The 72,089-nt window shown below is 37.7% G+C and overlaps 1 protein-coding gene across 1 annotated transcript; it reads right to left on the bottom strand.

Annotated features, from left to right (window-relative positions):
* Positions 1-38,853: 38,853 nt before the first annotated feature.
* Positions 38,854-63,879, bottom strand: EPYC (epiphycan). Its single transcript, XM_062633294.1, has 6 exons — positions 63,712-63,879; positions 46,865-47,018; positions 44,067-44,225; positions 42,370-42,572; positions 40,760-40,855; positions 38,854-39,222 (listed from the first exon to the last, which is right to left on the bottom strand). Exons 1-6 carry the CDS (start codon positions 63,877-63,879, stop codon positions 39,052-39,054), a joined length of 951 nt encoding a protein of 316 aa, XP_062489278.1. The 3' UTR covers positions 38,854-39,051.
* Between the last annotated feature and the right edge of the window lie 8,210 nt (positions 63,880-72,089).

Genomic DNA, 72,089 nt, shown 5'->3' with positions numbered 1-72,089 from the left:
AACGGAGCTGTATATCATCTATGAAATAATTCTTTCAGAAATAATTTAGAACACAGAGAAGTACAATTGGTGACAGCAAACATTAGTTAAATTAGCATATACTAAGTTGTTCTTGGTTAATACTCTGTAGCTAGATTCTTAATAAACAAATAATTCATATGAGGTCATTTTCTATATTACTAGGATTAGTCCTTGAAATGTCACTAACTAGCAAGTAGTATTTAAAGCAATCTTGTCTAAAGCTGTATTTTTTTTTTTTTTTTCTGCAGATGTTTTTAGAACATTTCAGTGAAGCTGAGAGGATTATTGTGGTCATAGGTTTTAGCTTGAGAAAAAGGAGAGAAAAATAAAAGCAACATTTAAGCAGAAAGGGGATGTATTTATACTAATACATGTTTCTTGAATAAAAACTGATCTCACTGGTCTTGTTGCCTGAAAAAAAAAAGCCAATATTTTGTCAGCCAAACTTCTTACTCTACTCCTGCCTCCCTCTGGTATGCAGTATATTCACCTTTTAGTAAACACCGTGCTCATCCCATCTGTATGCCCCAGCAAAGCCAGTTCTTTCAAAGAGAAATGATTCCTCCATTTCCTTTCAGCAAGGTGAAGAAAAGGGGTATGAAAACAGCACCTACATCCACTCATTTGTCAATGCTTAGATGACTACAAAAATGAACATGTCTAGAAAACAGTCCCAATGTATTATCTTCTTCTGGAAAAAATCAAGTCAGTGTCCTCAAAACAATTTTTTTAAAGGGCTTTTTCTGCTACAGTTTCATGGATACAAATTTCTCTCTCTCAGACTTTGAAAATAGAGATGTTAAAAGCTATGATTTTTGAATGACCTGGAGGTACCAGAAATCCTGCAATATTTTTTTTCATTATGAAAGGAAATGACAATTTACTTCCAATTTGCAGTGGAATGAAGTGACTAGATTCTTTACAACTAACAAGCATGGAGGAAAAACTGCAAATGCAACTTGTTCAATATCTGAGAAAATCAGGCTACAACTGACTATGCCAAGCTGATATTATAATGTGCATATGCACAGGGAAAAAAAGAGCTTCATCTACCTTATTGATAAATTCAAAGTAAAATGTAAGCTTATTCATATGGGGTATCTCTCACAGTTTTCACTAGAAACAGACAGAGGAGATGGGCACTTTAGAAGCCAAAAGATGCTCCTGATACCAAGCAGAGAATAGAGAAAGGTGCTTGACATTAATGGATGAAGGCAAAACATTGTGAAAAAGAAGTACAAAAATAGATTGTGTTAACGTCAGCATAGATTTAGATAAAGATAGTACAATGAATAAACTTAAGAACTGAGATTGAGGCATTTGAACCGCATATAGAATGAACGAAAAAATAAAAAAAAAATCACAGGAGAGTGGGATGGAATTCTAATGGTAAGGATAAAAAGAAAGAGTAGATTCTGAGATAAATGGAGAAGACAAAGTAAAAATATATGTAGAGAACCTAGACATAAAGAAAATAAGGCAGAGGTGGTAAGGGATATTTTTGTTGTTGATATAATAAAAAGATGGCTGACACTAAGATGAGGAATGATTATTTTAGAAGACAGGTTTAAAAAAAAAAAACAAACTTGTAAATGTTTCTTATTGTCTCATTTTTTGAGAGGAAAAAAACAAAACCAAAATAATTTTCTAAAATAAGAGTCATTGATTCTTCTTTTAAAAGGCCATAAATAACAACCTCATGCATTGTTAGAACTATATCTTGCACCGTGACTAGGACAGTACATTTTCCAGAGTACATTTTGTAAAAAAACTCTGAAACAATCAACCAAAAAAGAATACCACAGACTGTTTAGAAAATGCTGTGGAACTGACTCAAATATGTTTGTGTCAAATTATAAAACCTGTCTTTTGTGGATTAAAACATTTGAGACATGGGGCCAAAGGCCATTGAGCGTCTTGTCCCTTCTGTGACAAAATATTTTGTGCACAAAAAAACTCACTGAATTTTAGTGAATTCAAGCAGGGAAGCTAACTGCTGCTAGAAAGGAAGGGATGGATCTGGGAGATTTCTTCATAAACCTCAGAGAAAAGAGTGACAGGAACTACTTTAAAACATCTTTTTCTTAATAAAGAGAACAAAGAGAACAAGCAATAGTCTAGATTAAAAAAGCATTCTTCTTGCTTCTTGCTTCTGGGCCTATGAATGCTGACCAAATCCAAAACTTGCATGAGCGAAGTCCAGGTACTGCATTAAAGGTGGGTCTTCCCTGATACTTACACTTCTGTCTTTGGTGAGAAACTCCTTTGTTAAATGTCCCCTTTAGACACATTGTGCCCAAATGGTTAAACCTGAAACCCACAGGTAGACAAACACTAACAGCATTAGTACAAGTTTATGTGCAGCTTATCTCAAGCCTGAAGGTCTGATCTCGGATGGCAAGAAAGCAAGCACGGTGTGACAGACCTGAAACCAGCATTTCCAGATTCTCCAAAACATAGCTCTCACTTTTGCGCATTTTGTGCACAAATAACCTTTCCACCCATGTGAGTCTTTCTATCTAGACCGTGAGAAACAGTTTCTTTGGTGTGTGTATGGACAGCTGTCTGCATCATCTGCTAGTAGATGAGGCATGCAGTGTACCATTTGTGTGTCAGATGTTGCCTGTTCCTTCACTGGTGAAGGCTGTGAACATGCTGATCATCCGGGAATGGGTGTGTGGGGCGTGTGATTATATGGAAAACCTTTTTGTTTTGTAGTAAATCCAATGGTAAGGTTAAAGAGAAATAGATTCCTAATATATCTTAGTTTCATCTCTTTATATCCCTTCTCCAAAAGGATCTGTGGTGCCTTCGTATCTTCCTGAACCCTCTAATGTTTTCCTGCTTCATCCACTCACTACCCAGTGATACACAATCCACAGTCCATTGTTTCTCAAATTATATTTTCCCTGATCCTCTGTATCCTATTAGGCTTTTGTTATGTGGGTTTGCTTGTTTTCTGCTTTGTTAGGAGATGTCAGGATTCAAGGGGAAGGGATGGATGCAGGGCAGAAAGTTGCTGTATAAGCTGTTGCCATGTCCCAGGGCAGTGAATCTTGGTAAGAGCAGGGGAGACGGGGGGCAAAGTTGCTGATCAGGGGTTGCAAGGAAGGAACCCACCACTGTGAAAATCTCACTCCTGACACTGAGGCAAGAACTAGCCCGTTTCCACCTACCTGTCAGGGGCCCTTTCTTGCATACTTAGGCTTTTGGCAGAAATGTTTTATTCAGAGTGCCTATGACTTTTCTGCTTTCTAATGGACTGTTAAGATCCTAAGACCTACAGTCCCTGGCCCATAGGGTCTCTCCAAGTAACCACATCTGTACTAACTCAAAGCACACAGACCCTATTCCTTGTATCCTTATCCTCTGTGAACCCCTTCCTTCCCCCCTCTCCCCAGCTCAATGCTAGACACTAAGTACACCTGGATCCACTTGTCACAGCTCTCTGCTGTCTTGCAAAAGACTTTCATATTTAGAAAGAAAATAGCTATAAGCAAAAGTTAAAACTTAATGGGAGCACATCTGCTGCTGAATAGAAATGGGTCATCAAAACTGTTCATACAAAAGCATAACTGCTCCCCAAAAAAGCCAACACAGCCCATAACTTGTAAGGAGATGTACAAGGGAAAGGCTGAGGGTGGTTGTACAATCCTGGCTCAGAACTTTGAAAATCATGAGCTAGAAAAGAGCTGAAAGGTCAACATGGGGTAAAGATGAGAGAACAGACTTGGTGCAATGTGTGTGTCTTCTTCAGGCAGCTTAAATACAGGAGCAGGCACAACATCTGCTGTTATGAAGAAAACAGGGAAGGTCAAAAATATTCATTGTTCAGTCCAGAGCTGTGTGTTTCACTAGGCCAGTATAGGTGCATGTGTTCTGTAGAAAGAATTCTGTTTTCCAGGTAAGGCTGACCTTCTTCCCTGCCCACTTATCTAATACTGGCTGACCTGGAAGAAAAAGTCCTCCCCAAAGCAAGAAGTCTTGCTGCCCAATGGAGTGCACTTTATTCCTGCCAGCAAAACTGCTCTAGCCTGGGCTTCTATCTCTCTGGGGTCGCAGGTATTTCCAGAGCCTGATAAACCCTAATTAGAAAGAAGTATCTTGTTTCTTTTGTCTAGGGGGCTTAGCAGTGAGATGTTTGAGGGAAAGCACTGAAAAGAGCTTACTGTTATTTCAGAGGAGAAAAAGCTGACCTAGCTTGCAAAATACTAATTTTCAAATTTCAAAAGTCAACTTATTAGCTTGTATGTTCCTTCTGTTCCATTCAGTTGCTTCCATTTCTGCAATGCTCAATAGGATATCAAATCAATTTTTCTTCTCATGTTTTCTAAATAAAGGGGATTTGTATTAACTCATTAGACTGTTCTCCCAGGATTATATATTGATTGAGAGTTGGATCAGAACTGATTTGATTTTATAGTGTAGCTGAATGCTGAGAACACACTCACTGACTTATCTTTTGAGGGTGCTGGTGAAGTTTTTGTTTCATTTCTAAATCACGGTGATGGAATATCCCTGTTAACACTATTCAGATGTTTCATGAACTCTTCACACCTGAAACACTCATGATGGATTACCAGCTGGCATTTCCATTTTTCAGTTTGTTTGGCTCATGGGGTTGCCAGGGTAGAGCAGTTGATGTCATCTACCTGGACCTGTGCAAAGAATTTGACACTGCCCCGCATGACATCCTTGTCTCTAAATTGGAGAGACATCAATTTGAAAGGTGGACCACTCGGTAGATAAAGAACTGGCTGGATGGCCACATGCCAAGATTTGTGGTCAATGGCTCAATGTCCAGCTGGAGACCAGTAACGAGTGGTGTCCCTCAGGGATCAGTGTTGGGACCGGTCTTGTTCAACATCTTTGTTGCTGACATGGACAGTGGGATTGAGTGCACCCTCAGCAAGTTTGCCGATGACACCAAGCTGTGTGGTTCGGTTGATACCCTGGAGGGAAGGAATGCCATCCAGAGGGACCTCAACACGCTTGTGAGGTGGGCTGATGCCAACCTCATGAAGTTTAACCATGCCAAGTGCAAGGTCCTACACCTGGATCAGAGCAATCCCAGGCACAGCTACAGGTTGGGGAGAAAAGAGATTCAGAGCAGCCCTGCGGAGAAGGACTTGGGGGTGTTGGCCGATGTGAAAATGAACATGAGCCGGCTTAAGTGTGCATTCATATTCCAGAAAGCCAACCTTATCCTGGGCTGCATCAAAAGGAGTGTGACCAGCAGGTCAAAGGACGTGATCCTGCCCCTCTGCTCTGCTCTCATGAGATCTCACTTGGAGTATTGTGTTCAGTTCTGGTGTCCTTAACATAAAAAGGACATGGAACTGTTGGAACAAGTCCAGAGGAGCGCTACGAGGATGATCAGGGGAATGGAGCACCTCCCTTATGAAGACAGGCTGAGGAAATTGGGGCTGTTCAGCCTGGAGAAGAGAAGGCTGCGTGGAGACCTCATAGCAGCCTTCCAGTAACTGAAAGGGGCCTACAAGGACACTGGACGGGGAGTCTTCATTAAGGACTGCAGTGATATGACAAGGGGTAATGGGTTCAGACTTTAATAGGGGAAGTTCAGGTGAGACATAAATGAGAAGTTCTTTACTGTAAGGGTGGTGAGGCACTGGAATCGGTTGCCCAAGGAAGCTGTGAATGCTTCATCCCTGGAGGTGTTCAAGCCAAGGCTGGACAGAGCCTTGGGTGAGATGGTTTAGTGGGAGGTGTCCCTGCCCATGGCAGGGGGGTTGGAAATTGATGATCTTAAGGTCCTTTACAACCCTAAGTATTCTATGATTCTATGATTCTGTGGTGCTGATACTTTATTAATTGTTGTTAATATTATTAATATTAATAATAATAAAGCAAGTTTCTGCTACAGGAATGAAATCTTGTAATCAAAAAATCTCTAAAAGAATAACTAATGAATTCAGCTGATGACTGAGAGTATGTGAGCTATAGATGTGTCAAAGGATTAAGAGGAAGGCAACGGTGCTTGACTTTCCCTATTCATTCAGTGACAGATGTTAGATTCAAGGATGAAGAGGGGTTTTAGAAATAAGCATTTATTTATTCATTCTGCAGTCTCCTGCAGTGAAAAGCTACAGTAGTGACAGTGTTCACCCACACTGAACAGCTTAGAAAAGGCAATTTATGATTTAAAAAAAAAGCTGATTGTTCTGTTAACATGGAAACCTTTCATAGCACAGTAAAGGAAAAAATCATCTACCGCCGGGGTCTTACTGGCTGCACAATATGACACATTCGATAGCACATTACCACGAGTTTTATTTATTTCAACTTGAAGGTTGTGATGCCAATTTTTGTCAGAACTGCAAGCCTAGAACTCATACTGACTGTTTTCAGAGAGCTGATTCTGGCCCAATGTATGAGAATCGTCTATAAATAAAACTTGCATTTCTTGGCAAAGAGGTACATTTTATCCTGAATGTATACATTACATCTAGATGAATGACCCTTCCACCTCTCCAGTCTTTTCCTGGAATTAAAGCTGCCATGGGAGGTGTTGCCAATAAAATTACATCAGTGCAAATCAGTGCAAAGTTTATTATAGCTCCTTCACACTCCCAGGTCTCTGCAGAGCCAAGGAAGGACTGTCACATGGCTTTAGCATTCAATATCTCCTTCCCTTTGTATATTGTGGATTATCAAATTTCATCTTCCACTGTGCCATCATAAACTTTTATGATGGGGGGAAGGGGGTGCAGGCAGAAGGGTGCATTTTAAAGGAACATTTTTAAACAGATGAACAAATGATTGCAGAGAGAAGGGTCTTAAAATCTTACCTCTCAGCATTTGGAGGAACCTTTCATTTGCTGGCCAGCCTTGCCTTCACCCTCATCTGAAGACCGCCCCAGGACAGTGGCATCAGGGAGGCTGTGGTGTTGTGGGCTGGCAGGCCTGGGATCAGAGGAGCTCCAGGGCTTGGCACATGAGCTGTGTGAGAGACCACGTGGCCTCCAATTCAGCTCTGAGCCATGAAGAGACAGGGATATCTGCTGCTTCCAGCAGTCAGGGGAAATCTACAATTATTGATCTGTTTAGACCATTTCACTACCTATAATCTATGACACAGGTGATAAAGATAGCCAACTGCAGTCTCCTCTGCTCTGCCTTCCCATCTCTTCTCTGTCTTCTTTCACTACTCATGAATGCGTAGTGATGCTCCACTGGGGATCTGCCTAATTGGGCAGGATTGTCCTAAAAAAAATAATCTGCTGGGGTGATGTGAATGTGTTCCCAAAGCAATAGCTTCCTGTTTGTATTAAAAAAATTAAAATCCTTTCTTTCCTGGGATCATCAAAATCAAGCACTTGATTCTTCACTGTAGGAAAATGCCCATATTAAAGTGCACCATTATGAGTATTATTTCTTACAGAAAATCCAAGCAACATTCCTTTATATACCTGATTATTTTTTTCCATTATTCTAGGAGGGCACATACAATGGCTATCTATTGTTAACTAGCTAGATTTATCTTTCAACAAAAAAAATCTGTCATTTGCTCTGTAGTTTTATGCACCCCTTATTCCACCTTTTGCTCTTTATATATTCATTAAAGGTCTGCAAAACACACTATCAAAATGTCAAGCACCTTGCAGCTCTGATTCATGTCTGCTCAGCATTCAGGAATTACTTTAGCAAACCTTCTGCGAACTTTTAAGTACAAACTTCTTGCTCTCCTTGCCTGTCTACAAACATCTTTTCATACTGTCCTGTGATGCATTTGAAAGCTGAATCTTTTCTTTCTATAGAAAACCAACACTGTTCTTTCCATTTCCTGATTGGCAGAAGGTGCTGTAGGTGTCCTGAAGGATCAATTAGAAACTATTTTATTTGTGTGACTAAAGAAAGATAATCTGAGTTTTTCTCCACTGAAAAAAAGAAACAAACAAACCACAACCAAAAACAAAAAAACAACCAACACAAACCGTAATTTATCTCAGTCCTCCTTTCTGTGTTAACTAGAGCTATGAACTAGGAGACTTTTATCTTCCATGGCTGACCTCAATACTCAAGCAACAGAGCATCACCAAGTGTTCATAAATATGTTACATACAAGCATTAGTATACATGTGCAAAATCTCATGTCTCTCATCACTTAGCATGGCTTTTTCTTTTAAACATCAATGAATCCCATCAGCTACATCCATCTTTTGTGAGGAAAAAGTCCTTTGCTGTCCAGCCTTGGTCCATCCAGATCTCCTTGCTACAACACCACTGAATAGCAGAAACTCAAAATGTGTGTTTGTCTCAGGTAGGTAACTATGTCACCGTACCCCAAACTCCATTTTTGGACACCCCATGACTCTCAGACCTCTCATATAGAAAGTATTAACATAGCGATGGGTTTCATATATCCCTATATATTCTCAAGTATTTGGGCTTCATATATCCCCATATATTCTCAAGTATTTAACTCTCTCAGGCCATGACCGTGACTGCAATACACTTGCAGGCATGAGTCCTCAGAGGTAATGTTTCATCTGCGGAGATCTAATAGGTTATTGGATCCAAATGTCATTCCATCCTTTTACTACTGCTTAGCCACCACATATCACAGGCTGACATGTTATCTCAAATCACCAAGAAGTTTATTTGATGTTGATATACCAGTCTATGAATTATGGTAGTTAAGAAAGGACCTCTGCCCTTTTGCTTCCAGGAAACACAGAGCAGAAAGCTAAGGGGGCAAGGAAGGGTGATAGTTTAAACTGACACAGCATGAATCTATGAAGGTGGTGTCTCAGTCTTCAGTTTCAAACTTTATCCAGTGGGCTTATTAGTAGGGTTACATCCCATAAATTTATACTGCCTCAAATCCTGCTTCTTCCTTCTTCATATTTCTCTGCTTTACAATATATATTTCTGTTCCTTTCATAATTTAAAAAATCTTCTGCAATGTGTCTAAAATCCGCCTTAGCATTTTTCCATTTGAGTTTGAGTGCTGCCTGTGACCTGAGCACATGCTCAGACATGTCTATTATTTCACAATGAAAGCTAACCTTTGCTGGTTTAGCATTTGTAAACATATGCATGTCTATTTCAGGCTGAATTTACTGCAAGGATAATGTGTAAAATTTGTCCCCAGTGAAACTAAATGGAGGCTTGGTCACTGATTTCAGTGAGCCAGAGTTTCACCATTAACTTCATTAATTTCACTCAGAAATAAAAAGAGAACATTTATTAATGTGGTCTTTCCAGCCCCTTACCTGAAGTCTGTTTCTTAAATCAGTTTAATCCAGCTACCTAACATGGAAATACTTTCTTTAAGGATTCAATGGCCAATACTTTTTATTGATGATCAGTCTTCTTAATGACTCAGCATTGATATTGCTTTCTGACCAATAATACTACTACTGCCCTTGAAAGAACTGACTAAAGGATATAAGGTCAAACGCATCACAAGTTAGCTTTTCTAATGATTTTTTAACAGCACAACTGATCAACAACGTCTTAAGGAGTGAACAAGACATCTGTAAGCATGTCTATTCACGGGAAATTAGGAAATCACAGAGGCTCATGAGACACATATGGAACTTGTGATAGAGCATAAACATCCCTGAGTTAAGCAGCCACCCAGAAAATATAAATGAAGTGTTTAATTATTCTCTGCTGTAAGCAAGTAGTTTATTAGAAATAGCTGTTCAAGAACTCTAGCCTAGTCAAAAAGGGAGGAGCTGGTCTGCCAGAAGAGACTTCTGTGGTACACATTGAGGAAAACTTTAGAAACAGATACTGTCAGCCATTGAAAATAAAAAAAAACAAAACACCAAAAACGTGGAAAGCAAAGCTTCTTCAGATGTAACACAGGGTTTCCATGATGAAATCTGTAGCAGAAAGTGCAGCAGAGGACATTAAAGTCTCTGAGAAAAGTAAGTGGCTTCCATACAGAGAAGCAGCAAAAAGATGTATAAATAACTGCTTGTCGTGTATACTGATACTACAAACTCCAGAGTTACAATTAAATATCAAAGATTATGACAGGTGGGATGTCTGTTCTGTCAGAAGTGGCTTATACTGATCTTAGCTGTGTCTGATGATCAGTCCTCTTGTGTCAAAAAAAGCTCCTCTGTTTTAGAGTTATTATCTTTCAACACTATAGCATTCTTTTCCCCCTCCACCTCCATGATTTCCAGAATCATAGAATCATAGAATAGTTAGGGTTAGAAAAGACCTTAAGATCATCTAGTTCCAAACCCCCTGCCATGGGCAGGGACACCTCACCCTAGACCATATTGCCCAAGGCTCTGTCCAACCTGGCATTGTACACCTCCAGGGATGGAGCATTCGCAACTTCTCTGGTCAACCCATTCCAGAGCCTCACCACCCTCACAGTAAAGAACTTCTTATTTGTGTCTCACCTGAACTTCCCCTGTTAAAGTTTGAACCCATTACCCCTTGTCCTGTCACTGCAGTCCTTAATGAAGACTCCCTGTCCAGTATCCTTGTAGGCCCCCTTCAGATACTGGAAGGCTGCTATGAAGTCTCCAAGCAGCTTCTTTTTTCCAAGCTGAGCAGCCCCAAATTTCTCAGCTTAACTTCATACGGGAGGTCCTCCAGTCCCCTGATCATCCTCATGGCCCTCCTTTGGACTTGTTCCAACAGTTCCATGTCCTTGCTATGTTGAGTACACCAGAACTGCACACAATACTTCAATAAGTTTAAATACTGATATGCTGAAGGACTCACATGCTAATTGAAAGGAAATAAGGACCACGAGAAAGCAAGTGTGCAAGGAGCTCCTCTCATAAAAGAACAGTAAAGGAAACACACACAGCTTTCCCAGATGGAAGAGAAATAGAATGCCTCGAGTCTGTAAAATCAGGAGAAAAGACATTGTGTCTGTGAAGCTAATATTCAAGGTGCTTTGAGAAGCTGTGAAAAGTGACCTCTAATAAATAATTTACTGGAAAATAGAACATAGAACTGCTCCTGTACTGGAAAATATTCTTCAGAAATGTAAATAATTTTCCATTTCACAACAGTACTGAGTATGCCTGTTGTTGTTTCTCAAATGCAGTGGGAATACAGAGACTGAGGTCTTTCTTCTTGTTAGTTTGCAAGAAGAAATTTAAATCTAAGGGCCATGAGACCTAATCAAAATAAAAACTTCTCTGCAGTCAAGACTTCTAATTTACAAAGATCTCCTCACATTTAAAGTGTTTGATGTCAAATCCAAGCCTTGGTAACTCTCCAATTTGAGTTGTGTTTCAGACACATGCACTAAGCAGAATACACATGCACTTTTCCGAGAGGAAGTGAACTGCAAATAGAACTTTATGAATAAAAGCCTCAAATGTCCTTCCTACAAAATTTTCCTTTTGCATTTCAGGTTTTAAACTGAAACTGATTTTTTTCCTTCTCCAAAGTGTTGTATTTTCTTCAAAGCTAGCTTCAGATATTAGAAAGAATCTTCCTGCAGACATTTAAAAAAATCACCCTGATTAACTCGGTCCTTTTGATTCCTTTTTTGATTGCCTACAGGTACATGACCCATTCCAATTAACTATTACAGATGATAAAAATAATCTTATTAGTCAGGCGCCACAGCTGCCATGGTACCCTCATTTACACTACAAGAAAGTCATGCAGAAATTAGGAACTTTAGAGAAGCTATAAGTATACACAAATTATTGGAAATATGAGATAAAGTCCCACTTGTAAAAAAGTCTCTTTTATAGATAAATCAAATAATGGCTGAGCACCATGACCTCCTGGAGAGGAGCTCAGAATATGGAAAGGGGATGTTCTACCTTACATCACAGTTGTCAGCAAAAAAGTCTGAAACAAAAAAAAAAACACTCTGCTGCTAAAGTCAGCCAAATAAGATAGTTTTTGAATAACCATGTGTTGCCTAAGTGTATTTAAAGGTTCCTGTGTTATTTCTGCCATTAGTAGAAAAAAATTAAAAGGCCAGGCACATGTATGTATGTGATTTCTACAAACTGTGTGTGATTCTACAAATTTCTACAAAACATATTTTTTTTAATTCAGAAGTAAATTTATCAGACATTAAACTATAGTTCTTTATGTATTTCCAAGCAATTTGGGAAATAGCTTGCAAAAAGAAGGATTCTATTTCCTCCATCAGAGAGGGGTGAAACTGAAAGATTTGTCAGGCAGCATGATGCGTTTTCAGAGAAGATTACTCTATTTCAGGATCATTAAAAAAAGAAATGGACTATGGAAAACTTCGGAAATGGCATAACTTTTTTTGTTGTTAGAATGAGTCAGTTCTAAAGAGCTTCCATTTACAAATTGAAAATGTGGGAGAAAAGTTGAAAAAAAAGGTTTAAAAGGTGTCAAGTACTATGGAAAATAAGAGAAATTCTTTCAGTTTGATTACATAACATTTGAAAAAAACACTGCCACCGAATAGAAGTATCAACTATTCTTAAAGCTTTTTGTGCAGCATTAAAAAATGAGTTAGAAAGCCAGGGTAATGCTTCTGACTCAGGGATAGTCTCTGTGTGTGATAAAGAGCTCCCTCAGTGACACTGAAGAATTGCTGCCTGTACACTGGAAGTAGATACCTGTTTAAAATGCATGGGGTCATAGAATCATAGAAAGGTTTGGGTTGGAAAGGACCTTAAGATCATCTAGTTCCAACCCTTCTGCCATGGGGAGGGACTCCTCACGTTAGACCATGTTGCCCAAGGCTCTGTCCAACCTGGCCTTGATCACTGCCAGGGATGGAGTGTTTACCACTTCTCTGGGCAACCTGTTCCAGTGTCTCACTACCTTCACAGTAAAGAACTTCCTTTTCAAAGTTCTTAGCTATTCACTTTGCCTTCCCTGTATATCTAAGTTGAAAATGCCTCCTCTTGTTTGGTTTATAGGAAGTATAAGTCTATGTATTAAGCAAACTATTGGTTCTGTTTTAACTTAATTTCCTTTTTCTAATCACAAAACATATCAACAAAAAAACCACAAGGATAAGATCCATTGTTCTCTAAGGAAAACTGCTTGATATTTGTGGCATTTAAACCCCATTCTTAAATGTAGTCGGGGCATGTGAGAAGAAATGTCTCTCAGTCAAAGAAATAAGGTGTCACAGAAACGTTGATTGTAAAGGACACACAGGGATGCTCATAATCTCACACAGTGTGTCTTAAATTGCTGACCATCAGATTTTGCACTGGTAAGAAATGATGAGTCCTAAATAGGAGTCTGTGTCAGATGTGTTTTGTGACTAAGAGGAGGTTTAAAGCAGTGAATTCTGACTTGTGTGCAGGGACAGTGAAGGAGGCAGTTCTGTGGCTGCGGGCTAAAAGTGATTGCACTGGTGGTGTAATTTTGAAAATGGTACATGGGAACCTTCAAACTTCTTGGACAAGAATGAGTGCTGTGACTGCTGAACCACCTTAGGTAAATACCTCTCTTGCCTGACAGGCTTAAAAGTTCAATTGATTGTTGTGACCTCTAAAAGAGGAATATGTAGATGCTTTACGTATTTAATTACATTGAAGCAGTGCTGATACTTGTCTTCATATGTCTCCTTCTGATGACCATCCTAATGCCCTTGCCTTGGCACTCCTGAAAATGCACTTGTATTTAGTAAGCTCTTCATATCATAGCTGAATGCATTAGATTCTAAGGAAAAAGAATGGCATTAAAATAGCCCATTGTTCTGCAAGGTTTTATAGCATATATAATATCACATTAAGCATTGTCAATAGTATTTTTTGTGGTTTGATAATAAAAGTAGTTTCCTGACTTTTTCTGTGTTAACAGTCATTCATCAGTCTCAGCACCATGAAAACATCAAGTCTGTATGTAGAATATATCTCTTCTATTTATTTTTTTAGCAGCTTTTTAGAATTTTTCTCTTTAATAAAACTATATGAACCTTGTTGCAGAAAAAGAGCTATTTAGATGGACATTTTTACAGCTCTTTCATTGTTTATTAAGCCTTCCTTGCAGGCACGTGTTTTACTTGGTATTTTGCTAAAATTCAAAAGCATTTTGCCAAAGAAAAATGGATATTTTTTATCATTATAAATGTATAGTCCAAGTTGCAGTCCTTGCTATTGTTTTGGTTGGTATTTCAAGCTGCACTGGGTAGTACAGTGGTAGTTGATATTTTATGCTTTAATGTAGGCAGGAACAGTAAGAAAAAACTATGGCACAATATCACATAAATTATCTGTAAAGATATTTCAGATCTCCCTGGAGATGCAGTGGAACTAATGAGCTACTAATATTCACTGTTTTTCTAAGGTATGTGTTTAAAGCCGTATCAGTCTCATAGATCAATACTTTAGAGTAACATGAAAAAAGAGGAAAGTATTTTAATTATGAGACCAAAAAGTCAATTGCTTCTCTGTCAGGCTTGATCTATATCAGGAAGATCAATTGAGATGCTCCAAAATGTTGACAGAATATCTTTAAACAGAAGTCAAAGCCAAAATAAAACACTAAAGTAACTAGAGTTTGAAATGGGAAGATGACAAAGTCACTACTGATTGTCATTCTAAAGTAGAGGAAACACTTTTCAGCTTCATTTATGTTTGGGCTTTCATCCGTAGATGTACTTTTTAGTGTCTGCTCAGCTGGGCTCATTCAGCTATGTTATTCAGTAAATGAAAATAGCTATATCTCCATAACAGCAAATTAAAAAAAAAAACAAAACCCTACAGACTAAATTAATTGTAGAATTTAGTTTGTATTTGTGATATAGGAGGAAATGAGATTCCGTTTGTAGACTACGGCACCTCATCAGGAATCTTTAACTAGACTTTCAGACCTATATCAAGCAAAGTGTGTAGGGTGCCATTGTACTGGAGACATCTACGTTATGCTGAGAGTTTAGATAACAGTGTGAGCATAAAATTTAGTTGTCTTAAACTTTCACTTAAATTCTAGGCATGCTTTTTCACTTAGATTATTAATCTTGAAGATGAAAACATTGTTTGAGAGGCAAAAAGCATCAGGTTCATTGAAGGAAGGCTAAATAAAAGGTTGTGTGAGATTCTTGTGTTGATCTGTGTGAGTCTGAAATTAATAATTTTTGACTGTCGTGAGACTTTTGTACTTCAGTTTCTCCTGTGACCAAAAAAAAGAAAAGAAGAAAACTAACAGGAGAACACTGTGGGAGACAGTGCTTTACTTAAATGCTTAAGTATAAATAGACAATGTCCACAGCCTCGTCAACCAGGCAGGACTAATCTCCATGCTGCTAAACCCTCTTACCTTCTAAGTAGACCATTCTTGCAACTGTCTAATGAGAATAGTATTCAGCCCATGCTAACCCTTGAATAGCATCCAGGAAGTCCTTGGAGCAGTACTAGCTGACTTGGGGCAAATCACCACAGCACCTATTCTAGCAATTTAGCTTTACAAACTCATTACTTTGTGGCCTGGGAATATCATTTTGTACTTTAGTTTATTATTATAGATACAGCTTATATGTTTCTCTAGCAACATATTTATAGCAACATACAAAATCATGAGTATTCTTATGCTGTGGTTGAAGATATGTATTTAAATACACAAAACAAGCGCACCAATAAATCTTTCTGATACTTTTTAAATAAAAAGAGCAAGACTGGGACTCAGTCTAGATGTACGAGATTAAATATTCTGCAAGAATGCTGTAGTTGAGGTTTAAAGCTGCAGAGAGACCATAACTGCCAGGAGAGTAGGAAGAAAGGGAGGAATCAGAGTTTTGAGGGAAAAATCTTGGAAAATATCCAATGTTCATTTACTTCAGCAAAGTCATAATAAGACTGATATAATCCGGTTTTCTCCATAGTCTCAAACTGATGAGGAGTTACTAAGATGTGGGTCACTTTGAACTGAATTTTCTTTTTAAAATATCCAGTAATTTCAGGAATTTAATGTATAACAATTTTCACATTGATTATTTTCTGCTCTTACACATGTCCTCATTGGATTGTTTTGGATTGCTTTTTAAATGTCTTTTAACAGTTTATTTCCCATGTTGTACTTATTTGGAAGGACAACAGACTTATTGATGTCTATTGTTGTTCTCCCGAACTGAAGTAATCGAAACTTGGTGCACTTTCAGTTTGTGTGCGTTGGGTAGATAGCCGTCAACATTATCTACCTGGATTTTCTGTTCCTCTCCTGCATCTTTTAAGTGTAACTATTTTTCCTATTTGCACATTTACAGAAATTTGAGCAAGGTCTGAATGCTCAGAGGAGAAAATGTCTTTCACAGAATCAGGGTAACAGAATGGTTGAGGTTGAAAGGAGCCCCTGGAGAATATCATGTCCATTCCCCCTTGCTCAGCTGGTAACCTAAAGCCAGTTGCTCAGGAGCATGTCTAGATGGCTTTTAAGCCATCTCTCCAATGTGAGAGCTTCCATTATCTTCCTGGACAGCCTATGACAGTGTTACTGCTACAGTAAAAAAGGGTTTCTTGATGCCCAAACCTGTGTTTCAAGTTTGTGCCTACTATATCTGATCCTTTCACTGGGCACCACTGAAAAGAGTCTGGCTGCATCCTCTTCGCACCTGTCCTTGAGGTTTTATATACATTGATGAGATTCCTCCTGAACTTTCTCTCCAGGCTGAATACTCCCAGCTGTCTCAGCCTTTCCTCATACTTGAGGTGCTCTAGTCCCTTGTCCTTACAAACCTTTGTTGAAGTCTATCCAGTACATCCATGTCTGTCTTGCACTGATGAACCCAGAACAGGACACAGTACTAATGGGCTGGCCTCGCAGTACTTAATAAAGGCAAAGGATCCTTTCCCTTGACCTGCTGGCAATACTTTGTCCAATGCAGCCTGGGATACAATTTGTGTCTTTGCCACAAGGAGATATCACTGGCTCACATGAACCCTGTGTCCGCCAGGAGCTCCAGCTCCTTTACTGCCAAGCTACTTTCTTGTTGTGTGACTCCCACCACATAGCACATGGGATGGTTCTTCCCTAAGTGCAAGAATTTGCACTTCCTTTTGTTTCTGAGGTTTCTGGAAACCCATTATTTCAGCCTATCAAGGTCCCTCTAGACGGTAGTACAGCCCTCTGGCATGTCAGCCACTCCTTCCAGTTTGGTGCTGGTTGCAAACTTGCTGAGTGTACAGTCATCATCCAGATCATTAATGAAGAGTTAAACAGATATGGATATCGTATTGACACTTGGGGTACACCATTAGACACTGGCCTCCAACTAGATTTTTCACCAATGTTCACCACCCTCTGGGGCTAGCCATTCAACAAGTTTTCAGTCTACCTGCCTGCCTGCCTGGTCGTTTGCCCATGACTTCCCCTTGGTGATGCCATGCTGAGTACTTCTGATGATTTTCCATTCTTAACATGCCTGGAAGTAGTTTCCAGAATTACCTTCCCAGGGATCAAGGTGAGGCTGACCAGCCTGTAGTTCAGTAATTATCAGCCAGCTGCCTCAATAATTGTGGGTGTATCCCATCAGGGCCCATGGACTGTGTATGTCCAGTTTGCTTAAGTATTCCCTGATCTTCTTCCACCAGCGGTACAGCTTTCTTCCTCTAACCTTTCTCCCTGGTCGTTGGAACCTTGGATTCTTGAAGGCTAGTCTCACTAGTAAAGTCTGAAGAAAGTGTTTCCATTTTTCCATGTCCTGAGTTCAGTGTAACCCCCATCTCACTAAGCAATGAACCCACATTTCCTCTAGTCTTCCTTTTGTCTCCTGTGTTTTGTAGGCTTCTTAATTCCAAACACTAAAGGCTTCATTTATAGGGTCCTGTGCACTATCATAAATCTCATCTAGGAAATGGTTACAATGCAAGAATATATCTGGAGACAGTGCTATTCACAGCTGTCTCTGAATACAAAAGCCCAACACATGACAAACTATCCTATAACATAGCCCTGGAGTCCTGTTTCTTGCTTTGTGACTGCAAGTGCCAGATACTGCTACATCAGGGTCATGATAACCTGCACAAATTGATATTGAGGTGGTGCAACTGCTTATATGTCTTGCTGTCTGAGTGCCTGGGCAGCCTGACAGATCTGTGGAAACTGTGGGAGTTTTGTCAAACCTCAACATAAACAGATCCCCGTTTGACCATCCTGGTATCTCTCTACTGTGAGACTCAACACCATCATGGGTAGGGGGAGGCTTAGTGGAGGAACAGACTAGCAGGCTTGGAGCAGGTCCTGGACATGTCTGCCACAGGGGTGCTTCTTCCTTGTCTGCCATAGCTCAGGGAAGGCTGTTGGCTGGGGCTGTAGTTCGGAGAGATTACCCACAACCTATTGCTCGTCCTGGATATCTACAGTATTATAATCAGAGTGGCTGATGAACAGTGCAGGCTTGAAAAGAATAGCAGGAGAATCAGTGCATTTGGTGTGACATTGGTTACTAATAACTTGAAAGCAGAAATATCCGTAAAATCCAAGTCCTCAGGTGAAATAAATAGTTCTGATGGCATTGACTTGATTGGTCATGACAGTTTGTATTAGCTAAGAATATCCCTGATATACATGTTGGTAATGTGCATTGCACCACTTGCGAAAATCATTTGCTAGAGCCAGATGTCATTTTTCACGTAATGTACAACACAGTTTTCTTTTTAAAGTAATGAAAAAGTAAATTAAATTGCATGGAGCAGAATGGAACAGAGACTTTAAATTAGCAGGAAAATAATTCTTAATAGCTCTGTAAACACAAAGAGTAGTTCCAGTTCACAAAATATCTATCAATCATGCTAATGTTGCCCATTAATCTGGCAAATATTTAAAAGGCAAAAAAAAATGGCCTTTGCCCAAATTAGTTCTTTAGTTTTGTCTTTATGAAAAAAAAGAAAAAGCTTATGTTCCAACAGTTACAAGTCATGGTATTTATTAGGTGAAAATCGTTTGATTTATTTTTAAGGCCCTCAGTATCATTAAGATAGGAACTATGCAGTCAACTTTCAGTGACTATTACTTGTATTTCTTTTAAAACAAATTATTCATTTAATGATGTGATCTTAAAATTTATAATCAGAGAGTTTTAATTTTCTGACAGTTTATACTGAAGAACAAGTTATATGTAGAAAATGGCGGTCAGATTGTTTCCTTGTAAATTATTCTTTTTTTCCTTTTTATTCTTCAGTCCCAAGCATACTTCCAAAAGAAAGCAGAAAATGTGGTCAGGGATTTTCTTTAGTGATTTTCACTGGGCCTTGCCACTTGGCTCTGGATTTCAGGAAAAAAATATTACCTGGTTCAGCTACCATCTCTGGAAGAAAATATTGATTTTTCATGAAATCATAAGTTTTTAGTGCTGGAACCTAACAAAATAATGATTTATCTTGCTTTTATTGTGCACTAAGATATTCACTAGAGTGTAAGGACATATTTTAACATTGATTTAATATTCTACCTCCAAATCCTCCTGTTCTTAGTTCCTTAAAATTATAGAATTTATATACTTTTCTTGTAAAGCATGAGTGAAAAAATATTGTAAAAAGAGTTGTAAGGTTTGCAAAACCTGTTAAACTATGGGTCTCTTAAGACTGAACTTCAGATTCATTCTATTTGTGAGTTTAAAGAGTTTCATGAACTGATTTTAAGGAGTAAAGTTATTGGTATTAAAATTAGCTACTGAGTTGAAGGTCATGCTAATTGAATTGCCTGAGAATGATGAAATTTCTTTTCCTTGAGAGAAAAGTATATAATGTGACAACTAAAATGCCTAAAAATTGCCCTTGTCTCTAAATTATGCATAGTTTCTCCTTATTTCCATGATGCAGTCCTCAGCCTCTCTGCTGTAACACCCCAAAAATTACATCTTTACGTTCCATGATCTTATCCTGCTCTGATGCAATGTCATCAAAGTGGAAAAAGGATGAATAAAACTGATTTTGCAAAAAAGTACACTGTAACACAAACAGATAAGGAATCCATACTAATATGAAGTTTGACCATTTAACTCTTCAAAACTGAACTATACAAAAAGTTTTGAAACAAAATGGGCTATTAGTATTATTATTAATAGTAGTTGTTGATATCTGACACACAAGGAGAAGATTTCATTTCTGTTTCAGAAAAAGTAAAGCCAATTTTGGCCATTAGGATCTCAGCATTTTCTGGAATCTCTGAGATAGTACGTTAGAATTCTTTCCAGAAAATCCTTGCTTTCTGGAAATAAGGATTTTATTATAATTATACCTTACCAGATTTTTGAAGAAAGGACAAGTTAAGTCTTAGGGCTTTTCCACCATTACAGGAAATATGCAGCAAGGAAACTTCTAGGATTTCTGCTTTTTGTTTGGTTTTGATTTTTTTTAAACAAACAAACATGCATTCTTGTTAAGACTAAATCCACATTTTGAGAATACCTGATATTTTGTAACAGTTTCAACATTTGCCTTTATTGCAGAAGAGTTTGTGAGACATACTCTTGGGAGTACAGAGAGGTGTGAGTATGAGCATACCTGGCACATCTACACAGGAGTCTCAGTTTTACCATACTAATAGCAGCATGTTCAAAGTGTAGTACAGATGGTCCCCGCACCCTACACTGGCCAGACCTCTAACCATCTGCCCTCAAAGTGATATTCTCAAAGCTGTGTCCAACAGGATATTCACAGGGGTGAAAGTCGGTAGCGTACTCCTGAGTCTCTTGCGAAAAAAAAAAAAGGATTTTGGAGCAGCCTAATGTCAACAACAAAGAGCAATAAGATCAATATGGAACTGGGATCTATGCTTGGGAGTGTACCAGGTTTTCATCCACCTTTAGAAAGCTCAGGGACATTATAGATATTGCCTTACTTTCAGGTGGTTCAGCACATCTTTGAGTTTTAGCTTGGAGTCAAATGCTCTTTTCAGAACTTCTTTTTTTTCGAGGTAGGAATACAGACAAAGATCTTGCCGTATGTAGATTTGTGTTTACTTCACAAATAATCTTGCTCTGCAGAAAATTATATATATCTATGTAGTAAATACACTTAGATTTGCAACAAATATTTTGATTTTTATTTTAAATGCACATTTGAATCACAGTCTGCTGACTTAACATATGAAGAACAAAATGTCTGTGGCATAGCACTCCACTAACCTTTCTCTGAAATATCATGTGCTCATTTTCACGTTCTCCACAAAAAAACTGTCAAAATAGAAATTTTAGCAGTGTTCCAGGGAGTCATCTTTCATCCTGGAACAAACACATATGAACACCTGCTCTTCCATGTTGGAAAAGTCTCAGAGACAAGAAAAGAGGCTCTCATGTGAATCCAAGGATTACTCAGCAATGCCTGCTGCTGTCTTGAGCAAACATATTAGTCTTTTGCTTAAAACAGATGCAGGTCATGTTCCCTGGGCCAACAAGCGCAGACAAGACTCTTGAATTGCCATCTGTGCTTGAACTGTCACTAAAGAGCAGACAAGGGTGTTCCAGCCTTTCAAAGGAAATGCTGACTGGTAGGAACATGTGCCGAGTTAGAAGGCCCTCCAGTCACAGGGCTTTCTTCAGTTTTGCCTTCTGTTTGATTGCTTTCTTAACTCATTATTTGGCCAAGATAACCATCTTAATCAGTATAGAAGTTTATTTAAAAGATTAAATGCTAACAAAAAATAAATCCCCTTGAAGATTTTTTTTTTAAATGTATTCCAGCAATTATGTAATTTCTGAACATGTCTGTTCTGATTAGCCATCTTCTTGTTAGAGAAATGCTGTTTTCTAAAGCATGATTTAACAAAGCAAGTGTTTAGGGATGTAAAAATGTGCAAGAAGTACTTTCAAGCTACTTTATTTTAATATATTATCTGAGACAATTCACACCAGAGTGTGTTTTCAGGAAAAATGTACTGCCAAAATCATTTAGTTTGCCAGTGGGATTTTTACTCCTCTTTTCTACACTGGATGTACTTCTGTAGACTAAAAGTAGACTTTACCCTACCAAAATCCATCTCTTTTCTGAATCTCTCCTACATATGCACTAATTCATGCAGTTCCCTCTACTTTATTGCCCATCACCGAAGAAAGGATGTAATTTCACAAACCATGTATTATGATTCAGCTACTGTAGCAACTAAAAAACCATTAAATTAATTTCTCTCTATAGGCAAGACATCTCTTTGCTAATTAGGTGAGGCGGCAGAGAAAGTTGGTGAAAACAAGATCAAGACAAATTTACCCAGATTTTAAATAACGTGGATGAGATGTATAGCTTGTTTGAAGTGATATAGTTCTACTGATTTAAATGACATCCCTACTAATACACCCTGAGAATGAAGTTTTATGCATTTTGAGGTATTGTAATTTCTTTGACAATTTAGCTACCTGCTATCATAGGTTGGGTGGTGAAGGCATGAAGAGAAGATAAAATAGAAATAGTCAGACAGTTAGAGGGTCTCCCAGTGGTGTCACTGAAAGTAGGAGAATAATTTTCTTGTACCTTCCATTCTGCTGAAAATTTACAGCACACTGAACAATTTGCTGGGCTTTAAAAAGTCTGCATGAGCTTGATTGCCTATGAAAGAAGGAAAATTATGAAAAGAAAGACTTCTGAGGAGAACAGATGTTTATTTTTTCACTCTGCCAGTGCATGAAGTCCTCATGAAACTCCTGTAACCTTGGAAGTTTTCTGTCCAAAGTACCCCATTATTCTGAAACTTAGTGTTATGCTTTAACATGCCTTTGTCTTCTCAGATTCCAAGTAGGGTTTTTTTCTACTTTCAGAGCTGAGCCATCCCTAGCCTGTATTTTGGTGAGCCTAGAAAGCATAAGATTCATCTCTAGAATGGTAGCACTTTTTTTTTGGTGTGCAGCAGTAGCACATTACATCAACTATAGTCACCTCTATAAACAAATCTCTGTTTTGTTTTTTTTTTTAAGTCTATGGACATAAAATCATCACTGTACTACATATTCAGGATGGTTGTATGATCTGAAACTCTATCCTATAGAGGCAATGGCATTAAAAATTCAGTGCACAGGTTTTTTCTATTTTTTTTTTTTTTTTAAGTCTCTAAAACATTTCTAAAGTAGCTTTTATGCACTGTTTCTTTTATATCCAGAAAACATGGCAATGGAATATAATGGTCATTTTGAGCAGTGTATAATATAACTTGATCCTGTTATCATATATAGATAATTCAGTTTCCCGAAACTCACATTAACAAAAATCAAAAATTATTTGGAAAGAAACACAAAATATGCTCTGTTTTACTTTTAGCAGAATCTGCCCTCTGTCACACTGTTATTTTTTAAACAATAATTTGTCAGTGTGACCCTCGATTATGTTTCAGTTCTGACAAACTGTGTTTTGAAGCAGTAAATCACTCTGTTAGACTCTCTGACTAGCTCTGCAAACTAGTTCTGAGCAGATGGAAAGCTACTTCTGCTACTCCTACCAGCAGTAAGATTCAGAGGGTTGATGCTTTTCAGTTCCGAGGATTTTTTCTGGGCTTGAAACTCTTCTCCTCCCACTCCCATCCCTCAATCCTATTAAAGCTGAAACCAGCTTTTTCTCCTGTTTTTCAGTTCTTGATCCTTAGTAGCAGTTAAAAATACTACCCCTACCCCAAATAAGTGCTGTGATGACCCCAGGACACACAGATGCTTGTATATTTTTTTGTTTGCAGAGTGCCTTCAGAAAGTTCTAAACAGTTTATGAATGAGTTAAACACACTGACAACATTTAGTGATATCAAGTAAAAGATAGCTATTTTACCTGTAGAAAAATTAAATTTCAAAGTAGTTTGGCAACTCACTGATCAACATTCAGCATGCCAGGACAGAAGGGAGCTGAAAACTCAGGTTTACATCTATCTCTGTGGGCACATTACTCATTTTTTCCTTCACTATTTTGTCTCTTAAGTATCAAACTATTAAGGCTATTAAACTATTTAGGGCTTCTCCTAAGAGGGCTGTCTCTTTGATGCCCAAATAATGCAGTGCCTTAGTGCTCAGGTTTCATTTGTTAGGGAAACTGAATGGATATCTTGAAGTTGTAATCTGGTCTTTTCAGGCTACTGTCACTTGATGCAAAATGCTCTGCTGAACAAATAAAGGGTTCATTGCAGACTGTAAGCTTGGATCTGACAAAAACCTTCAATCGCAAATAAAACCTGTTTCTGTAAATGTCCTGCAACTTTCTTAGTGAAAAACCTGTTACCTGTGAAACTTACAATGCTGAAATGCCTCTATTTCCTGATTTTGCAGCTTTCTGGATGTGCTGGAATTATGCTGCTGCTGGGAAAGACCTGCAGCAGAGCTGTAAGGAAGAAGGCATGAGAGGCAGTGCTGATGGAGGAGAAGAAACTATCTCCTTCCCAGTGCTGACTCTGCCTCCCTGCCAGCAGCCTCTGCCAGGCACTGTGTTCCTATGTGAACTTATGATTCCCTGTTGCCTGGGAATCAGGAACAACTTTCTGGAAATCAATGACAAAATGTAGGGAGCTGGAAAGGAGGACGCTTGCTCATATACAGAAGAAAGAAAAAAACCCTCTGTTGTGTCATCATGCTGGATGCATAATCACTTCAGGATTTCCATCCACATTTTCCACATTCAAAAGCTTTTTAAAAGATAAGAAGATCCTTTAAACCAGAGTTTTGAAGAAATGGTACAGTGCTGGGATTTCAAATTTGTCATAGCTAGGTACCATAACCTGGCCAGTCCTCTGACTGAAAACATTGTAACTCATGGGTCTGTATGGCTTGCTCTTATCTAGATGACAAAAAATTTTCATGGGCATCTTACTGTACATAAATGCCATATCTTGCTAATATGTCCATAATGCATGCACGAGTCAGCCAAAATGAACTGTGTAACGCCTCGGAAATCACATTTTGCTCTTGGGGCTAGAGCTGGCTATGCTCTAGATGAGATATGAAACTGAGTGCATTGTGACCCAGAGGATGCACCTTGCACTTGCAGAGCTGAAGCTCATTTTTCTTTTCTTTTCTCTCTGGATCCTGTTCAGTAAAGGACAACTGACATTATAGATAGCTAAAGTTAAGTGGGATGATTTCCACCTCAGGTTTAGGTTAGAAAACTTTGGCATAGTTATTTATTCTATCTGGTATACTGCTGTGTTCTTCAGAATAAGTTTTTACTCAGGTATAATTTAATGGGGGAACAATTACTTCACATGTGTTCAGTTTTTTAGTAGTTCACCGATTTGAAATTTTTAGCATTGCCTGTTATTAGTGGTAATTCTCACTATAATGCCCTTCCTTCAGTTGTTTGTAACCGATTGGGACTGAAATATCCCATTATCCAGATTTAACTTCTGGAAAACTTTTAGTCAAGTTAATTTTATATATTTCTAAACAAGACTATAAAAATGTGTCATGTCCCTGTTAAAAATCCTCAAGGTCCTTCTTTTTCAGCCTCCTGTACTTTAGAGCAGGAGCTCAATACTGAAGAAGGGCTTTTGTTTTGGGACATACCACTTATGTTATGAAAGAAAAATAAAAAATCTTTTTTTTTTATTTGTTAATCTTTAAGTAAGTGCAGTCTTCTTATGACTGTAGAAGACTTGTGAAGATTTTGCAGTTTGAGGATTCCACTCACTCTGAGCAAACATGTTCTATCCACGTGGGTTCTCATAGCAGCCCATGTTCCATTGCAGAATTGGAAGGGGTTCAAAAAGGTTTGGGCAGCTCTGGTCTATAGCAGGCTGAGTTGGGGATGGAGCCTAAACTCAGAGTAGAAAGCTTGCTACTATTCTATGCAACCTTGTGCTTCTACCAAGGAGAATATATTTAATTTGAACTTAGAGGAAAGATGGATCAAAAATGAAAGGAAGGCTATATAGAATGGAACAAAGACTCTGAAGTTACATACATATATGTATGGGAATATTAGAGAAGACTGAGGAAGGGGTCTAAATAAGAAATGGGAGACTGGGAAAGAGCTGGCTTTAGAGAAAGTGCTTACCATGGAATAAAAGCTCCTGGATAGTGAAGGCTAGGATCAGAAAGTAATTTAATTGAAGTCTTTGTAAACAACTACATCATTTTCAAATCCTGTATACTCTTCTAAACACCTGTCAGAGCAAGGTGCCCAAATCTCTATTCTAGTGTAGCAACAGCAGGAGGCAGAACAGAATGACAATCAGTCTAGTGTTTTGCAGTGCCAGATTAGATTTCATGGATTTTGAAGGATGTTACATTTTTGTAATGATATCAATACCTAATAGAACGTAAATCATGTGGATGCCTCATTTGCAAAGAAAAAAAAAAGTTTGGATTTCTTTTAAGCATATTCTTAACCTTGCATTTTCTGAGATTTTTGTGGCTTAATTTGGAAACAATTACAAGACACTGTGTAATGCTTATATTTCAGATGTATATTCTAAGCCACACCTTTCAAAACTATAATTCCTGCAGGAATTGTATTGCTTTTCAAAACGTTCCTTCATGATCACTAGAAAAGTAAATGCAAACAATCATTCTTATGCAGTAATTAGTGGTGTGGAGCTGGGTTTTCAGTAGAATCACAGGTTTATTACATCAGTGACTAACAATTAACTCGTGTTGCAAAGGAGAAAAATACAACTAAGGTAAAGTGCTTAGGAGAATCACACAATGGCTGGGGTTGGGAGGCCCCTTTGGAGATTGCTGAGTCAAACCACCCTGCTCAGAACAAGGTCTTCCAGAGAAGATTGTCTAGGATGATGCCCAGTCAAGTACTGAAGATCCAGAAATGGAGATGCTGGAACTTCAGATGTCAACAGAAATACTTATTCATACATAGTTTGAAACAAATTCATGTTTTAGGATCTGTGTATTTTGAGAAGCATTAAGAAACATTATTTGGGAGGCTATGAAATGTTATTGTTATACATAAAAAATTCACTTTCTCTTTTCGTTGATGTGCCACATTGTCGTGGTTTAAACCCAGTCAGGTAACTTGTTCACTCACTCCCCCCCTTCTTTCTCTCCCCCTAGTCCTGGAGGGACGGAGAGGAGAATCGGAAAGAATGCAACTCCCATGGGTTGAGATAACGAACAGTTTAGTAACTAAGGTATAACACTACTGCTACCACCAATAATAACAATGATAAAGGAAATAACAAGGGAAGAGAATACATCACCTCACTACCAACCAACCGATAACTCGCCCCCCCCCAGCCCGACCAAGCACTGACCCATACTTCCTCCAACCCTGCAGTCTCCCAGCCCTTCCGGCTCACTCCCAGTTACATCCTGGGCATGACGTGCTGTGGTATGGAATACCTCTTTGGTCAGTTTGGGTCAGGTGTCCTGTCTCTGCTTCCTCCTGGCTTCCCCTCCTCCCTGGCAGAGCATGAGGCTCACAAAGTCCTTGGCCAAACCAAAACATCGCTATCAGTTCTGTTCCCAGGCCGAAAGTCAAAACACTGCACTGCACCAGCTACCAAGAAGGAGAAACATGACTGCTACTGCTGAACCCAGGACACACATGTTTGAAAGTATTTACATGTTAGCTTGAAAATATTAGATACTGGTTGTCTGAAGAATTTATCTTAAATATAAAATGTAATCTGTTTAAAAAGAAAAGGAAAAGGCGGAGAAGCTGGAATTTCTCTCAGCTGTTGTTCTTCACTGTGAGTTCCCTATACCTGGCTAATACCCTCTTGGGAATATCATTATAGATAATCCCTTCAGCAGATTTTGCCCAGGTTCTTTTCTGTTGTAAAAACAGCTTCCACTTCCTAACTTTTTCTTTCTCCTTGTGCTTTTAAATTAAAATGGTATTCATGAGCAGCACTCATCTAACAACTGTAGTTTCTTTTGTCAGAAAATGAAACTAAGTGCAATAAGCTTTTTTTGACACTAGAAGCATTTTAGACAGAAATGCATTATCTAAACCATATTCTACCATACTATTGAGCAGTACCACAGAATTGCTTTCCTCAATTATACCACAAAAGCAGATGAAATAGATGAAGCAATCAGATATTCATATTGGATTTAAATTTTTATTAGCAGATTACAAGCCCTTCTGAAAGATTTATTTTTTATATAAATAATGGCAGAATTAATTCTGAAGAAAGGCATTTCAACTTTATAACTGAACTTATATTCGGGACCTTTCAAAATAGTCTCCTGCCTGGCAACACCTGAGCAATATAGTGTTAATGGTCCATCGCTGAACTCAGGAAGATGACACAAAACTTGCAGACTGAATGGCAAAAATACACTGTAATAAATTCAAAATAGTTCAACTGTGTAGCAAAAATTTAAGTATTTTGTACTGTTGCGGTTTAAGCGCTGAACCCAGGACATGTACTAACAGTGGTTTCTCATCTTTTCTAAAACAATAACAATATAGAGAAAAGATATAAGTATTCCAGCCTCATGGGGCGCTATTATTTCAATGACCAAGAGAATACTAAGAAAAGAAGCCAAAATTTATTTTTTTCTAAATTTTGAATAATAACTCACATTGCTTGAAATACAAATGCTATTCCTCTACAATAAAATTATGAACTGTTTGCTAAACTGTTATTTTATACTGCTGGTCTGTATAAGTACAAAACCAATTAAAAACCAAAAAAAAAAAAAACCATGCTACTCCCTCCACCCCACGATGTAGAGTCTGAACTTCCTCTTAATTTTCAAAATTAAGTCAATGAAGATATAATAAGTAATAAAATCGGAATTGTTCTACATCACTACTCATTTTAGGAGAAACGTGTAGCTAATATGCTTACTTCAAGCTTCAAATCAGCTATGGTACCTTCTTAAACACCAATATCTGTAGATTTCTGTTGAAATCTGTCAAAATGAACAGTTTTCTTCTGTCCTCTTTTATAAACCAAATATTTCACTAAAAGCATGTGATTAAGAGCATTGTTCAAATGCTTCTTAAACACAAATGGATTTGGGGAATATGCTTAGACCAAAGTAGAAAAGGCTTATGTCACCTTATCTTTGTCCACAAATACAAAGGTCAGAAACAGAGGCCTTTCCTGCTAACTCAATTTTTCCTTCTTCCCCTTTTAAGTCCTTAGCCCACGTAAACATCATTCTCTATTAAATAGCCTCTTAAGCCTAATTTTTGACTTCTGTTTTTCTCTTATGATGGCTAGTAAGCATATGTGGTTCTTTCATCTTAAGATGGAAATACTAGTATTTGTGATAGTCCTATGGTTATAGTTTCAGTCACCTGAAAAAGTGAAGCTACAGCATATCACCAAGCCTCTCTCTTCTTGAACTTTGGTAATTGAAAAATGATATGAGCATTCATGGCATGTCAAGGTGCATGGTCTGTGACTTGGCCACCATGCCCCAGATGTGTTTTTTTATTTCTTCTTCTACTATTTTTGCATTTATTTTACTTGACTGTATATATGCAAATACACACTTTAGTCATGGATAAGCAGGCTAAAGTGTCTGTTTATATAAAATAAAATAATTATCTAACAAGTACTGTTTTGTCACCTAGTAAGGCTTTCTATTTTCAATAAAAAGTAATGTACTTAAAGCCTTTCTGAACGAGACATGTGTGCCTGAGGGAAGCACAGGGTCTCTGAAAGATAAATCTCTGGGGCAGTTGGTAGTTACAACTTTGACATGTGTAATGCTAGCCATTTTGCTTTTCTGGTTCATATTGTACCAGCACCATCCCAGTGTATATGAATCGGTAAGCAGTAGGCAGCAGGTTTAGAATTAGATATACATATTTATTTAGGGAGCTGAATGTCAAGAGTTTACCTGCTCTTAACAGCTGATGATTTTACAAGTCAGATGCTTTACTTGTGCTGTCACTCTGTTTCAGGTTACACAGTACATACCATCTTGACATTTCTAGTCTTGGTGGCAGGCTGTGTGTTCCTCTCCTGCTGTTCCTCTTCTGTTGATGTGCTTTCATCCTCCTGGGCTGTGGAAGGGAGGAGTCTATGAGAGAGAAGTCTCCACCCACAGTGATGTGGTTAGCACTTCCTTCAGGCATCTCCTTTGGCTCTTTCTCTTTGATTCTCCATGTGTACTCATACTGGTCGATGATGTACTGGCTGGTGTTGTGGGGTGCACACATCCCTGACTGGAAGTACCCTGCCATGTTTATGGGCCGCAGGCGCTCTCTTCCCTCTCACAACATTGCTGCTGGAACGTTCAAAGTACTGACCCAGCAGTGCTTCCTCACCCTCCAGTACAGCATTTTCTCTTGTCCACTGCCACTCTGCTCACCCGCTTAGTCTTGGAGAAGGAGCTCAGTGCCTTGTTGTTGTTGATTCCTTCTCCAGTTGTGATCCTGCCAGCATGCCTCCCTAGGCTGCTCACTCTGTGGTCTGTGAACAGGAGCCTTGCACTGGCCACCCTGTCTTCTGCAGCCATTTGAGAAAGACGCACTGGGATCCTGCTCTGTGAGATGTCTGTTAAAAAAACATTCTTCCCTACACTGTCATTGTCTTCTGCCCCTGCCAGCTTCCTTGCAACACCAGAGCAACTGCAGTAGTTTGACCAGCTTCTGCTGCTGCACTTGCCTGTTGCCAATTCCTTCATCTTGATGCACTTTCTCACATGGCCAAGGTTTGCCTATGGCAAACTGTATGGCACAACTGCATGGTCTTTGCCAGGGGTGGTATCCTTTTCTGCTGGGGTCTGAGTCTGCAGCGAGGTCAGCATCCTTGTTCTCCTTGGGGGTGTTTTAATGAAAGGAAGCCTTGTAACTTGTCTGATCCGTGCTGATACTCTGATATCTGATGGAAGGCCTTCACCTGGGGTAGCCTGGAAGCAAAGTGATGAAATGCCTTGCCACCCTGCCTGTCAGAACCAGCAGGACATGTCTGTGACATAAGGCATCAGGGCACCATCCTTTGAGACCTCAGCCTCAGTCAGCAGGGGGACAGGGTGCACATGAGCCTCATTAACAATTAAGCCCATCGCTCTTACCAGGTCTAGGTTTAATGTTAGTCCTATTATTTTGCTTGCTTCAAAGAATCTTGTAAAAGTGAGTGAATGTTTTTCTGGCCATGTGGTGGAATAAAAAAACCAAACAAGCAAACAACAATGAAACTAAAACAGAGCAAACAGAAAAAAAAAACTTAAAATCCTGCATCGAGTCCTTTACGTTGCCTGTTGAAATTAAGTTTTGCATTTTTATTATGAAAGGTAGAAAGATGGATAGCAAACCTATCTCAAGACTAATTTTCTAACCATTCTATATTTACATCACATCAGATGCTATTTGTAGCATCCCTTTTGTTGGCATCTTGGGGTACAGAATAAATAATTTGTCTGCCAGGGTGAGAGAAAAAGCTATATAAAAGGTTGAAGCCAAGTGTTATGCAGCACACTTATCTATTGAAAAATAGGTGGTATATCCTCATTCTCACCACACAGAGGTAAGGGTAGGGGTCTTTTTGTGGTCATATTTGTCTCTGTGGAAGTTCACAAGGCTTGTGTGGCTAAAGCTCTAGACAGTTTCCCATTCCTGCAGCTTTCATTAAAGATTAAAGGGAAAAAAAAAAAAGAACAATAAAAAAAAAAAAAGTACATAAAATTAAGCTTACCAAACATAAAAAAACAGGTTGCCTCAACTCTTGACTTTTGGCTTTGGTACGATATCAAGTGTTACTATTTTTCAACACATGATGGCAGTAATAGTCCATGAAATGTCTAACGATGCACACTAATGAAACAAAATCTCTTTTACGCCTTTTTTTCTAGCGATAGCTACAGGTTTTGCTTATGAATCTTGACAATTACCAAGCTCAGCTCCACAGGGTAATGAAAAAAAGACGAGGCTCATAGTCTCTGCTCAATCAAGATAGCCCTAACTATTATTCTTGATACAGTTTGTGATCTCAGACTTGATGTATGAAGTGGCAGTCTGGTGTAATGCTGTGGCTGAAGGAACATCAAGAGGCTGTGCTGAGACAACCCAGTATTCTCCCAGCTCCAGTATATAACAGCAGGAATAGCTACATTGCTGCAAAAATCCTAGGTTAATAGGATTTACTGAGAAGGGCGCAAGGGTAACATAGCTCCACTATTTCAGACAACTGATGTCTTCCCAGCAGTTCAGTCCCTCAGACCAAGAAATGAGTTAGAAGTTGTTCATTCCTCCTGCGACAATCCCAGAAGATGTTCTCAAAAGACATCAAAAATATGACTGCTGCAGTGAATTGTTTATAAAATGTAACAGCAAACTTTTCCTTTTAAAACCAGTACTGGCTTTACTTTTGTGATTCACTAACACAGCTTTTCTAAGAGCGTGGGCTTCCTAGCAGAGAGGGATTGGCAGAAATTTTCCCTGCAGACTCATGCTCCTGTCCACTTCCAGGCCTTTGCTACATATCTTGGGAGGAGTGGTCGAAAAGAGGAGCAGATTGGCCCATACGTGACTCAAACACATAACCATGGTATTATTAGTGCTAACCTCTGAACTATTTTCTGAAGTGGGAAAAGCTTCAACTGCATTTACCTCTGATAATGCTTTCATGCTATAAAGGTAGTATAAGACCTAGTCAATTAAGGAATTCAGGGCAGAAATGCATTTTCAGACAGTGGATTCAGAATAACTGGGACTACCCTCCTACAACCCACAAAACGGGATAAGGCAAATTTGAAGACCTGGTGACACACTAACGATGTCGTAGTAACCAGATGGTAGAAGCTGCAGGTTTTTGGATATGTTCCATGGCACTAAAGTTGGGCAGTGTGGAATGCATCAAACACCTCACTTGGTGTCTGAAGACAGTAAGTCAAATTTTGCAGGTGTTTTCTGCAGGTACCCAATTCTGCCTTATAACAGTAGAATAGCACACCATGTTATTTGCTCTTGCTAGACTTCCCTGATTATTGACCCAGTATTGAGTATTAGGAAAGTAAACTATCTGCAAATCTAATACTTCCCATTTATCACTCATGTACTTAGACTCTGTGTGAAAAGAATATAGATATGATTTTCTGTCTGGGGGGCAGAGAATTTCAATTTAAGCAGTACACCTGTCTTTCTGTGTTGAAAATGTACCCATTTGTATTCCCATTTGAACTTTGAAACAGTGATATGGTGCAAGGGTGTACTAGGTCTGGGTTTGCTCCCAAAAATTCTGCTTGAGTTAGATGCTGAGAAGTGTTTGATTTTTCAGCTTCAGAGAAACAAGATTGTGGGGAGTGAAGGCAATAAGATTTGCATGAAAAAGAGTCTGGGAATGAGCTCTGAGGCCTTGGTGCTTTACAAGCCCTGGGGCGATGAGTTGGGGCTTTGAAGGACAGGGAAGGTCGAAGAGCAAGCCTTGGGGGAATGGGCCAGGATGTAGTTGTGGCAGGAGTCTCAGTTGAGTATGTGGGGGTTGAGAGAGGGTCTGCAGCATTGTGATTGGAATATTTACCTGGAGATTTTTACAGGGACCAATCAGATTGAACGTGGCATGCTCGTGCAGGTTGGGAAAGTACCAAAGAGGGGGATAAAAAGGTTTTGGTTGTGATAAAGTTGGATTTGAGGCTCCTCATCAACTTGAGTCCATGTCGTGAAACACCACACAAGATTCTCTCCCTTTACTGTGTCCTTCTGGCTTCCTTATTTTTTCAAACCCACTCACCTGGGCACACAGCCTTTTGCCTACTATGAGTTTTCTATTTTATTGCCTGAGATTTAGGTTAGCCTCCCTTTTTAATAAATGAGAACCCCAAATCTCATTGCTCTTGCAAAAAGTGCTCATGCAAATATAATTTTTAATGCAACCAAATCGATGATATCGTTCTCGCTGTTGATAATCTGGGTAGCGAAAGTAGGTTCAGTGGCAGACAACAGAAGAGATTATTATCTTTGCATTAACATCCACTCAAAATATAAAGGCATCACTACTGATATTCTATATGTATACTGAATAAATTTGAGAATGCAGGAACTGTGTTTGGCCTTGTGAACTTGCACCAGAATATTGTCCTTATAAATTGTTTTGTTTGTTTGATTTCACTAGAAGGAAGAAGTTTATAGTACTAGCACAGGACCGGGTGCAGTCTTTAATGCTTAGTTTTTTCCATTACAGCTTTTTCTGGTTTTAGTTGTGTTTTGCTAAAATCAATCAGGTCCATGCACATTCACTTTGTGAAAGTAGTGTAAAGATAACTTGAATAGAAAATTTCTAAAGGCTTATCTCTCACAAAAATAAGTTGAAAATGACAGCTACACTTATGGTTCATGGCCTTGATAATATCCCACAGGAGTCTTCACAGACATTCGGAACGAAAGCCAGCAAGAATAGACTTTTCTAGTTTCTGCATTTCCAGTGCTCTTTCTATTTTTCATGTATGCCAGACATGACATTTCTGACCAAAGGACATATCGTAGGAGGTTTTGTCTGGTTTTCCTTTTGTGCGGTTTTGGTACAACTTCTTCTTTTGGTGAAATTTCATATTGACTTCACATTGAGGGGATCAAGCTCCCGACTGTGGTTTTGGAGCTTTCTTCCAAGACAAACTTTAGAGAGATTATGTTCCATTTACTATTTCTTGACTTCTGGAATAAAAGAGTTGATTTTTATTTACCGCAGAAATTTCTCCTTTTTTTGCAGCATGCCTTTTCCTCACTGTCCTTATCTGTGAGTAGCTTGAAAAACCATCTTCAAATACCATATATTACCATAGGATATGCTTAGGAGTCAGTTATGTGAACATTCTTTTGTATAATTTATATGCATAATATAAATAGCACCATAAATAATAAGGTTGCCCTCTCTGACTGATATGAATCTTCCTTGAAACAGATGTTGTATGAGAAGCAAATCCATCACCATGGTGGCGTGGTGCTTGGCATCTGCACAAGAGCTTTGGTGCTGATTTAACTTATTGCACTATATTCTGTCACCTTTCAAAAGGGTTCATATTTACCCATTTTCTCAGCCTTCGTGGACAAGTCACTCATTCAAACCTAGGAAATCTTTTACTTTCACTTGCATTTGCTGGAGGGGAAGGAACTTGACAATTAGGGTGTGAAGTAAATGGTGGAGGTTGACATTCATAAAAGCATTTTATAGGTAATGAAATGAAACTAATTGGTATGAAAACATCCCTATTCTGTAGGAATCTAATATTCAGGTTAATTAGGTTACTACAAAATGTTGTTTGGTTTTGTTTGTTTGTTTGTTCGGGGTTTTTTTTATGTTTCCTCAGGATCAGTTGTGTTTTTTTTCCTGACCATTCTCTTAAATATATTGCTGGGTTATGTATACTGTTGGTTTAACTTCATGGTTACAGCCAGTTCTGAAAAATTCTGCTTACCTGCTCAGCACTGGGACTTTACTTGAACTGGACTGTCAGGCAGTGTCTGCACCTATGTTAACTATGTGAACTTGACTTGCTAGTTCTCTTTGGAAGTCTTTGGAGATAAATTTACAGTGCAGCATTAATTCTGTTTTAGGAATAAACTTGTCTGCATGACACTGGCCACATCTGCGGGAGTTCTGAAATGTATTAACATTAGGGGTGAAATGGCTGTAGATTAGCCACTGTTCAACTTGTCTCTATATTGGGGATATGAGTGCATAGACATTTAAACTCAACACAGAATCATGGTTTTTCAGATTGTGCCCCAAAGCCTGCCCAAAGCATGGGTCTGAACATCATAGGCACATGCTCAAGCAATGTGAATGCACAGAAAGTGATGGAGGGTGCAAGCTCTGGCTGGTACTGAGAAAGTGATGTGTATGTACCATAATCTTCTATAGGCAGTCTATTATCAGTGCACCATATTGACAGAGACAGAGTTTTCAAAGAAAAGAACAGCCCAATAGAACAAATAAAGTTTTCCTTCTCAATATTATTTTTGATTGACAAAACAATATAAAGCTTGTTATTTACATATAGATTGACAGAACAGGAAAACTGACTCCCAAAGGCAAGACAAAATGGATACAGAATAAAGCACTGTAGATTGTGTGTATTTAAGGATATACTTCATATCATCCTGTTGACCACTAAACACAGTGCCAGATTTAAGGACTGAAACAAAGTCTGTAGCTTGGAAGGGGTTTTTAAAAATCGTTGACCTTTCAATTCCTATTAGAACTAGCAGATGGAGACAAAATATTGTTTCAGCTCTAAGAGTTATGTGTGTAAGAACAACTCATGTATTTGGAAGGAAATGTTAAAATGAAGATAGCTTTTTCTCTGCAGTTTTTCTGTACAGGTGTCTGAAAAATGAGACTTTATTATAAACAAAGTGAAAGGTCCAGCAGTTATGTTTGATTTGTTTTGTTTTTTTTTTTTTTTTTTTTTGTTTTTTGTTTTTTTTTTTTTGTTTTGTTTTTTTTTTTTTTCCTATCTAGATTTTAAATAAGACATCCAAATTGATAATAGTGTATCATCATAAAGGCACAATCACTGTAACCTGCTGTATTTCTTCAACTCTGATTTTAGCCTGTCTAAGGCTGCTGTGTATAAACCCTGCTGTTCATGTTTCCTATCCTAGAAAGGATAGGAAAGGATCATGTTCTATCCTAGGAAGTAGTGGTATAAAGAATGTGGTCTCTGTGAACGGAGTTTCCATTGCCTGACCTGAGAGAAATTTAGTGAGTCAGCTGCATTTAGGTTTTAAACAAGCATGTATGTCCAGTTAGATGAAAGCGAACTTTGATATGAAACAAATAGCAGCTTGTGTAAGTGGAAGGATTTGTTATGTTTTACTGGGATTATTTTGACTCAAGTCATTCATCAAATCTTTATCTCTGAAAATGTGCAGGTGCTCTTTGCTGCTTGTCACTGTAGAACAGAATTGCAAGTACCCATGTTGCAACTAGTGGAACTCTCCTGGGGACTTTCTCCCTAGAAAAATGTATTAAATCTCACCCATGAAAGGAGGAGAGTTGTTCAAACCCCAAAAAGGGAGGTAATTTTCTAATCTTTAACTGCAAGAGTTCTTGTTGCGGAGCGGGTGGTTACCTCAGGCCAGGGGGCAAGATATGTTAGGGAGCTTGTACGTTCTTGTCCAATTTGTCCCACACTCTAATACTGTCACATTCCAAGAGGGGTTTCCACCAAGCCTTTATATTTGACCAGCCTGATAGTGTCCCAGGAAAGACGACACCTTTGTGCCCAACCAGCCTTTTGTGTCCATGTATTGGACAGAGCACCAAATTGGGGGTGATTTGTCTAACCTATCCAGGGACCTGCATCAACAACATCGCTGCATCAAATCCCTTATTTCAAATATTCAAGTCTCCTGAGACTTACACATAATGGGTTTCAGCTGAAGATTTTAATTATATAAAATACAAGTTTGTGACAGGATAAAAGGTTCAGAGATTGCTAGTGATGAGATACTGTCTGCCAAACCAGCTTGAAGTGATACACAACCAAACTATAACCAGAATATAGCCAGACCATAACAGCTAACATGAGTTAGTCATTTAATGTGCATAAGATAAAATTCTTATCAAATAGATGTCCCTATGGGGGAGAAGACAGATTCAGCCTGTTGACTGATCCCAGAATTTATGATAGAATCTTCCCTTTTTCCTTTCCTAATTTCACATATTTATACCATTTGATTCAGGTTAGTAACTCCCTGTAACCCTCCCACCATATACAGAATGTCAGTTAGTTTACATAAGGTTACCTTGTTTTCATCAAAAGGACACCCTAATCATGTGTTGCTGACATATATATATATATATACGATGTCCATATGCTTCCAGGGTGTACCAGTCTTTCAATCTTCAAGGGTAGTCTTTCCTGATTAGAGATTTGTTAGCCCTGTTTCTTGGTCCACCTACATAATGTAAAGCCTCCTCTCCCGCTATCAGTTCTTTGTTCATCAGTGTTCATTCTGATCTTGTAGAAGGCCCTTGCATCTATCTAGGTTTTTCCATAATAACACAAGTTTCAATTTTTTAACTATATGCTTATGGAGCTTGAGTGACCCTACTCATACATATTTTTATTATTGATGGGTGTAAAATTCTCTTGGTTTTGCTTTTAAAAATGGTCCCTTCAAGTTCCCCCTCCTAAAGGGAGCGTAATAGAGCCTGGCCACAGCGCCTTCACTTTGCTCCGCACTCTGTTCAGTTTCTTTTAGTATATGCCAGGATTGCAGGGTTGCCTGGGGAACTATCACCAGGTAGATTCTGTGCGTACCAACTGCATCCCACCCCTTAGAGAAGCAGCTGCATTTTATCCTAAGATTTCCTTAGTGTTATAACTTTGGGGGGCCAGGGGGAGATGGTCTCTAATTTTCCCCCATTTTCCCACAGCTCTAAAACCAGAAAAGCAGAAAAATTCAGTGAAATTGTTTCAAATAACTGGAAACTGAGCCATGCCTTCACAAGGACATTTGTGACTTGAGCATTTGAATTCTGGTTCATAGGCTATTGAACTGCGATATTTTTTGTGACTGTGTAAATACGTCGAGGGGAATTTTTTCCACTTCCTATGCAGAATAAAGTCCAGTACTTCTCTAACAGGCTATTTTACATGAGGCTTTTAGTATCCAACTAATATGGTAGGCAAGTTTATCAAAGATACAGAAGATAGCTTTGGGCCTCATCACTTTACACAGACCAATTAATACTGAAAAAACTATAAATAGTTCATGTGCATTTGGGGATAATCTGATGCAAGTTTAAACTTTAAATTTCAGTACTGATTCAAGACAAAATTCTGTTTGCTTTGGAAAATGCATTTTTTGGCATATTGCTAGCACTTTTCCAAAATGAAGGGACCTTTAAGGAAAGACATCAAAAAGTGGAGGAGTCTCTGAGAAAAAATATTTAATTAAATGAAAAGGGATAAATATTCAATTGTGTACACATTTTATTTCTATTTTTTATTTACTATGTAATAGATTTTAACATATAAAATATTTCACTTTAGAATTTTTACATTAGATCTGAATAATTCAGCATAAAATGTTACATATACATTGATCTTTTATTACCTTTGGTACAGTTCTGGTAGTAAAATATTTTTCTTGATATTGCTATACAACTTGCAGTTGGGTAGATAATGGAGCTGTCTTTAAGCATTTAATATTATTCTTTATATCTCAGTAATTGATTTCATTATTAATAGAAATATTTACTAAATTAATGAAATTTGGAAAAAAAACATCTTCCTTTGTGTATCAGTGAGCTAATAATTTTTCTTTAAAAATTCTTATAGTTTACAATATTGGCTTCTGTCAAAGCTTAAATGAGGTTGCCAACTGGCAAACGGGGTAGACACATGTATGCATAAGGGGTTCTGCTCAGGTTGATGGGATTACCATCCAGTCTGATGTCTTCAAGAGCCCTACGTACATAAGTAAAATCTTTAATTTTGCAGAAAGTGTCTTCATGCATCTCTTGAATGTTGTTGTTCTAAAAAAAACACAATAAAGTAGATTAGAACAGTCATCTGAAAGTATTTTTTTACTCTTTGAAGAACAATTTATGGATGTATTTTCAATGCCAACAAGATACTTTCTTGAATCCAAGGGACCAGATTGTGGCTGCAAGTCATCAACAGAGAAATCTTCCAAACCAGGGCTAAAAGTCTTGGTCAGTGTAGAGCTTCGAAACTAAGTAACCCAAAGCATGTAGCAGAGACAGCCTTTGCAGGAGAGGCCTGGTAGAAGTATAGAGTGTTTTCATTTCTGATATCATAGTGAAGAGACTTATTAATGCAAATTGGAACCATCATAGGTCAGTGCAAAAATCACAGACCAATAATTATCATCCTGACAACTTGTTATGCCTCAACCTGCAAAGGCACAAATCTGCAATCTGATCTGTGACAATTTTCTTTCCTCAGATCCTCTCGTATTAGCTTAACCCACATCTGTATATGTACAGGGAAAATTTAATGCTTTAGATTTTATTCCTTTGCTTTAAATTCCTCTCATATAACTTATCTTCACCAAGATTTTGTTCTTTAAGTAAACCGTTTCCAGCAACGAGTTGCTAGAATACAATATTGTCTGAAAATTGAGACTAAAATGGTCATGCCCTAAAATGAGGGCTGTCTGAATATTCTTCCCATCTCCACTCCTTTCATAGTCAGAAATTGATGTGGAAAAGTTGAGCTCACTAGCTTTAGTCTGTAGCACATAGCACTGACTATTTAATTTACAGGCATGCGCAGGTGAAAAAAATAGCTCGTAGGTAGAGTATTTCTGTAGATTTATTTATTGAAAGATAAAGATCAAATTATGTAAGGTGCGTTAAGTTATTTGTTCAAACGTATTTTTCTGTATTTAATATAAAAACTTCCGAAAATCAAAATTGGGCATTGGTACAAGAGGAGATAAAGGGAATGAAGCAGAGGTGGAAAAGGTCAAAAGGAAGAATTCAGAAACAATGGTTTAGGTAAAAGCAAATTAAAAAAAAAAAGAAATTACATAAAGATGATGAATGGAATGTTCCTACATAGTCAAATAAAAAAGTTTGGCTGAAAGATGTTTGTTAGTAAGTGTGAATGACCTGTATTTAAAAAAACAATGAAACATAGTCTATATAGGTACAAGCACTATGTAAAACAACTTTCTTTGGGCATCTAAATATACTCCTGATGGAAGATTTGTATGAGCAGTGTGAAGGATTTCTGTCTTTGAAGTCTTTTAGACTAATGTTGCTCTTGACAGCTGTGAACCTGACTTTAGTCTGTACTCACGGTAAATCTAGAATTTTATGTTTGAAAAATATTGTATTACAAATTTTAATAATTAATGCTTAGTTGACCCAAATTTTACTTCTTTCAAATACTGTTTTCACTAGTTAATTGCATGTTTCCAATAGTTTTTTGGTCAAGTATGTACAGTTTTGGATAAACAGAAGAAACAAAAAGACAATTGCTACGCTTTCCGGTTTTAGTTACTATTTGAACATGGCAAATAGAGCCATTACTTCTGTAGCCTACCTGAAGATGAAGAGCTTGGAGGCTTTCAGGGAGGGGCAGTGGAATGTGATCCAGGTTATTGTCAGTGATGTAAAGATGCTGCAGTTCATGTAGATCCTAGATAATGAATGAAAAGATGGGGGAAAATGACAGACATTTAAAATCTCTAGCAAGTAAGTTTGAAATCTGTCACTGCAATGAGCACTGCTGGATACTAAGATATTTGGTTTCAGCATGATATGATTGAAAAGGCAGAAATTCAAGACAGTCATGAACTTTCATTTGTATAGGCTGAGATTTGTTGCTGTCAAAGATTATGTGTTTGGATTAAAATGAAGGAAAAATATTTCTTTGAAGTCTCTAGAGACTTGGTAATTAGAGATGCAATTTCAATGATGTTTTTCTGAAGTGAAAATACTGCCTCTCCCAGTGATTATGCAAAAAGGTTTCCTATTCTGTTTATTTTCCTGCTTGTGTGACAAGCTTACTGAATTTTGCAGAAGTGTATTTATGTTGAAGCAAACTATAACTGCATAAGAAATGCCTGATCTAATAATTTCTTTCATCTGAAAAGGTAAATATTTTTTTCCCTTGCCTTAGTGAAAGAAGGAGGTTTATCTGGTTATTATAACCATAGTAAACCTGGCTAGGTCAATAAGAATCAGTAGAATACTCTCATTTTGCCCCCTTTTTAAACTCATAATTTGTCATTGTACCTAACTCCTTTGAGTGCAGTGTCTTTTTTTAATTCATAGTGACAGAACTTTCAGATGTCAGGGTGAAGGTTAGTGGCATATGTAGAAGATTAATACTGAAATTTCTTCGTGGCTAAAATCAGGACAGTGAAGAAGAAAAGGGTGCTAGGCCAGAGTCTCAGTTTAGAAGACTTATATTTTCCCATCATTCCTGTTCCCAAAACGTGCCTCGTCTTGGGCTAGGAAAAAATATGATTGTGTAACTGCTGTTGATTGCTTCATTAAGAACCTGTTTTCCAAAGGAGAAATTCAGACATGGCTGGTTACAGCTACATTCTTAGATAGAATTGAATAATGCATATGATCCAGCTCTGACATATGAAGCTAGCCTATGTTCTATAAGGACCTCATATTTCACATGCAGTTAGGAGTAGTACATGGCTGCTTCTCCCCACCAAAATTTTCACGGAAGGATGATCACTCACAGGTTCCAAATTCCCTGCTTTTCAAGGTGGAAAGAAAGTATATCCATTTAATGAATAGTCTAGCAAGTTTCCCTGTAGATACATTGCAAAGTAGGTTTGAAGGAGCACTATCCACAGCATTGCCCTTTCCTCCTACCTACATCTAAGGGAACATTGAGCATGTTTCTGGAGTCTTGCTAGTCATGTGGGTAGTTGGTTCATAGATATATACATAATATACCATCATATGTCTTGTGTGGATTTTTGTAAGGAAGAATAAAAGGGGTTCTCATGTCGAGCTGCTAGAGCTTATATATAGTGGTCCATTTCCATAGATTACCCAGTTGTCAGTACAATCATGGTGCCTATAGTCTTAATGGTTTTACTACTGTAGATGGATACTTAGGCTGCTCTTCTGACCACTTCCTTCGTAAAGAGGAACAGAAGTCTTTCCCATCAAACCCGGACTTACTTTAAATGCCTCATTACGTATTCCTTTGCGACCAAGTCTGTTCTTACTAACGTCAATGAATGTTAAGGTAAATGGTAATTCAGGGAGTCTCCTTATCCTATTATCACGAAGCACCAACTCCTGAAGTTGGGGCAACCTCCAGAAGGCATCTTCATGAATCTCTGATATAAAGTTTGCAGACAAATCAATCCTCTTTAAATTGTCTGGCAGAAAAATAAAATGGAACAGACATGTGAGATTGTATTCCCTGAAAGTTTTTCTGAAAAAAGCAGAAAAAGGCAAATGGGTTATTTAAATTGTAGGTGAAGTGTTTTGAATCAGGCTCATTCCTAACACACTGCGTAATAGTGTTTTCTCTCTTTCTCAGTATAAAATGTATAATCCGTATTTGAACAGTTCTTATTAAGAAGGAAACCAACATCTTGTTCTCATGCTGTGTATAACTGCCTGTGTTATTCATCATATATCTTCTAGTGAAAGATTTTAAAGTTAATAGTTTTAAAATTTCTGTGTGTTCTGGAAATATTTAAATGCTATGGTTTGGAAAAAAAAACACATTTAAATGGAAATAAACATATTCCCTACCACCTTGTTTCACATGTTTCTTTATTTTCAACGTTTCCTTCTATGTAAGAAATTTGATGTATTGATTTTTTTTCTAAACCACCCTTACTTTTTCCAATCAAGAAAGAAAAATTAAGCTGATGTTTGGCAAAAGAGAACAACATCTAAATATCAGTGCACTAATATGCATTAATTTGAAATGTATTAATCTTGTTGTTTAATTATATTTTCCATCCAGAATGTTTTTAATTTTATTTTATTTTTTCTTTTCTTATGTTAACAGCATATTTTAGCCTAAATAAATTTTCTCTCTTAGAATTTAGTCTTCTTGCTTTTTTATACAGCAAACATGGTCCTTCCCAACCTTCATCTTGGTTTGAGCAAATCAATCCTTTCTAGTTTTCTTTTATAAAAGGATCTTTGCCTTTCCCTGCGTTACTGTAGTAGCCTTTTTAGACACTGATTACACACTTTTCATCCTAAAATCAATAAGATTTATTTACACAAAGCTAGGTCTAAAAGAATATGACTTGATATTCAAGCTGGTGAGTGCATAGTATTCCCTCTCCCTAAACAGGGCAGGCTTAATACTTCCTGAAAAAATCAAGTATCTTTAAGAAACTTAAGCAGTGAATGTGACAACATAAGGCTCCTAAATCACCAGTTTTAGGCCACAAATAGTTTTGCATTAGCAGTTTTCATTTACTGAAGATTTTCTTAGATAATTCTGGAACAAACTAATGAACATATAATTTAAAGGTAAAATTGAAAATTAAAAGTTTTTTACACAGATATTTTGCAAAAAATTTAAAGTATGTCTATTTAAGAATTGAGCTTGCTTAGGAAAACAGCACTTTCTTATATGCTACAAATATTCTTTGAGATATAGCTTTTTTTTCCTACCTTTCTACAGCTGATTACAATCCAGAGCAAAAAAATAGATTAACATTGTTTTCTCTAATAATTCAAAAATTTGATAGAGAATCTGCATTTGAAGTATTGACCTTTACATTCAAAAATAGCAAGCCGCTTCTCCATACCATGATGAAATATTACATAAAATTAATCACTATGTCTTAGATTAGCATGAGCTAGAAATAACAGAAATTGAAGTTAATTACACCAATACATACTTAAGTTAGCAAAGTCATTTCTGTTGATCTTTCTGATTCTGTTGTAGCGTGAGTAGAAATACATGGTTTTCTTAGGCAATGGTGGAACAGCATAAAGTTCACGATCATCACAGTAGACTGTCGTTCCTAGGCATGTACACAAAAGGCAAGTAGGAAGGCCTATCAAAGAATTTGAAAGAAAACAGTTTGTTACAAAAAAGATGTACAAAATTGATATGCAAATTACTGCAATAAAATGCTCACCGAAGCGCATCCTAAGATTTTGTTAATGATAAAATTCACTCCTATTGTGTTTTGATTACAAGATCGTATAATTACAAGGAAGTGAATCAATTCTGCTTAAAACTATTTTTTCTGCCTGTGCCCATTGGAAAGTCATTTAACATGTTCTGAGCAGTGTTTCTGAGACTATGAAAATAGAATATTAGGTGACAGCAGCCAATCAAGATCAATTTCCCTCTTAACTGACAAGCGTGCACTTCCATCCAGCTGGAGAAATATCAGTTAATGACTGAAACTTGATATGATTTCCCAAACTTGGTTCTGTAAATAGTATTTCCGAATAATTTGTAAAGAAATTAAAATTTTCTTACAGAGCTATGGAGAAGAATCTCAATTTCCTTTTCATATTTTTAAATTACATTTTCTGATTCAGAAATTTAGTATCATGAAAAATTTTTCTATCAGTCTGAGTTAATGTAACTTGGAGACCATGTTAGCAAAACATTTCGTTACCACTAGAAGTATATGAAAATGAAAATTAATCCATTTCATCTCAGTCATAAAACTGCATGAATACCATGAATTCAAATGTTTCCTTAGATGGCAGTGTTCAAATTTGGTGAGAATTGTGACACTGACTGGGTTGTCTAAATGGCATTTTTTTCAGGAAATGTTGTTAGCTGCTGTGAGTGATGATTTTTTGATACATCTTTTCTTTGATTATGGGTGTAAATCAGCATATCTATTTCTCATCTTTTAATCCCATAGAAATGCTTTTCTGTTTCATTCTTCCCTCCTCCTTGTAGCTGATGGCTGCTTTGTTGTTCTGATTACTTTATAAAATTGCAGCATAATTAATGAGTATGAAAACATTTTTCTCCAGATCAGTTGTTACATAGAAGATTTACCTTTTTAAACTGTGTCAGTTACCAACAGACTGCAGTAACTAACTGAAAGGTGGGTTATATATGTGGGGTCTTTTCAGATAAGATTAAAGAGTCAGCGACCAGAGTACTCCTATAATTACATATCTCTACTTTGGCATCTAGGATAATTGGAGAGATAAGATTTTTAGTGTATTTTCCCTAACTTCCTCCACTTGAGAGTTTAAATTAGTTACATGGAGCAAGCCTGACACAGGGAGAAAATAAACTGTCATATATTGAACCATTCCAAGAAATCTAGGCCTAAATAGATGTAGAGTTTAGGATAGCTGCCATTTTTTGGAAATATTGCAACATAGTACAGGAAGAAAGTTTCCTCTTCTGTCCAATTTTTGGTCTGGGAGGAGTGTTATTTGTCTCTTATGTCTGATGTAGATTGAAACAAGACAGACGTATGGGGAGGATACAGAAAGATATCAACAAGAAAAATGAACTTGGCTTGATGTTCCTGACCCTTGTAGTCTTCTATCCAGCACCATGCCAAGAACAGCAGCAACATCTGATGAGAAAATATGTTGCTGAAAAAAATAAAGACACAAAAAAGATCTGATTTGATATGTTACATCCTTGAGCCTCCCATACATGGCTGTAGTTGCTGCACTGCTTGATTTGCATCCAGTGCTCAAAAATTTTGACAGAGACAGAATTCATGATACGTAAAATACTTGAAATGTTTTGTAACATCCTGCAGGTTTCAAAAATGGAGAAAATTGTGCATTTTTTTCCAGAACTCCCCAAATTTTTGTTTCCATTTTTATTTGTTTTGACATCAGTATTTTTTGGTTTGGTTTAGGTTTTTTGCCTGGTCAAGGATCACCAGCAATATGTATAAAAACAATACTAGGATCTTCACTAAGGACACAGTTTTGGAAGCATGATTTTTTTTAATTTTTTTTTTTCCCACCAGTGGCACTTATTTATAGTATTTGGTATAGTAAAAAGTAGGATTTTCCTGTTGTATGTTCGTCACCATAAAACACAAAGGCCCATCACAGCTATGGATAACCCTAGTGCGCATCAACTACAAGTTTAAAGTAGCTGTTAACAAATGCCAGTTATTAACATCACAATGTTTGTGTGGGAAAAGACAGATTGCATTTTAAAATTTTAATTCCTCTGTGTGTAGAAAATACTTATTTCACTACAGCTAATCAGAAGAACAGAAAATCAGACTCATCCAAAATTTTAAAATAGCTCCCTGTCCTTAAGTTTTGCAGTTTCTTGTTTTCATGGTCAAAAATTCATCCACATATTAATTGCATTCTGTATGAACAGACTTATAAAATTCATGTAATATATCACTATAAAATAAAGATAGTTGGTAATGATATTGAAACCCAAGTAAATAAAAAATACTTGTAGCATTTGCCAATTGTTAGAAAATTTTTAAATTGTGTGTAGGCATTAAGTAAAACTTTATCTAAAAAAAAGCTTCATTGTTTATTTTCTTGGCATGAAAATGGCATGAAAACATTTTGACTAGGTGCCTATTGAATTTCAGATAGGCATGCTATATCTGTCTTCAGTAAGAGGTACAGAAATTATATACCTCCTTTACATTCATAAGCAAGCAAAGTGGGCTTACTCAAAAGCATTACTACACATGCAAAACTCATTTTTCTTCCTACTAACCATCTTGAGTTTGGGGTCCAAGAACCCCAGACCCCTGTGCTGAAGACCCATCAATTAATTTTGGTGTTGATGCTTCCTCTTCAAGTTCATCACTCAATGGTGCAGAATAATAATTCTCTTGAATTATAGAAGGTAGTGCTGTCCCAGTCTCTATCTAGGGAAAATTAAGAGGGAACAGGAAATATTACTGCTTATTTCCACTGAGAGCTGTTTCTCTTCCAGTTACTTATATTCTCCCACTAGAGGTCACATATGTTCTGAGGTTTAGTGCTTGTTCTGCATTTTATCCCACAGTTATAATGAATTCTGATGATGTATAAACAATTAATGAACTCCAACATAATTACTTTTTACCTCAGTGTTTTAAATGTTTTGTTGTATGCATACATGTACATACTTTATTAGCGAGAAAATGTGCTAACATAATGCTTTTTCCATGTTTATTTAAAATTAGATGTGTGATAAAAAATGATATATTCTGTGCAACAAATGAAAATTTGCTGTGAAGCATCAAAGAAATGTAAGTCATTTAACCAAATTGTAGATTGTCCCAGCATAAATCTAAATGCAATGTAGCTGTGCAGATGCTGTTTTAAGAACACTAACATACTTTAAAAACCTTATTTTCTAAGAATTATGAAGTCTAAGTTCTCATACTGCTTACTAACACATTGGCAGTGATTTTGACAATTTTCTTGGCAGGTCCTTTCATGGAACTAGAAACATTTTTAGTTCTCCACTCAACATAATTGTCAAACCAGTCAATTTTATTGTGTTAATTTTAATTCTAAAGATTAATTCTGTTTATTTTGTATAGGACAACTTCAGGATAAAAATAAAGATGTCGACTTTTTCTTGCATTATATTACTCCATAAATACCATAAAGAGTATTGCAGACTTCCCAGGTTTGTTAAAGAGGGGCCCTCATTTGCAAAAAGATAGTGTTTTACTGCAATCACCCAGACACTGAGAATCCACCCAAAAGTGACATTTGCAAGTTACTTTACCACTGCGTCTTGATTTCCCAGTGTATAATAACATTGTTTGACCATACTAGCGCCTCATTTGAAAGTGCACTTTTTTAATTTTAAAAGCCCAGACAATTAACTAATGTCCTTATAGAGCTTTGCACATCTGAAGTAGAAGTCAAGTAATACATGCACCCCTGTGGGCGCTTCACCACTGTGCTACAGTTGACATTCTTTAGCCTATTCCTAAGGCAAGACCAAAAATAGGAATTTCATCACAGTGTTCTTACCCCAAGTGTGAAGGCACTGAAGCCTAAAATTATACTTCATCAAAGATTTTCATCCTTCTAGCACAAAACCTAGCATAAACACAACACAGCATAAAACTACTGAATCCTGAGTTTTTCACCTGACCAAAATCTCTTTTCTTGAGATCTTCCCCAGGTGCTGCTGGCTTTGTTGTGACCATGGAGAACCAGTTGTTGAAATCACTCACATTAGTGCTCATAAATTCTAGTTGTAAAAGGCAGGTAAAAACATCCAGACTAGAAAAGTGTTTAGGATTTCTTAAATTAGGCTTTCTATGTAGACTATGCAAACTAATGGAAGTAACACACCAAGCACAAGCAAAGCTTTTGGTATATTCTGATCACTATTTAAATCTCTTGGTTTAACTATATAATATTCAGCAAGTAGTTATTTTTCTCTTTTTATTCTGGACAGGGTAGATTTTAAATATATTTTTGTGAAATGCTTATGTGCATTTGTCTGTATAAATATATTTACTACAATTTTGTAAGTAAGCCCCTTACACTTCATAATATACTCCCTGGATCTTTGGTGTAGCTATGTATCATTACTAGCAGTATTAAATACTATGATGTTGAACTACTTGAAAACACCTAAATGACCATCTAAAATATATTTTTTTGCACAGAAATTGCAAAAATTTATGTGCAAATTTTTTTAAGTTATATAGTGGCCATAGCTTCAAATATTTTGCCTCGATTAGTTTCTTTGAGGTGAAAGACTATAGAAGCAATGAAAAAACAGGAAGAATTCTGAACCTCACAGACTCCGATTTTGACTGAGTGCACTTCAAGTTCTCTGTATATTCTGCAGCTGTATTCCAATAAGGCATAGATACTATTACTTGGTAGGATTTATGGATAAAAATGCCCTGATACAGTTACTAATATGCAGGGTGATCAGTTGAGCAAAATGAACTTCAGCTGAACTCTAAGTAACCTGTTGATGTAAGAGTGAGGATGTACCTTGCTCCTTTGAGCAGACAGATACACAACGTTCCCATCTCCAGCACTGAAAGTGGAACTGCTTAACTAGGAATGGACCTGGGGACAAATCAAAAAAAGACTTTGGGAACAAAGGAAATGGGACAGATGTTCTCCAAATGGAAGAAGCCTAGAGGGAGATGCATTCCAGACTTTTGTTGACCCAGGGTAGTACTGCATTAAAGTGTTTGCACATGCTGTCTACTTCTTCACCAGTTCTGTGAAATCAGCTAAGATTACCTGTCCCAAATTTTGGGACAAAAAGCAGAGATTTTGAGACCTATTATCAGCTTTGTATGCATCTTTTTGTGGCAGTTCTAATGAAAATAATATTCTGGACAAAAGTATTTTCAAGACAGTTTGTAAACAGGAGTCAGACCTAAGATAAAGTTCCTTTCACTTGTCATGGGAGTTGGGTCATCTACACTGATGGCCACTTCTCTGAATATTTAAGGGCAGACTTCATGGAACTTAACTACCTTGGGATTTGTGATTTGCTTTATGTTATCTCAGATGTTCTTAGTTGATTAGTCACTGTAGCTGTTGGGTACCAAAGAAGTAGCATTAACTTCTAGTAATTCTGTTTCTAGACTGTTATCTCTTTCTTATTACAGGATGTTATCTCATTTTGGAGATGCACAATTGAAAGTCTCCCCATAGTTTCCTTGTCAATATGCTAAATCTGGGTTCTAGAGAAACTGTTCCAAACAGTTAGAATTATCAATTCCATCTCTTGCACCAGTTATGACTGTCATAAAAAAGGGAAATTATTACAGTGAATTTATGATGTTGCCGTTTTTACACTGGTAATGGAGTAGGAGTTCAGATACGTGTGTACTACATACCAGACCCAGAGCATGAGCAGTATTTGTTTCCTCTACATAGGTACATGTGGAACCAGTAACCTAAAGGTAAAAGTCTGGTTTCCATTATTGGTGATCTGATCCATGCAGCTTTCTGTCTTTTGCGTATTTGATAAATCACACAGGATTGTAACAAAACAAAGATATTTCTTGGACTATACTGTGCAGAACGATCCTTCATCTTCCAGATGTTTGTTAATTTTTGGCAAAATGGACTTTACTGAGAAATTGAAACGAAAATGTTTCTATATCACTCAATGGTAATATTTTTCATAGGGTTTGGGAGGGTTTGGGCTGGGGTTGTATTTCTTTTGCTACTCTAAGTAATATTATTTATGAAAAATCAAAAAGCAGGAAGAATATTGTAGAGAAATACAATCAAGTTTGGGGGTTTTGCCAACAGTTGCAAGTCTTGAAATTGCAACTACCCTGCCAAGCCAGGTATAACGCATGGCGTATGAAAACATTTACAGGGTATCACATCACCTACCTTTAAACACCTAACTCTGTGGTTTATAGTTACTCTCCACTGTCTCTGAAATAAATCAAAAGATTTAGAGGATACCAGTGCTGAATATTAGCCACAGAGTATGACAAAAGAAACTGATATCTCTCTTAAGATTGCAAGAGGCATCTCTTTCTTTCTCTGCCCGATATTTATCCAATGTGACTACATTTACAAATGAAACTTCTTAAAGTGGGTGGCAAATTTAGAGGCACTTTCAGATCAGGAAGTTGTAAAAGTCAAGAGAACAGAAATCTGAACATATCAAAGCGCGATAAAATACAATTGGCAAAAGTCAAGTTGTAACTTCAGTCATCCATAGGCTAGGCATTTAGTCTATGCTAGCATCCTTTCACAGCAGAGAATGAGATAAAACTTCCGAAAAGCAACTCCAGCCACTGACCACAGATGTTTCTTTTAGGATGGGCTCTTCAGGTATCTATCTCTCACCAGTGGCTGAAAAGAAGGTGAGACAAATGAAAAAGTTTTTAAGATTGGAAATGGCTCAGGAGGCTGAACTCTGTGTATGGGTAATACAAGTAAGATGAAAGAGTATCTGTCTACTAGGAGTCAGTAGGGTGGAACAGAATAGAAATGTAGGTAAATGTAACCTATATGAGGATTATAGACCCACATAATCTATGCAAAGTAATAAAATACAGAAAATAAACAGATTTAAAGAGGAAAACAGCAAGGCTGGAAGCTGTCACTTGCTACATTTCTAATGTGGTGTAATTCCAGGGATAAATGTTTTGTCTATTGTTTTATGTTTACACCTTTCAGGATCGAAGTTGAAGTATTACATGTAATTAGTTTAAATCCACAGGAGAATCTGAACTGCGTCCTGTTTCATTTCTTCTTTTACCGCAAAAAATATACTTAAAAACACAAACGACGCTTCAGAACTTAACAAGAGACTTGCTAAGTCTCTTGTCGTAAACTTGAAGGGATGGTTGTACCACACCGACCCATCAAAAGGAACTAGTTTTCCCCACAGCTCTTCTGAAATTACCAAAGGCTTACAAGAAAATGTCTAACTATGGCAGAGGTTTTTGGTTTGTTTTCCTTTCCAAAAGTGGATTATACTTGTTTCTTCTTGAATTTGCATTTAAAGCCTTTTTTTGTCCTATTGGTTTATGTTAAAAATAAATAGATCTTTGAACCATTGCATGTTAATGCAAGAAACACTTAAACTGCGATGATGTAGCTCAGATAAATTTTCCTTTTCTTGTTGAGAGCTACATAAATAAGTTGTGTAATAAAAAATTAGTGTAATAAAGTCAATCAGATCTTGGGGAATGGGAAGATATTATTTTTTTAAAAAATCCCTAAGTAAAGTTATTTTACCTACTCACACTCATTCTCTCAGATTTTAATTCCTTGTACATTTACAGGCACATATTCCTACATACCTAAATGTGTATTCCCTACTGCTCTGGCCAGGATCACCTGTGTTCAACACAGAAGACAAGGGATAGAAGATGCTGATTCCTTTTAGTGCCTCTGGGATTCTTCTTGACAGGCATTGAAAACTAACCTTTGGACAATTTTTCATCTAAGATTCACTAGCTGTCATAGGGTAGTTGTCTTCCTCAGACTCTTGGATACTCCAATATCCATTGATCTTAAGCCAGGTTGCTGCCCACTGCCTCTTTTCCTCATTGGGAATGTGATTTCATGATGGCTCACATGGAAAGGAATGGTATATATTGTATTCTATAACTGTATTTCCTGTCTGCTGGGGGTAAGATGAAGTGCTTTCACCAAGAAGTCATCTATGTTGCAATGTTATTAGGGTGAGGGACCTTTGTTTTTTTTTGGCATAAACAACACATTCCTCAGTTTTGCTGCAGGGAACAGTGTTTTGGAAGTGGTGCAGTCGAATACAGCGTCCTTCTTATCAATGCAGATCACTATTTAACCCTTTAAGCCTTTTAATTTATTTATTTTGTTGTTTCTGTTTGGTTTGACACACACATACACATACAGACAACCTTAATATTTAACTTACAAAACTCTAGAGTTGTAACTCAGTTATCTAGAAATTTGTTACTGTGGCTTCAGCCTTGGAAAATACAGGTAGACCCTCAGTTGCTTTTGATTAGTCTTAGACAAGAGAAGTAGTCTTTTTAGCACCTTGAACACAGTATCCTAAAACTTCTTGTCTCAAAAGCAAGTGTATATATTTCATGACTGATTTTACCTGAGTAAAAAATTAATGCTACACAACATTGCTAAAAAGATTTTACTGACTAATTCTGTTGTCTGAGAATAAAGAAATTTGATATAAACTGAGCTAATTTGTATTTCCCTGAGTACAAATGTAGTCAAAGTCTCCTTCCAGAACTGTATTTGAAATTACAGATTTTGTTTCTAACATTCTGCTTTGAGGTCTATGCAATATCTGAGCCTATAAAGAGCGCATTTCTTTGAAACAGTGCTGAAGTTTTGACAGACACAAAATTTCAAAGAGAAATATGTCAGGTTTCGAAATTGCACTACTATAAAGCACAAAAGAACTGAAAACTAGTCCTAGATAGTTAATAAAGATTTCCACAGGAGCTCCCACTAATCCAAGCCACATACACAGCCAAAGCTGGACATCACTCAGAGACCAAAGCATCTACCAGAAACACTGCCAGCCCTCAGACTTGTGGTAAGGAGCTGTCTCAGATCAATTTCCAGAGTTCACTGTAAAGGAGGGTTCAGGGTCTCAAGCATATTTCCTCTTGCAGTCCAGGCAGACCAGGCACTGCTGGAGCTGAACATGCTTTTGCCCAGTTCACCAGTCTTTTTCCTAAATGCATTGTGACTGTTTTGTTTTAAATTTAAATCCAAATTAAAACCAATCAGTATTAGAAACATGAACAAAAAAGATGATTCACTCAACTTCATACATTGAGTTTAAGCTTAGTCTCATTGCATTCCTGGTGCAGACAGTGGAGGAAGAATCACCTCCTGAGGGAGGTTCAGCACACATATGCTGCGAATTAACTCCCTAAGGTGCTTGTCCATCTTCTTTTGGCTGTAAATGAGACAATAAAGGCAACTATATCTTCTACCAGACATCAAGGCCAAAGTGTGGTGCCAGATCTGTTTTTCCTTCAAATTTCTACAGCTTATAGTGCAAAGACGTTTTGTCTGATTTGATCCAGTCTGGTATGTACACATAGCCTGCAGTGATACAGACATAGTGTTCACAAGCTGCTGTATCTTCATAACTAGAGAAGTTTCTCATAGTTTGTCTTCACAGTGTGAACTGTCATGCTATATAGAAACATCCTGTCAGTGTAAGATCAGTTAACAATTATATAATGACAGGTTCAGAACAGGAATATGGTACAAGGAAGAAAGAGCTGAAGATGGGGGCATAGGTATGATATATTTCCTGCCATTGGAAGGGACACTCTACGCCATAAAGATAGGCATTGCTACACAACTCTGAATATCAAAAAAGGAATTATAACAGAGCACTTTTTTTCTGCACATTAATTTTCTGTACTTCATAGTTTTTCTTGAACTTGTTGTCTGAACGCTATACCCAGGATTGATAGCTGCAGCTATTACATCCAAAGCTACTATTTCCCTTTCTATTAATAAGGCTTAGGTCAGGAGTGGAAATTGAAAAGCAGAAATTGAAGTTGGTTCAAGCTTAGGCCTCCCGTAAAGAAAGTCAGAGCCAAAACCATTCTTGAGAAGTAACATTTAAAGTAAATTTTCAAACCCTAGATTTTCGTGATGTCACAATAGGGATTGTGCTGCTATGAAATATGTACAATTACTAATGCAGTACCATTTCTATACTATTTTTTTCTTTAAACAAAACAAAAAAAACTGGTACAGTCATTAAATAAAACAGCTATGCTGATACTGGTGGACAGCCCACTAAGTCTTTAAGAATCTAACAAGATACTAGATTGCATCAAGGACTTTAGGGAAAGAAATTCAGTGAAGTTTTACTTAGCTAACTCAGATATCGTGCAGCTAAGGATTCAGGAAGAAATTTCATTAGAGCTTTACAGATGTGCACACTCTGAAGTTGTCTCTTCATTTCAGTGTCTCACACTTAAGACTATTTTGTGAAGGGAATGAAGCACTTCTGCACTTCAGTAATTCAAAGAACCCATCTGCTAAATTTGCACAAGATTTTTACTCCAGCTCAGATGAAAACAAAGGTGCTGGCTCTCCATTCATGCAAGGAAGACAGCTGAGACATAAGTTGCTAGCCTGAGTAGACTGGCATTCCAAATCCACCTGTTCCAAAAGACATCCTAATCATCAAATCCTAAGCTCTACCAGCTGGTCTGATGATAAAGAAGGGAAAGAGCAGTTTTGGTAGGAGGCTTGCCAGACTGGTCAAGGAGGCTTTAAACTAGATGTGTTGGGGGAGGGGGGCATCATTCCATCCCAACACACCCAGTAAGTTGTCAGAACCTATAATAAATGCTTGGAGCAATGTAGCGATATCCCAGCCACTCCAGCCAATGAGCCGGCTTCAGTTGGAGCTCGGCTCAGATGACTCTATACAAATGCCCATAGCATGGTGAACAAACAAGAGGAATTAGAGCTGTGTGCACGCCTACGGGGGTATGATATAATAGGCATCACAGAAACATGGTGGGATGGCTCCTACGACTGGGGTGTTGGAATGGAAGGTTACAGGCGCTTTAGGAAGGACAGGCCTGGCAGGCGGGGAGGGGGAGTTGCCCTTTATGTTAGGGATAGGCTGGAGAGTATGGAACTCTGTCTGGGGACAGGTGAGCAGTCCACAGAGAGTTTGTGGGTCAGGGTTAAAGGGAATATAGCTATGGGAGACATTACTGTGGGGATCTGTTACAGACCGCCTGATCAAGGAGAAGCTGCGGATGAAGCACTCCAAAGACAGATAGGAAAAGCCTCACGCTCACAGGCCCTTGTTCTCATGGGGGACTTCAACCACCCTGACCTCTGTTGGAAGGATGGTACGGCCCGGCAATCCAGGAGGTTCCTCGATTGTGTAGAAGACAGCTTCCTTCTGCAAGTAATAGAGGAGCTGACAAGGAGGGGTGCCATGCTTGACCTCGTGCTCACCAACAGGGAAGGGCTCGTTGGAAATGTGACGCTCCAGGGCACCCTTGGATGCAGCGATCATGAGATGGTCGAATTTGAGATCCTCAGGACAGTGAGAAGAGCGTGCAGCCAGCTCACTGCCATGGACTTCAAAAGAGCAGACTTTGGCCTCTTCAGGAACCTGCTTAGTGAGGTTCCATGGGATACAGCCCTAGAGGGCAGAGGGGACCAAGACTGTTGGTTGATATTCAAGGATCACCTGCTGCAAGCTCAGGAGTGTTGCCTCCCAAACAGAAGGAAGTGCAGCAGGAGGGCCAGGAGACCTCCTTGGATGGATAAGGAGCTCCTGAGGAAAATTCAAATGGAAAAAGAGGCTTATAATAAGTGGAAGCAAGGACAGGCAGCCTGGGAAGAGTACAGGGATGTTGTCTGGGAAGCTAGGGACCAGGTTAGGAAAGCTAAGGCCCAGTTAGAATTAAACTTGGCTAGGGAGTTAAGGATAACAGGAAGGGATTCTATAGGTACATAGCAAATAAAAAACAGACTAGGGAGAATGTAGGCCCCTTCAGGAAGCTCTGAGGAGAACTGGCTACACAGGATTTGGGGAAGGCTGAGGTTCTGAATGACTTTTTGCCTTGGTCTTCACTGGCAAAGGCTCTGACTGCACCACCCAAGTCTTAGAAGGCAGACACAGGGACTGTGAGAATGAAGACCTTGTGCCCACTGTAGGAGAGGAACAGGTTCAAGACCATCTTAAAAATCTGAATGTGCACAAGTCCATGGGTCCTGATGAGATCCATCCGCGGGTCCTGAAGGAGCTGGCGAATGAAGTTGCGAAGCCGCTGGCCATCATATTTGAAAAAATCATGGCAGTCAGGTGAAGTTCCCAATGACTGGAAAAAGGGAAATATAACCCCCATTTTCAAGAAGGGGAAAATGGATGACCTGGGGAATTACAGACCAGTCAGTCTCACCTCTGTGCCTGGCAAAATCTTGGAGCAGATTCTCCTGGACGGCATGCTAAGGCACATGAAAATCAACAAGGTGCTTGGTGACAGCCAGCATGGCTTCACTAAGGGGAAATCCTGCCTGACCAATTTGGTGGCCTTCTATGATGGGGCTAGAGAACTGATGGACAGGGGTAGAGCAGTTGATGTCATCTACCTGGACTTGTGCAAAGCGTTCAACACTGTCCCACACGACATCCTTGTCTCTAAATTGGAGAGACATCAATTTGATAGATGGACCGATCGGTGGATAAAGAACTGGCTGGATGGCTGCACGCAAAAGAGTTGTGGTCAATGGCTCAATGTCCGGCTGGAGACCAGTAACGAGTGGTGTCCCTCAGGCATCGGTTTTGGGACCGGTCTTGTTCAACATCTTTGTCGCTGACATGGACAGTGGGATTGAGTGCACCCTCAGCAAGTTTGCCGATGACACCAAGCTGTGTGCTTCGGTTGATACCCTGGAGGGAAGGAATGCCATCCAGAGGGACCTTGACACACTTGTGAGGTGGGCTGATGCCAACATTATGAAGTTTAACCATGCCAAGTGCAAGGTCCTACACCTGGGTCAGAGCAATCCCAGGCACAGCTACAGGTTGGGCAGAGAAGAGATTCAGAGCAGCCCTGTGGAGAAGGACTTGGGAGTGTTGGTTGATGAGAAAATGAACATGGGCTGGCAGTGTGTGCTTGCAGCCCAGAAAGCCAACCATATCCTGGGCTGCATCAAAAGGAGCGTGACCAGCAGGTCGAAGGAGGTGATCCTGCCCCTCTGCTCTGCTCTTGTGAGACCTCACCTGGAGCATTGTGTGCAGTTCTGGTGTCCTCAACATAACCAGGACATGGAACTGTTGGAGCAAGTCCAGAGAAGGGCCACGGGGATGATCAGGGGACTGGAGCACCTCCCGTATGAAGACCGGCTGAGACCGTTGGGGCTGTTCAGCCTGGAGAAGAGAAGGCTGTGTGGAGACCTCATAGCAGCCTTCCAGTATCTGAAGGGGGCCTATAGGGATGCTGGAGAGGGACTCTTCATTAGGGACTATAGTGATAGGACAAGGGGTAACGGGTTAAAACTTAAACAGGGGAAGTTTAGATTGGATAAAGACGGAAATTCTTTCCTGTTAGGGTGGTGAGGCACTCGAATAGGTTGCCCAGGGAGGTTGTGAATGCTCCATCCCTGGCATTGTTCAAGGCCAGTTTGGACGAGACCTTGTGTGATATGATTTAGCGTAAGGTGTCCCTGCCCGTGGCAGGGGGGTTGGAACTAGATGATCTTAAGGTTCTTTCCAACCCTAACTATTCCATGATTCTATGATTCTAAATGGGGGCCAGAGGAGAGTTTGGATGAGCTGTTGAAACAATAACAGAATACAAAGAGGCAGAACTCATAGAAGGAAAAGAACAAACAAAAGGAAACATGATTACTTAGCCTAATATGAAAGACCTCAGAATTTTTCAAAGGATTATAATTAGATAATCACTAAACATGAGCAAAGATAGAGCAGACTTGGAGCAGAACCCCTTCTGAGATGTGCATCAAACCACACTGGATTCTGTTTTGAATGGATCTAAAATTATTCTTATCTTAAATGTTCCCTACATGGGATAGAAATGCACGTTATTTAACTTGGCAGTGTTCAGGAAAAAAAGCCTGTATAGCCATTGGTACCATTTAGGAAATGGGAGTAATTTTCTAAAATATCTGTGTCCTTGTTTCATATCTCGTGTCAGTAGAGATGGTGCACATTACTTCTTTCTGGCAGAAGTCACAAAACTTGAATTTGGGGGAGCCCAGAAGGAGGGGAGGTTAAGTGACGAGTGAAATCAGGGGAGCAAGCAGCTACTGTAAAAGGTCTATGTATTCTCACTATGGAGTTTCAGCAGTCACCTCTCTCAGAGGAATTTCATATAATGTGATATGACACATTTGCAACGTCATTGCATATCCAACTTGAAGTCTCTTATTTAATGAAATACCTGCCACAAAGATAGAAAAAGCAGTGTAAGTCTCTCAAAACTGCAAAGTGTCAAGAGGGAGGTCTTGCACAAGACAACCCATCTTTATGTGTGTGTTAGCAGAGATGCTTTGTGTGTATGTGCACGTACATATAAGTGGAGGGGTGTGTATAACTCAAGTTCTGAGCTTTGGGAAGGCACCTGAATATTTTATCAGTTTAATTAAAATTCAGCAAGATAATGCAGGGTCAAATATAAGGAATATAAGGTTTTCACAATGCCTGTTTCTGATCATTTTGTGTATCTACTTTCTAGCTCACTTCTGTGTGAGCTAGAAAAACAAACCAAGATCAACCTGTATTCAAGTCCCTTTTTATGCTAGGATAGCTCATTTGCTTCTCAACCTTGTTGATACCCTATCTTACTGATGAAAATATTTTTCTGATGCCCTATATTTTCACTTATTTGCCTAACTTAGCTTTTCCTATCTAAAGAAAAATGGACTGATTATATTTAACAGGTTCTATAATCAAAAGTTTCAACATGATTCCATTAGACATTAGTAGCTGATATATAGAGTCTCTTTTGACAATCTGTTTTTCTCACACAATATCAAAGCAAATTTTGAACTTCAGAGTGAAAAACTGAGCTTTCTTTTTTACTAGCAAGAAGCTTACAGAGGAATGCTTTTGACAGTCTGCCTTCATTGTATCCATTTTACAAAAGGAAATCTATCTTTGTGTATGTTTGCAGAACAGCTGGGACAATGAAGACCCAGTCTTGACTGGGGCCTCTGATCCCTACCATGATATAAATATTCATTGAAAGTAATAATGAAACTTACTGTGAAGAAAAGGAGCAATACAGCAGCTCAAGTTTGTACTGTTGAAACTGTCAGTTTCAGAAGATAAAATCAACATAAAGCTTGTACGCTGTCTTACAGTGACATTCCTCTGAAGTGTCTTTGTCCTTTAGGACTTTGGAATTTTTTCCTTGGTAATGTTTTTTTTTTTTACATTGCCTTTTTTAGCCATTATCTAACAGAGCTGGTACTGTTCTCCCTACAGTCTCTATGCACATTTTATTTCTGACTGTTATATTACGTAAGGTTTTTTTAAGTAACAATTTCTTTTGAGATGCAAAGCTTCAGCTACCTATTCCATGTATCACTAACCTGGGAACTTGAAAACCACAGATTTTATAGCCCATGGCCCACCTAATACATGAAAATGCATAGCTTTAATTAAAGGTTCAGTACAATTCTCCCAAGTAAATCATAGCTACAAGTATTTCCTCCTTGCAAAATATTTGCATTAAAAATGTACATATATTGAGTACAGTGAAAAGAATGCAAGAAATGAAACAGTGGTGTGACATGGTTTACTGGCAGACTTGACAGTGAAAGATTAATGGTTGGACTTGACAATCTTAAAGGTCTTTTTGAACTTAAATGATTCTATGTTAGCAGCCAATGCTAGATAACCTCTGATTCCTCTTCTCAAGTAACTTTTCCAAACCTCAAAGTTCTTCTAAAATCTGTGAGAAAAATAGACAAATTTTGAGTGGAAAATTATCAAGAGCTGTTATCTAGATAAAATGTTCTTAGAAAAATGTTTGCAAGGCAATAAAGTGTGTGTGTATATGCACGCATGCACTTTATTTTTGGCATATGTACTTCACAAGGAAAAACACTCCCAGAGTATGAGAAGTAGGAAAGAATTCATGAACTTGGCTTCAGTCACTCTTAATTAACTTTATTAAGCTGAAATTTAAGTGCTAAGCCTGAGACAGGTGGCTAGAGTCCATCTAAAGTTAATTGAGGAAGGTAGGCGCATTATGTCTGTCTGGGAATGAGTTAACTTTCCCCACAGTAGCCCTTCTAGTGCTGTACTTTGCATGTGTAGCTAGAAGGGTGTTGACAACACACTAGTGTTTTGGTGACTGCTAAGCAGAGCTCTCACAGCATCAAGGATGTCTCTCCAACACCCCTACCCACCCTCAGGCTTGTAGACTGGGGGTTGGCAAGAGGCTGGGAGGGTACATAGCTGGGACAACTGACTCAAACTGACCAAAGGGATATTCCGTACCATGTTCCATCATGATCAGCAACACAAAGCAAGAGAAAGGAGATGGGGAGTGGGGTTGGTCTTTGTTATTAAGGCATTTGTTTTCTGAAGAGACAGCTACATGCACTGGGGCCATACTTCCTAGGAAGTGTTTGGATATCTCCTGTTGATGGGAAGTAGAGAAAAAATCTTTTTTTGCTCTGCTTTGCTTCTGCACTCAACCTTTGCCTTTCTTCATTAAACTGCCTTTTTTATGTCAGCTTATGAGTTTCTAATCTTAACTTCTTCTCCTATCCCTCTGAGAAGGCAACTTGGTGGGCTCCTTCAGCCAGCCAAGGTCAGTGCACCACAAAAATATCCAAAAGTATGATTCATACTTGTCTCGAAGGATGATCTTGGAATGTAGCATCTAATTTTAGACAGATAGAATGAATAGAAGGAATCCCTCAACAATTACCCCTCATTTTGGTGGTTACACATCAAATGAATGATTACAGTACGCAACAGGCAACATTCTGGAAAGGACATACTGGCATAGGCACTTCTGAATAATTTCTTAAGATGCACACGTGTGTGCGTAACTCCCATTGAAATCAACAAAAGCAGCACACAGAATGCATCTGACGTCCTAGAACCTTTCAGTCTCCTGGACCTGCTGAAGATCAGGTGGATGCATAACCTTGGAAAGGTTTCATTTCTCAAATGAGTCTATAAATGTGTTAAACAGAATGATTTCTTTTAAACATAGCTGAATTTTAAAATGAGGACAACAACAACAGAAAATGTGATTTTGTTTATTTTCTCAGTGCTTCAGAAGACTAAAAACTTGATTCAGAGCTCTCTAAAACGAAATGCAGGCCTTAAATCAGAGCCTAATGAGTTACTGTACACAGGCTAGATTGAATGAAGGCCTGCTGTTTGGGCCTCTGTGGTATTGCTCATCATTTAAGCTATGCATAATAAAAACTAACTTGCAACCTTGAATAAATATTGGGTTTTACACATAGAGAGATTTGTGTAGTTCACATATTTATGATAACAGGATTGCAGGGAGGAAAGTCATAATCATGAACAAGAAATCAAATGCATTCTGTTTAAAACTTGAATGACATCAATAATATTCAGTGTCTAAGACAATGTGCAAGACTGAAATGCATAGCTATAAAGCCTGCTTGTTTTCTACAGCACTGACCATTCTGAGCTCTCCCTGGTTTAGGGGAATTGTGAATGCTTAGGTTTGTTTTGGGTGGGACATGGTAAGAAGAATGTAAGCAGAAAAGGATTTTGGCTAAGCATCTAGGAAAGAAAAGGCTCACACAGGGAGGTCCATCCATATGCAAAGCAACATTCATTCCAAGTACTATGATGGATGACCTTCTTTTGAATTTTGAGAAGGCTGCCTGAGGAGCTAAGTAATGTGCCATAATCCTGCTCCAGAAAAGAAATTTACAAGGCAAAATGAAAAGACTTTTTGGACTCTGTTGATTCCATACTTCCCTAAAGAAAGCAACCTGTGATTGAACCTGTTGTATTTATTTTCCTTTTTTTTTTTTTTTTTTTTTTTTTGGGTGTAGTATTGATCATCCTGAATTTCCTTTCGGATAGAAAAGAATCACCCTGCCTTGTCTCTGCTCTTCATTCAGACTTGGAAAGGGGCCACCCTATGCTTCATTGTCTTAGGACCTCAGAGAGAGAGGACAGCACAGGAGGGTCCCACCTACCATTCAATGCATTCCTAAGGAATCTGTTGATACAATGAGAAAATCTCTGTGTTGAGGCATATACAAAATAGCCTCACCCATTTCTGGGAAGGAAGCCATTTTTTAGCACTGATAAAGGCTTCATCTTTAAGAGCAAAAGAGCAAAGAAAGACAGAAACTGTAACATATTTGCCAGTGTGAAATAGAGAGAATCAAGTATCCAGTCACTAGAAGCGTGGTGATTTTATCTGGGAAGAAAGCTCTAGCTTATAGGTATGTAAAGAGCTTTGATTCTGCATGGCACAGGGGATCAGGCTAAAGTCAAAGTAATTTCTTTAAGCAAATTTCTTTGAAGCATATTTATTTTCAGTACTTAGATGAGAAAAATTGTTTTCTACACATTGTAAGGTTCTGATCTTAGTGAAAACTTTGAGATTACTTTTATAATATGTATAAAAAAATATTCTTAATTTGTCTTTATCCTTTGACTTCAAGGGTGCTACCCAATTTTGATCCGATGAAAGATCCTGTCCCTCCTGCTGCAGTCTTGGTTCACTCAAAAGAACATATTAACATGAATTATGTACTGCTATGTGTAAAAGTACTAAAATATTATGTGTAATAACAAACCCCAAAATTATTATTTAAATGTTATGTTTTTCACTCAACTTCTATCCCACTCAATCTTGAATTATACAATGCATATATGACCTTCAGGAAAGTGGTGCCCATCCCGACACAGCAGAGTGAGAGTAAAATTAATGCAGCCTTTTAGCAACGTGGAGAAATACAGAAATACAGGGGAGAATGAAGCATGTAAGTCAACATACTCATAGTATAACAGAATTTCAGCAGGATTTTTTCAGTAACCTTTAAGTGTTTTCCTTTTCTTTTTTACTTCATTTTGCCCACTTCTCTAATAGAAATAAAAACCACTAGCATTTATAGCCTTGAATAAATACAAGAAATACTTGCATTGAACATTACTACAAGAAATTACCTACCTATTGCTACAAGAAATAACCCCAGGAAACCGCATTTTACAACCTCATTTAGTGGGGAATCCTGGATGGCCTATCTCAACTGTGTTTGTGTCTGATCCAGACAGACAACTCACAAGCACAATCTCCAAAAGATTTTGTGGCAACACAAAGAAACCTGAGGGAAGCATAGTACATTTCACCAGCTCTTAATGATTACCACCAAAAAAAAACCAAAACCCAAAGAAGAAACAATCAGGAAATCTTTTGGCCACATTTGTAGATTAGGGAAAATCTGAATGAACTATGGTGTCTTATCAGCACAGAAAATTGTTGATCAACCTAAGGCAATAGCAACCACATACGTAGATATGTCTGACAATGTTTTTTGTGGCCAAGAAAAACACATTAGTAACCTTTGCATTTGTGCGTTTTGGAAAGATAGAATAAGTGATATTCTGATTACCTCTAATTGGTCAGACTGCTCATTTTCATCATAGACAAATGCCTGAGGCATCTCTCCAATTGGTATGTCATAGAACTCGGAATCATAAATTATATTATCAGTTACAGGTGCAGCTCCAACAGACTCAAAGATAAAGAATCCCAGAAAAATATTTAGAAAGGTCTGCATTCTGCTTTCTTTTCTGAAAAAGAAGAAAATGGACAAATTGTGGGTAAGCTGGTATTTGCAAAAAATCTATGAAAATTTAATCTCACAAATACATTATTTTTATGTGTCAAACACTATTACTGATATATAACTCATTTATTCATGATGACTCCATGGTTTATTCTGTTCCTGGACCTAATAAATTCTGCAGACTGCTTTGGCCATACTAACAAGAAAGATGTATTGAGTTTTATTGGTATAAACTGGCCTCAATGAGAAAGTATCATCTGAAAAGATGAAAGGATGTTATATACTAATCTTTTCCCCTTTTCATCTACCTTCACTTATTTCTACTACATCATTAAAAAGAGCTTTTGAGAAACTAGCCAAAAGCTAAATTATTATATTATTTGTCTATTACAATAAATAATCTTTTGAAATGTGCAACAATGTAATTTTGCCTTCTGCTCCACCAAAACCCCCCAAAATATTAGAAAACATTAGGACCTCTGTGTTTTTTGATGCCTCTGGATGAGCATAATCAAGATACTTTTCACCTAGTAGGTTTTTTGCCAAAATATAATTTTAATTAGTTGAATGGTGTGGCATATGTGGACCACGGCTTCTGCAAATGTCTATGGAACAAAATAAAAAATAATCTGTGTCCTCCATAGCCCAGTAAGTGGCAGTACTCTGCACTCCTTCATTACTCAATCAGCACCATTTTTAAAGTAGTGAGAATGATAGCATAACAGAGTCACCTGCTCTCCTTTGAGAATAGAATTGTAAAATCGAATTTTCACCCATCTAGATGTTTTGTTTTAGCAAAATAATAGAAAGTCATGCTAAGCTTGAATATAAGTTTTTATATGTTCCCTGTTCTTTGTAAGTGATTCACTATTACCCTACAAGATGCCTGACACAAGGCTTTATTCAGCATTCTTTACTTACACCTTGATTTAGATAAAGCACTCGCTAAATTCACCAATAGCACAGGCAGTAATGAGCAGTGAGTAAGTCCATAAATTGTACTTCTGATGTGATGCCATATTACACATACTGAAATATTTGGTTTTTAAACTGTATTTATTTAAAATAGGTTTAGTATAAGAAAAATATGTGATATTTTTTTAATGTGTATGCTAAGGAACAAGCTGAATTTTAGCTTCATGAAAGGATGTCTTTATGAAGCTGGTTTAGGCATGAGGATATGAAATTCCTCTGGGGATGGTCAGCAACACAAGGCATTCATTTTTCCCTCATTTGCTTTATTCAAAAAAATTTCAGCTGCTGCTGAGAGAAGATAGAGTCACTTGGGCTTGTCTATGAGAAGACTTAGTTGAATTACACCTTTCAGTATTGGTTTCTAATATGACTAAAGATATTCTAGTTTGCTACCAAAAAATGAAATAGAATAAAGTAAAATAAAAATGCAACCAATCTCTGAAAGCAAAAAACAAAAGCAAAACCAAAACCAAAAAACAAGTATACTGGAGTTTGTTTCTTTTTCCCTGCTGTTATATTTTCTACTGCTTATTTTTGACAGGACTGTTTCTGGTCTTGCTTTTCTTTTGCATCTTATTTATCCCAAATGATTCACCTTTAGAGGATGTTATAAATTAACCCAAAATGTAATACTAAGATGTCTGGTGTAATTTTTCCTCTGAATAAACAACTCCTAAATAATAATAAAAAAATACTTATGATTCAAAATTGGTCTTGTTACACATTGTCTAGAAACAAAAGGTTTTTAAAGGTTATAGAGCCTGATAAGTATTTCGTTTTGTATATATAGAGAGAAAACCAGCAAATATAATGGTAATCTTGGTAAAAAAAGAAAAAAAAAAAAGTTACCTATGACTATAGTATCTGCACTAACTTGCAGAGTCTGCATGTCTCTATTTCCCTTATGTGTAATACATTGGAACACACTGCAATGATATTGGCATCTGCACTAGTTGTAAGATCAAATATTTTGATAAAGATTATGTACTCCTCTCACAGGAAGGAACTAAGACATATCCAGGGAAAAATAAACAGTCTCCTCAATCTGCAGCCTGTGAATCAGTATTATGCATGATAAAATAAAACAAATAGTATAAAAATATTTCCAGAGTTAAAAATCAAATTAACTGTTCTAAGAGAAAGTACCAAAACTTACCTTTAGCTTCCAATCTCTCAAATAGGATGGAGTTACTCAGAATGCAGAGCCAGTGGTATTAGACCCTGACCAATGGCAGTGGCATTCTGGGACTGTGGGAGGTGGTACAGCTTCTACCCTCAGTTGGAGACCTCAGCCCAGGGAGTTTCTCGTTCTTGAAACACATTTATATTTGATTTTGCTGAATTGAATTTTAACAAGGTCAAACAAAGGTTGATTGTATGCAAATGGCATTTATTTCATGTCACAGCTTTCTACCTCTTTCCCTAAAATTTCTTACTGCTCTTACAGATGATAGCAATAACATTCTGTAAACAATCTTTTGGGTGTACTGATAATTTAGAAATTCATGTATTCCAGCTCCCAAAATCAAGGCTTAAGGAAATTAGATTTTAAATGAATATTTTTTTCCTGTATGCAGCATTTCTATTTTGGGGCTCATCATATGTGATAATACTTAATGAGTTTCCACCTGCTGTGGGTATCATCTGATATGTACTTTTTTTTCCTTTACTTTTCTACACGTACTAATGAGGCAATACTATAGGATATACTGTTTCCAGTATGTTTTCCTTCTGAAGGGGAAACACCACTTCTTTTATAAATATGAGTTGCGATAATATTCTGCAAATGGTATACATACACTGTAGTATCATGTGCTTTGTTACATCAGAAACAGGTTTTACAATGCCAGCAGAAGTCAAGCTCTTTCCCTTATTGATGGCATTTTCTTTACTATCAGTTCCTACTTAATTCACTGCTTACTTTTATCTTACCAGTGTTTTATACAACATATAACCATTATTCTAAACTTTTTCATCATTCCTCCAACTCTTCAATGAAACATACCTCCTAATACTGTCAATGTCCTATATTAGCTGTTAGGAAAAGGCAGAACCCATTCCTTATCTATGGAGAAATATAAAAGTCATGTAGAAGATTCCAATGTGCCTAGCAAACCTGATTCCCTTTGCTTTATATTATTTCCTCATCAAAATTTTTCCAGTAAGAAGACTATCCTAGAAAGCAAAATTTGTATTAAGTACTGAAAGCATGTTAAGAATTTCAAGCCATCTCTCAATAATTTGAATGTCCAACATCGAACTTCAAGTGCTAGCTTATGGAATCCAAGACATTTGAAAGTGTTTGGCAGAAAGCTAGTTCAAACAGTAGAAGTGCAACATTTCTGTTTGATATTTTGTTTGATATTCAGTCTGATATTCCTGGACATATCAAATGAAACTAGGTGTCATGCTATTTTGGCAATAGAGTCAAACCTACAGTGCCTTACAGTACTGTGACTGTTCCTGGACTACAGACTTCTCTCTAAGGAAGGTTCAGCATGATTTGCTTCTATGAAAGCAGAGGTCTTGCATCATTAAATCAGTTCTTTCTAACTTCCTTATTCACAGCCCCTTCCCATTGTAAAACCAGCTTCTTCTACGAAGAATCAAGGCAAAACGTGCAATGGGAATACCACTGTACTGTGTCCTGTTATTCTTTCACTTCAGGTCAGCAGCTTTGGCATCAGTTTACTCCTGAAGTTAGTGACCTATTTGCTTTCAATGTGCTTCCTGGCAAAGAAAAATAGCTGCATCTTCTGAAGCAAAATGCATCATTCCACCTTATTATTGTTACTGGTAATTTTTATGCTGCTCCACCTGTTGAAATAATTAGCATTATTTAAAATTTCATTATTTTGTTTGCTGCTATGCTTGGTCATTTAAGATTTATTCTACTGAATCCTCAGTGCCAATATGTATATTTACAAGACATATTCTCTCTAGATAGGTCCAGTATTCGTTTATTTCATACGTACAAAAGAACCCAAAATTATATTCTTTATTGAAGGAATTTTTTTTATCTACAACAAATTCTTTGTATCTATACTGATGTTTTTTCTTCACTATTACACAACTAAGTTGATGTAGGCATACTGTGACCTAGGACCTGAAACTATTCTACCTTTCGGTCTGTGGGTTTGCTTTTCTTGTTTTATTAAGATCAGTGAAGTTCAAAGCACTTTGGATCTGGGTCTTAATCTTGATTTTAGTAGCTTACTGTGTTTTTGTCAGATTACAATATGTTTCACTAGTCTTTTTTTCCAGAAACACTAAGCAAGTAAAATTAATTGAGGGCAAATATTAGCTTGCAAACATTAAAATTGTTCTATGTTTTTATTAGAGATGTGGAAACTTATCTGAAAAAAGATATATTTTATACAAAGCATTCTACAAGCTTTGTAGCATGATGTTTCATAAGGCATACAGATTTTGCCAGTAAGGGTTAAACAAAGAAAATGGCTTTGCTTGTCTCAATTTATGCTTTAAAAATCAAAACTTGGAGATTGAGTGGTATATCCGTAGGGGATATGCCTTAGTTGATGCTGAAATTAATGCCTGACATTTTGTTTGAAATTGGATGTTAAAAGTCCTGATGCTAGCAACTAGCATGCTAGCTAGAAATCCAAGAAACTCAACATTTAAGCAGTTTGAGAATATTATGTCATTAAAAAGAAAAGAAAGACTAGTTATAGCCCTGTGGTGTTGCTGAGAAGAAAGACAAGCATTTAAAAAAGCTCACAGAAAATCTGCACTTGAGCTAGGGACTGATTTAGATCACTGCCTTGTGCTTTCTGAATCCTGTTATCACAGAAGATAACGAAATTCCTGAGTCTGATTAAAGGATGCTAGGGAGTGAGGTTTTCATGTCCTCTAATTAGACCCCTCACTGACACTTGGGTTTTCTCCAGATCCTTTGGCCGTGCGGTTACTGCCTTGAAAACTTCCGCAGTTGTCTCTAAATCTTGCTGTCTGACTTACTAAATTTGAGCTTGATTAAAAGCTCACGAAAGTTAATGGAGAGTTCCATCGCATTCAGTGGTATTTGGAACATGACTTCAGCTGAAAGCATATCCAGCTGTGGCCGTTGCCTAACACATTCCTAGCTAAAATGCATTCCCATTGTATAATTGCTGGCAGTGCTAAACAAATTAATTATTCCCTTGTTTTCGAGAAGCCTTTGTTTCCATTTCAGTTCTCCCAGTTCTTGGAGGTGCAATGACTCCTAACTGTGTCCTTGAACTCAGTGCCAAAACTTCAGGGTTGTCCTATTCTTGTTTTTCCAAACCTTGATTATAAAGCACCAAGCCTTTGATTAAGACTGTCAGCATCCTCTTGATATAAATATAATTTTTCTTTTCTTTGATTTCTTTTGGGCCTCACAGATTCACCTCCAGGAACTTGTGATAAGAAAGAATGAATGTCAAAAATACTAGCTTTGCCATTAAATGAAAAATCCTGTCTGTCCCTCCGAATGAGTTTATGTATGGTACCAAGTTTTTCAATTGGCACCTTCTTAGTCTGCCAGCCTGAACAAAATTACAGATCTTTAGTCATCTGCATCAGCTCTGGAAAGACCTAGTGTTTTTTAACAAGGAGGGCTAGATAATATCCAGCTTTGGAAGGAGGGACAGGGGAGTCCCAAAATGAGTCATTCGTTTGGTTGCTTTTATGTGGCACCTGGCTAAAAGATGCTCCTGGCCTGAAACTGTAGAGTGAGAAGAATAAATGAAGATGTTGATGTATTTTCCTATAAAACATTAGTAGCAAAATGAAAGATTGCCTTCTCCTGGGCAAGGAACCAGCCTACCTAAGGGAGAGGAAATACATAAGAGTTGCAATACCGGTGACAGTAAGTGCAGCTGCTTGGGCTACATAGTCTCTTAATAAGATGCATTGAGTTTCCTCCAACTCGTTTCTACATTCTGTGACCAGAAGCGCATCCACCAGGTGAACAAAATGTGACTCACATTACATGACAGGGGACCATTGAGGAAGCTCTGTAAGCATTCATTTCTCAAGATATGCTATGTCTCACGACCAAAATGCAGGTAACATTAACAATCTAATGCTGATGTTAGCATTAGATTTTTAACACAAATTTTAGTATGAGAAAGTCAATGTGAGGCACTTAAAAAAGAAGGCAGCAAAAAAATAGTCAGGTTGAATTGGTATATTGTGTGTAAGCTAAAGACTATAGGAGAGGCTCAGCAAACAGGGCTAAGAGCCATCTATTCTGAATAAAGTTGTTATGAGAATGTCATCTCAGAGACCACAAAGTGGACATAACCCATTCTACAGACATTCTAAACAATTTGGAAAGACACCTATTATTGTGAACTTATACAATTTAATTTTAGAACTTAAAACTATGGTTTTTCAAGCAATATACTCTAACCTGCATATATATCCAACTTAACCCAACCGAATGAGTTTTAGTTTTCTAAATGAAAGTAGCATTTAGCACTCCAACACATGTCCACTGAATGTTCAAGAAGAACTTTACTAAGGTTTGTGTCAAAAAGCTTTCCCTTTTTGCACCTGGATCCATCTTCTTGGACATGCTACTTCCCTCAGGCCTTTAATAATGGAATCTTCCAACATTTTCAGAAATGTTATATACTGTACAAGAGTTGCTTTATGTCCAAAGCTTGTTCTTGTGATGTTACTGTTTACAGAATCATTACTTATTATTTATCTTTCCAATTTTAAATATGCAGTCAGAATTACATTGAACAAAGACAAACCATAATGTAAAATCCTGGAATAATTGTGTTAGTTACAATCAATTTCAGAGCTAAAATTCAGGCCAATATTTAGTCTTTTCTTCTGAGATTCTGAACACCCTGACTCTTTCTGTTTGTTTGTTTGTTTGTTTGTTCTAAAGGCACATGAAGGTGATGGAGAGATACGAAGCTGTTTTGATACAGCCCTTGCCTGTCTCAGTATCATTTGCATTTCATGAATTGCTGGATTGTGGAACCTTGTTCTCCCTAGGATCCTGGGAAAAGGAGCACAGCATATGAACCTCACTGGGACGAGGGAACAAAGTCTAGAGAACAGAAAAACAAATATCTTAGAGAAAAGGAAAAAGGAAGGAAATCATGTGTCTGCAGAAGGGATTAGCATTTCCATTTTGCTCATCAAAGTTAAACAAAATACAAAAGAAGGATTTAGAGTGTTCCAACTGTTCAAATCTCTATAAACAGGAGGAAAAAGAGAGTTAAACGGAAAGTGTGAGATAGCTACAATTGTTTTTACTAATAAAGTCTTGTTTAGGTTTAGTTATTTCTGCATAAACAGTGAATGCAAGGAAGAGAAAAAGCTTTTTAGTGAGTCACAGAAATAACTAAAAAAATCAATCACATATGAATAGCTCGAGAGCCTTATTTCACACTTCAGTTGCCTGATTTTCAGTTCTGCATGATGAATTCTTTCAATTCACACACCCTTAAAAGCTGTTATTCTTTTGTTTTTAAAGTTACTTTTATTGTCACCTCTTATTCTATGGTTGATTAGGCACATTAAAATGTCAAATCTTTTAGTATAAGACTTTTTTCCTGTAATTCAAATATCAATTTTTGTACTGCCTGTCCAGGTGTCTATTTTTTGTTTTGGTTTGGTTGGGTTTGTTTTGTTTTGGTTGGTTTGTTTAATCATCCAGAAAAAAATAACTTGCATGTGTAAAATTGTCAGACATATGCAGAATCTGTTTAATATTGATTACTAACAGTGAAATCTCAGAATATTTTCATGCAGTCTGGTCCACCAAACTCTGATACTTTTCTAAATGTGCATCCAGGATATTGTTTTGTTCCATACATAAACCCCATATCTATTTAGACTCTTAGTCACCATTGCATCCCATACACTTTGAATTTCTTAGTTGTTAAGAATAAAGTATTAACAGGGACAATGCACATTTCCAATAAAATTGAACAACAAATCCATAGATACAGCAACATGAATAGATGGCTCCAACTTTTCATTTGGAAAGGATGATTTAGAACCTGTAATGTCTGCTTTGTTTCTGAAATTATTAAACTTTATTGCAAACTATGAGCATGATCGAAAAGCTATTACTTTTAATCACCTTTACTCAGGTTTTCTGGCATGACTGTGCTGTGAAATTCAAAGATTCTCCGTAAATATACTTCCAATTTTACATCTCTAACATTTGGTTATATAATCAGCATCCAAGTGAAATCCATCACAGCATGCTGTTCATT

The sequence above is a fragment of the Pezoporus occidentalis genome, unplaced genomic scaffold (assembly GCF_034315485.1).
Source record: "Pezoporus occidentalis ecotype Australia unplaced genomic scaffold, CSIRO_AGI_Poc_V1 ctg112, whole genome shotgun sequence".
In the NCBI taxonomy this organism is placed as follows: domain Eukaryota; kingdom Metazoa; phylum Chordata; class Aves; order Psittaciformes; family Psittacidae; genus Pezoporus; species Pezoporus occidentalis.
Note: the sequence above shows the minus strand (reverse complement) of the source record. Positions and strands in the feature narration are given on the sequence as shown.

Excerpts from the sequence above, each read along its gene's own strand:
- EPYC (XM_062633294.1), bottom strand. The coding sequence starts at position 63,879 with ATGCAGACCTTTCTAAATATTTTTCTGGGATTCTTTATCTTTGAGTCT. Across the intron at positions 40,856-42,369 it reads TACGTAATGAGGCATTTAAA|GATCTACATGAACTGCAGCA; the intron begins GTAAGTCCGGGT and ends TTCATTATCTAG. Across the intron at positions 39,223-40,759 it reads TCCAAGCTCTTCATCTTCAG|AACAACAACATTCAAGAGAT; the intron begins GTAGGCTACAGA and ends TGTTTTTTTTAG.